The 72,089-nt window shown below is 36.7% G+C and overlaps 3 protein-coding genes across 3 annotated transcripts; 2 read left to right on the forward strand and 1 right to left on the reverse strand.

Moving 5' to 3' along the window:
* The first annotated feature begins 4,140 nt into the window (after nt 1-4,140).
* Nucleotides 4,141-5,029, forward strand: LOC113338510. The gene is made up of 3 exons (XM_026583917.1): nt 4,141-4,231; nt 4,288-4,384; nt 4,501-5,029. The coding sequence occupies exons 1-3, from the start codon at nt 4,141-4,143 to the stop codon at nt 5,027-5,029; spliced, it is 717 nt and encodes a 238-aa protein (XP_026439702.1).
* A 37,340-nt stretch (nt 5,030-42,369) lies between these two features.
* LOC113338763 (ras-related protein RABE1d-like) lies at nt 42,370-45,130 on the forward strand. The gene is made up of 8 exons (XM_026584150.1): nt 42,370-42,585; nt 43,633-43,705; nt 43,792-43,892; nt 44,054-44,119; nt 44,255-44,352; nt 44,445-44,507; nt 44,603-44,695; nt 44,779-45,130. Exons 1-8 carry the CDS (start codon nt 42,513-42,515, stop codon nt 44,857-44,859), a joined length of 648 nt encoding a protein of 215 aa, XP_026439935.1. The 5' UTR covers nt 42,370-42,512; the 3' UTR covers nt 44,860-45,130.
* Nucleotides 45,131-45,320: 190 nt separating this feature from the next.
* On the reverse strand, nt 45,321-47,048 carry LOC113338762 (ras-related protein RABC2a-like). The gene is made up of 6 exons (XM_026584149.1): nt 46,721-47,048; nt 46,547-46,615; nt 46,310-46,375; nt 46,067-46,188; nt 45,835-45,963; nt 45,321-45,675 (listed from the first exon to the last, which is right to left on the reverse strand). Exons 1-6 carry the CDS (start codon nt 46,881-46,883, stop codon nt 45,562-45,564), a joined length of 663 nt encoding a protein of 220 aa, XP_026439934.1. The 5' UTR covers nt 46,884-47,048; the 3' UTR covers nt 45,321-45,561.
* Between the last annotated feature and the right edge of the window lie 25,041 nt (nt 47,049-72,089).

Raw genomic sequence — 72,089 nt, forward strand, 5'->3', positions numbered from 1 at the left:
TTGAAAAGTGAGAAATAGACTAAACCATATTGAAATTGTGCCCTATAAATCTAAGTTGTCTAGTAGGGTTAAATTAAAGATGAGAATTAAACTTAGATTTAAAATTTGAAGGTTGTCCTATGCAATCAAAATGATATGAAAGGAATTTAGATTGTCATAAACAGAAGAATTAAGTACGCAAAATATAATTTAAATTTTAATCAGATTAATGGGAATTGTAACTAAAATAGAAAAAAATTAGCTAAATTAAATGTAACTAGGGTTCAAATTTAGGAAAGTACCCGTGTATCCTCATGTTGCTTTGAAGGGGTGAGTAATGGGAATGGAATTGGAAGATAGGCATTGTCCCTTACAACTTGCTCTTGAAAATTAGATCTGTACTGAATAATTTTTAGAAAACTTTCATCCGCATAAAGAATTGAACATAAAGCATCTGATAAACAAGATGATAAAAAATCAGAAATTTAAATTTTAAAAGCTGATTTTGGATGTGTTGTAAGGGTTTTAAAAGATGATGCAATGCAATTTCAATTGGAATGAAGTAATGGAGGTGATGCAGCAGCAGCGAAGGATGAAGCAGATAAAATAGAAGGCATTGAATCGAATGAGTCTATAACATTCTCACAGGATGAAAAAGAAAATATTCAATTTTTTTTAAATTGCTCTGTGAATAGGGCGATTGAATCGGCGATAAATTGGACGAGCAACTCAGTTTTAGTTTCTTCTTTTTCCTTCTCTTCGAAGATTACAACTGATTTTTTCATCGTTAATCTAATGTTCGGTGTAAAAATCAGTAAGGAATTTGTTATGTTTTGAGTTGAATGATTTTGGAAGTAAATCAAGATCGAACGGAATGAATTCTAGATCGAGATTGAATACCAGAAATTTTAGGTTTTCTTCAAAACAACAAATGATGAGTGTTGATGTTGAAGGTCTTTATGAAGTACCATCATTATACATACCATATGAAGATATAGATGAAAGTCTGAACGAATGGAGATTTAGTTTAATTGGAGATTGGATTTTCTTAAGATGAAATTTGTTGTTGCCGAGGAATCTTTAAGAAAACAATGGATAACCTCAGATAACTATCAATTAATTCCTCTTGGTAAAGATTTCTTCATCATAAAATTAGCAAATAAAGTTGATATGAAATATATTTGGAATGGATATTGGATGGTTAATTCTCAAGTGCTTAAACTAAGATTTTAGGAACCAAATTTCAATCCAGCTGCTCAAAAATCTACTACAGCTTTTGTTTGGGTTAATTTCCCTGGGTTAGTCATTGAGTATTGGAAAGAAAAAATTCTTATGTCCTTGGGTGATGCAATTGGAAGAGCTATAAAGGTTGATGATACAACTCTTAAAAGAGAAGTGGGTTATTATGCTAGTGTTTTAGTTTAGGTGGATTTAGCAAAAAAATTGTTCCTCATCAAGTTCTAGTTAAATCTAAATATGGAAGTTTTGAACAGGAGATACAGATTCCAAAGTTACCTAAATTTTGCAGTTCATTGTAAGGTAGTAGGGCATTTGGTGACTGAATGTAGAGTTATGAGAAAGAAGTCATTGCAGAAAGAAGATGTGACTGGTATTCATTATGCTGCGAACAAGAAGGTTTGGAAGATTAAAGAGAGAACAATACCACAACCTATTGTTTTGATATCTACAATACCCCAAAGCAAATCAATCTAAGGATGTTGAAAATGAAGTCTTTTGTGATGATGAAATAGTAGATGCAATTATTCTTCCAGTAGACAAAATTGATGATACAACTACTGATTCTGGAAAGAGAAGCACAGGTAAATTTCATAATTTACAAAACTTGATGAATGATGATTTTCCTCCTCTTAGTGTGAACAAACTATTGGATGTTGCATCAAGTAGTTCTTCTGTTATTAATTCTGTTAATGTGGAAAATGAAAATGAGCTGGGAGTATAAAAGAAGTAGTTAAGAAGATTATTAGGCCTAAGACTATTAGTTTGATTACCACAAGAAAACATAATGCTCTTAATTTAGTGAAAGAAAAAAAAGGAATGCGAAGTCCCAGGTCTTCTCAATCTCATACTCCTAAATGAAGACAATCTTTTGGAATGTTAGAGGCTTAAGAAGACATAAAACCAAAGACAAACTAAGAAGTTTAGCTAAACAATTTAGTCATACATTAATCTGGGTGGTGGAACCAAAAATAAAACGGAATTCAAGAGATTGTAAGAGTTTAAAGCTACCTGGTATGCATCACAAGTTAATACATAATTCAGCAAATGATAAAAAAAGGAAGGGTTATTTGGTTTTTGGTACTCAAGTTTTGACCAAAACCTGGGTTTGGTCTAACATTTGTCCAGCTTTTGCGTTTGGTACTTGGACCATACGTTGACCCACGTTGACTAGTTATATGATGACGTGTCTAACTATTTAACTTGGTTTATTTTTCAAATAATTATGTATTCACTACCAGGGGCCCAAAAATGATAACTTTTTTTTTTGCAGCCCCCCATGTCTAATATCTTTTGCCCAAAAAATAATAATCTGTCCCTGACTTAACCCATTCTCTACTTCTATCTCTTCTTCCTCCTCATCAGTTTTGAAACTACTCCCGCCTTCTACAATCTAGGGTTTTCATTTTTTCTTCAACACCGCAGCCGTAAAACCCTAATCTTCTCCGCATGTATCATCAAAATCCAATCTTTTTATCATAACGGGGTTTGATTTTGAGCTTAAACTAATAAAAATCTGATTTGTAGTTGTAATGGCGATTTTTAATCTTCTATTGTGAATTGTGGTATTTGTTTAATTATGGGTTTTGGTTTGTATTTGGATAAGATTTTGGGATAAAGTTGTAATCATTGGTTGGAATTGTTAAGGGTTTTATATGAAAATCCAGGCTATTGAATTCTTAGGGTTTTTATTAGTGATGGAGTTGAGCTTCACAGATTGGAGTGGTGGTGAGTGGTGGTTGGAAGAGACATGACTCTGGTGTATTACACTATTGGGGATTTGTGTGTATTACTTATTGAGTTGTTGGTTTAATGAGCTACCCCAAAATTGAAATCCCTGTGAATTTTATTGTTTGGGTAATTGTTGACGCATGAATTTGTTATTGCTTGTTTGGGTGAATTGATGCATTCCTTGTGGGTTTTCTGATTGGGTAGAGACACAACAATGAATAAGATGTTGCTGTGGAATCGAGAGAGATTTGTTGAATTGAGTCGATGGAGAAACTATGGATGATTGCAATGAATTAGGGCACGACAGAAAATGAAATTGGCTTGAAGACGATGAGTTGTTTCTTAAGAACCAAATGAAGAAGATTGATGGTGATATTGGGTTTCTGTTGCATTTAATGGAGAAATTGAAGCTAGAACAGTTAATGGTGATGAAATTAGGCATATGGGTTTTGAATAAATGGTAATTCTGATGCAGCGGCAACTGGTGATTGCTTGAGTACTGGTGGAATTCGTGACTGAAATAATGTGTTTGTGATGAATTGAACAGAATATAGATTCTGAATGGGTTTGCTGGAAGATGTTGTTGTCGTTGTTTGAGATGAATGAGAATTGATAATGTTAATGGTGATGTTGCTAATAAGTTAGATTGATGAGGAAATAGGGGTTTGAGTTGTGTTGATGTGTTGACAGAGATCAAGAATTTTCTACCGTGCGAGGTGTGGGTTTGATGGGTCGATATTGAGCTGTTCTTGAATCAAGAGGCTTGCCGGTAAACCGGTTGGAATAGGCAGTGGTGATTCCTATCGATTCAAATCCCTCATTTCTCTGTGTTGAAATTAAACAATTGCTACAAACACTAATTTCTCTGTTGGTTCCCCTATTTCCTTCTCTGATTTAGAACTCAAAATATCTTGAAACTCAAGGATTTATAAGAAAATAATTTATAATTTGAAGGGCCATAGAAAAATTAATTAAGTCAAAAGTTAAACACATCATCACTTGATGGAGTCAACGCGGGTCAACATCGGTCTTTAGACCAAACGCAAAGGCTGGACAAATGTTAGACCAAACCCAGGTTTTGGTCAAAAACGAAGTACCAAAAACCAAATAACCCAAAAAGGAAATATATGGTTGTTTTGGAGTGCTTGAATTACTGAACCCACTGTAGTTTCAATAACAAATCAAGTAATAATAATGAATGTGGGTGGAGTTTTAATTTCTGGTATACATGCTGCTTTTTTGGATGCTGATAGAAAGGAATTATGGGTAGAGTTGGAGAAAATGAGTAATAAGGATTTACCATGGCTATTAATTGGAGATATTAATACTTTTTAAGTGTAGATGAGAAGAAGGGTGGAAGAGAACCTTTAAGAGTGACAATGCAAGATTTCCCTGAAGTGTTGAATGTTTTCAATTTAATACATGCTCCTAGTTCATGGTTACAATATACATGGTGTACTAATAGAGCTGGTAGAAAAAAAATAGTCTGCACCTTGAATAGATATTTGTTTAATCTGTAATGGATTGAGAAATATCCTGAATGGAACTATAAAGTGGGGGTGAGAAGTATTCTGATCACAGTCCTTTGCTGGGTTCTTGTGTTAATATCCCTAAACTTAAAAATCTTCCTTTTAGAGTGCTAAAAATTTGGTTAGAATATGAGGATTTCAAGAGATTGATAAAAGAAATATGGAAGGAGGAAGTGAGAGGTAATCCTATGTTTGTCTTTATGCAGAAAATGAAGATTATGAAGTTAAAAATTAAGGAGTGGAACTGGGCTGTCTTTGGAGATATTAGAGTGAAATTAGCAAAGGCAGGGGAGGAGGTTTTAGAAGCAACTTTAATATCAGACAAGAGTCTAAATAATATTACCTTATTGAATAATTTGGTTGTGACCAGAGGGAAACAGGAAATTCTAACTCAGCAATATCAATCAATTCTGCAGCAAAAATCTAGAGAGAAGTGGTTAAAGGATGGAGCAACAAATACAATATTCTTCCATACATCAATTAAAATAAGGCAAAATGTAAATGCTATAACTGAACTTGAGGATGATAATGGCACCATCAGTACTGATGAATAACTGATTGCAAACTCTTTAGAAAAGCATTTTGAAGAGAAGTTTAGATTCAAAGATGTAACTTTTGTTGAGGGTATCTTTGATGATATTCCTGAAGTAGTAACCTCAGATGATAATAAACTGTTAGAAGGTATTCCTTCGGCTCAAGAAATAAAGGAGGCTGTTTTTTCATTTAATGCAGATAGTGCTCCTGGGCCAGATGGCTTTCCAGGTGTTTTTTACAGATTTGCTTGGGAGATATGAGGAGGAGATTTCATAAAAGCAATCCAATACTACTGGGGAAAGGGTGTCATCCCAAGAGGTTTGAACTCAAACTTCTTATTTCTTCTGCCAAAGGTAAAATGTGCTAGAAGGCCAAATCAATTTAAGCCCATTGGCCTCAGCAACTTCAACTTTAAAATTCTTACTAAGATAATGACAACAAGGATGTAATCGGTAGAAAATTTTATTTCAGTTCAACAAGGGGCATTTTTTAAAGGCAGATGTATACAAGAACAAGTTGTTTTGGCATCTGAAATGATAAATGAACTTGACACAAAGAGGAGAGGTGGAAATATAGGTTTAAAACTGGATATTACACATGACTATGACTCACTGAGATGGGAGTTTCTTTTTGAAGTAATGAAGAAATTTGGTTTTTCTCAAAGGTGTATGAATTGGATCCATTAGTTGTTTATCTCAACAAGAATTTCTGTGTTAGTGAATGGTGGTCTTGTTGGTTTTTTTGAAGTTAGCAGAGGATTGAGGCAAGGTGATCCATTATCACCATTTTTTTTTGCAATTGCTGAAGATGTGTTGAGTAGGAGTATGACCAAAATGGTAGAAGAAAATAAAATAATACCCATGGTTAATTACAGAGTTGTACATCCAACTCATATTTTATTTTCAGATAATGTGTTTATGTTCATTAATGGTCACAAAAGAAATATACAAAAAGTGATGAAGTTGTTACTGGATTATTAAAGTTCTTCTGGTCAGGTAATCAATCAGCTAAAGAGAAAATTGTTTATTGTGGGTGTAACTGAAATAAAAAAGCAGCAAATTGCTAATGAGGTTCAAACGAATCTCTCTCATTTGCCTGATAAGTATCTATGAGTTATTTTAAAACCAGGGGGTGTGAAGACAAGCACAGTTTGGGGAGTGGTTGAGATGTTACAAAACAGATTGGCAAGCTGGATTGGGAAAATGCTGTCTTTCAAGGACAGATTAATTCTAGTGAAATCTATATTAAGAAGCATTCTAATTTATAATATGTCAGTTTACAAGTGGCCTTCAAGTGTGGTGAAGATATGTGAAAAGTTGATAAGGAATTTTCTACGGACATGTGATCCATATGAGAGAAAATGTGTAACTCTGAAATGAGATAAAACACGCTCTCCAATGGAGGAATGAGGACTTGGAGTAACAAGACTTGAAGGGGTGAACAAGTCATTGTTAATGAAATTGGTGTGGAAAATTCAAAACTCTGATGCTGAATGGGCAAGGTTTATGAGAGAAAAGTTTACTAATTTGAAGGGAGAATGGATAATTGGTTACAAAAAGTCTTCAGTATGGCTTGGTTTAAAATGGGTTATTGAATATGTAAAGCAACACACAAGATGGATTACCGGCAATGGTACACAGATTTCTGTGTGGAATGATACTTGGATCAAAGAAAATCCTCTAAGGAGTTATTTGCTGAGGATGATTATATGCTGCAGAATGAAAATATGAAGTTAGCCGACTTGATTGTGGATGGTGAATGGTTGATTCCTCAGAGATTGATATAATATATACAAGTGGAAGAATTTCCAGTTATATCAGGACAGGAAGATAGAAGAATTTGGGATGGTACAATGTCAGGTGAGTTTATTATATCCTCTGTTGCTGAATTTATTAGCAAACAATAAAATAAGGTGGATTGGGATAAATATGTATGTCATCCAGTTTTACATCCAACTACTGCCAGTAACATATGGAAAATAATTCAAGGAATCTGTGCAACTGATGAGAAATTGCAAGGAAATGGTTTCAACTTAGCTTCAAAATGTTACATCTTTAGGAAAGATACTGACAGTATTGAGCATCTTTTGTGGAAATATAATTTTAATCGGTTAATCTGGGAATGGGTGGGTGGAATTTTTTTGTATTGCAATTCTAAATCTTATGAAGATGTGATGAACTTTGCTAAGCATAAAATTGGAGCAGTAAAGGAAGTATGGATACTGGCTGCTTCCATAACAATGATGGAAATTTGGTTTTTAAGAAACAAGATATGCTTTAAAGATGAAAAGGTGAATTTCGGAAGATTCAAGATGAGAATAAAACAGTACACAAAAGACTGTGCTTTCAGAATAAAGAGTTTCACATGGGATTGTAGTTATGACTACATGGTCTTCAAAAAATTTGAGTTAAGAAACCAACCAATAAAACTTCAGAAGATTGTTGAAGTGAGATTTTACCTCCCTGAAGTAAATCAGACATTCATTTGTTGTGATGGTGCTTCTAGAGGTAATCCTGGGGCAACAGGATTTGGTTTTATGTGCAGAGGAGAGAAAGGTGAGTTTATATATGCGAAATCAAGAGGTCTGGGCATTGCAACAAACTTCATCGCTGAAATAATGGATATCGTAAAAGCAGCTGAATGGGCAGTGAAGAACAACAGGTTTGATATTTGTATTCAATCTGAATCTAATGCAGTAATAACAACTTATACATCTGAAAATCTTCCTTGGATAATTCAAGCAAGATGGTATTGAATAAAAGAATTATTCTGGAGGATTCAATTTGTGCATAGTCTAAGAGAAATAAATTTCACAGCAAATGCTATAACAAAGAAGGGTGCAGGACTAAGCAGGGGGATTTGTCAGAAGTACACAACAAGATCTAGCTTTCTCTCTTCAATGAAGTTGCCTGAAAAAAATATATTACTGGTTCTGTTGAGCTTATGAGTTAACGGGTTTGTAGTTCATTTCTAGTTAATGGGCCTGCTTTTTCATTTTTGTTTAATTTTTCAGTTGTATTTTTACTGTGTAAATAACTATCAGTTTTGACTTTGATTTGTATTTTTGCCTTCATGAGTAATAAAATGTAATGGATTAAAAAAAAAAAATCTTCGGAGAACTAGCAGATGGAATGGGTTTGGGATGTCTTGAAGAAGTCCAAAATTTTGAAGCTCCAATTCAGGCCCTCATTGAATTAGTAATTCTATATGTTTATGTTAGAGCAGTGCTCGGTCAAACTCGCATGTGTTGCTATATCAAACATGTTTGTCAATGTTAGTGATCAAAACTATAAGTCTTGATTTCTAGCCTATTTATAGATGTCTCGGACTAGGACATAAATAGTGTAGTTGAGCTTAGATCTCTTAGCGTTCATCATTTGAAGACGAAGAACTACTAAGGGGAGATTGTGGAACTTCATCAACAAAAGGTATGTGGAGACTTAAACTCATCTATCACTTGGAAAGTCTATTTCTTCTTTATCTCCTACATTGAACATAAGTCGTGTTACGATATATTTTTCTATTATACACATTTGAGATTTCGAGATGAGTTTATCTCGCTTATATATTTCTCGAAATATGTGTTGGCAAGCTTTCTTTTTTAGCCATGTTCATCTTACATTCGTGATGAAAGTCAGAATAAGATCATATGAAAATTTCCGAGTTATATCTAACATGGTTTGTGTGATACAATCATTTGATGTTGCCTTGGAATGTTTCATTATGATAATTTCAATAACTTGAAAATCGCTTTGACGAAAAATAGTTTGTGAACAACAACTATATAACGTCCTCTAAGAAAGTTTCAATGATTAAAATTAAGAGTTGATGAGATAACCATCCTTGGATATAAGCATATATAGTGTGTTCGCACATTAGTGTATAAATCCATAAACCGGGAACCAAATGTATGCATATGTGTGTATACAAAATTGGTGAAGATGAAAAGATAAGTATGCATACCGGTACGCATACTGATAGAAGTTTTCGAACCGAAAATAACTGCTGGGTTTAGGAATTACAAACTCCTAAACTAGTCACTTTAAGTATGCATACCCGTACGCATACTGGTAGGAGTTTTCGAACCAAAAATATCTGCTGAGTTTGGGAATTACAAACTCCTAAACTTGTCACCTTAAGTGTGCGTACCCGTACGCATACTGGCGGAAGTTTTCCAACCGAATTTTTTTGATGAGTTTGGAAACTTGACAAACTCAAATCCGGCTGCTTAAGTACGCACACCCATACGCATAATTAAGCTGGTTATCTTGTTAAATCGGTCAGTTCATGAACTTAAACATTTTAATCTGAAGGAATGCAATCTTTGCAAACCGTGGCTATAATGTTCATGATTGATTCAAGTGAATCAAACTGATTTGATTTCGATTGTATCTTCTATGCAATTGAATAACTCTTTAACTAGTTTCATTTGAGTCATTTGTGTTAGATCATTGCTCGGTCGAAATCGCATGCGTTGCTATCTCAAGCATGTTTGTCAATGTTAGTGATCAAAACTATAAGTCTCGATTTCTAGTCTATTATAGCTAAGTTTCGGACTAGGATAGAAAGCGTAGTTGATCTCAAGGACTTCATTGCGATTCATCATACAAGAAGAACTACTCAAAGAACCGGTGGAACTTCTCGACAAAAAGGTATGTGAAGACTTGAACTTATCTATCACTCAAAAGTCTATCAACTCTATCTCCTACTCTTTGAGACAAGAAGTCGTATGCTATATATATAGACTTTGATTATATACATTTGGTATTTCGAGCCGAGTATACCTCGCCTATCTATATCTCGAAATATGTGTTCGTAAGATCTTTGCTTCGATCAAGTTTATCTTTACCTAGTGACGAAAGTCATGATATGTTTCAATCATCTTGAAAATTTCTTTGACGAGAAATGGTGTAACAACTATATAACGTCCTCTAAGAATGTTTCAATGATTGAAATGAGAGTTTAGATTACATAACCAATGGTAGACATAAGCATTGTTGTGGAAACACATTTATGTATAAGTCCTATTCCTTGAAACAAAGTTTGCGAACTTTGTTGTTCAAGAGAACCGGAAGAATGACGTAAGCCAAATCCGCGAACTCAGTCCGTGAACTGCCGAAGTTCTCAAACCTGAGAATTCCTGATGGAGTTGACAAACTACTTGAGTGAAGCTAAGTCCGCGAATTCAGTCCACGAACCCAGTCCGCGAACCGGCGAAGTTCTCATTCCCGAGAATTTCTACCGGAGTTTGTAAACTCTGCCCGGTAACTTAAGTACGTGAACCTAGTCTGCGAACTTGAGAAGATTATATATCTGAAGATGATTTCTGAACTTAAACTTAAAAAGACTAAGGAATGCAGTTTGCAAACCATGGGTATAAAATTTCATGAACCGATTCAAGTGAATCAAATCATCTTTGCTTCAATTGTGTCTTGTGTAGTATATCATATTTCCTTGAAATTGAACAACTCTCTAACAAGTTCATTTGAACTAGTTATGGTGAAGAAGAACATGGTTGATATGAAATGCTCATATGACTAACCTTTTGGTTAACTATTGTTGAACCAACAAGTGCATACGTTTGGGTATGGTTAACAAACCTAGAAGTGTGCATTGTCAAGTGTGTGTAACAAGCTAAGTTTTCGATCTAAAGGTTGAGAAATATTAGCTTGAACCTAAATCAGGGTTTCATCTAATGGTGAATATTGAATTCTTTGTTAGTAAGATAACATTGATTGCAAACCCTGATTTGAAAGACTATATAAAGGAGACATCTAGTATTGTGCAAAACTAATCCCCACACCTCACGTGTGATACCAGTTTGCATACTAGAGTCGATTCTCCTTTAACCTTTGGTTTTCTTCTTCTAAAACCAGGTTAACGATTTCAAGACTTCATTGGGATTGTGAAGCCAGACCGATAATACTTTTATCGTAGTTGTGTGATCTGATCTTGCATCTTCTATCGTACGAGTATAATCAAATTGATTGGCTTGAGATTGATATCTCCGATAGGAAACATATAAAAAGTAATCACAAACATCTTCGTCTCATTGTTTGTGATTCTGCAACATCTTCTTTATCTACCATACGATTAAGATTGTTGTAAGGTGATTGATAACTCTAGGTTGTTCTTCGGGAATATAATACCGGATTATCAATTGGTTCCTGTTCACCTTGATTATTATCAAAAGACGGAACAAAACCTTTAGGGTTTATCTGTGGGAGACAGATTGATCCTTTGATATATTTGTCTGTGGAAGACAGATTTGTTTATTGTCAAAGCCTGCGATTTTGGGTCGTAGCAACTCTTAGTTGTGGGTGAGATCAGCTAAGGGAATCAAGTGCGCAGTATCCTGCTGGGATCAGAGGTGTAGGAGCATAACCGTACCTTGGATCAGTGGGATATTGATTGGGGTTCAAATATAGTCCATTCCAAAGTTAGGTTGGAGTAGGCTAGTGTCTGTAGCGGCTTAATACAGAGTGTGTTCAATCTGGACTAGGTCCCGAGGCTTTTCTGCATTTGCGGTTTCCTCGTTAACAAAATTTCTGGTGTATGTGTTATTTCAATTTCCGCATTATATTGTTTTATCTTTATAATTGAAATAATACAGGTTGTGCGTTTAGATCATCAATTAGAATAATCCAACCTTTGGTTGTTGATTGTCATTGATTGATCCTTGGATATTGGTTTTTCGTACCATCCAAGTTATTCCTTGTGTTTGATAAAAGACTCGCTGATTTCTATTAGCTCGAGTAAATCAAAACAAGAGAGATATATTAACTCCATGATATACTTTTACCTAGATTGAGTCTGACTGTCTAGTTGATTCTCTAGAAAGTACTTCGGAGTTAGTCCATACAGATTTCTAAGAGAAATATTGGGTGGCTTTGTTAGACCCCCGCTTTTTCAATTTGAAATAGTTATGGATAAGATGAATAAGGTTAATATGAGAGTAACCATGTGGATAACCTCGGTTAACTATTTGATGAGCCAACATGAGTGTACACGTTTAGGTACGGTTCATAAACCTAAATGAGGGTACATTTCATTTGTGTGTAACAAGCTAAGTTCGATCTAACGGTTGAAAGATATTAGCTTGGTTGAATCAGGTTTTTCATCTAACGGTGATTATTGAATTCTTTGTTACCAAGGTAACTTGGATTGCAAACCCCGATTTTAAAACTATATAAAGGAGAACTCTAACAACTGGGAAACCTAATCCCCACACCTCCTGTGTAATACTATTTTTATATCTAGAGTCGATTCTCCTTTAATCTTAGGTTTCTTCTCGAGACCCCGTAAGTTAACGACTTGAAGATTTCATTGGGATTGTGAAGCCACTCCGATACTACTTATCTTGTAGTTGTGTGATCTGATTTTTCTGTTTCTATCGTACGAGTACAATTGTAAAATTGGCTTGAGATTTATTTCTCCGATAGGCAAGATAGAAAAGTAGTCACAAACAAACTTCGTCTTATCGTTTGTGATTCCACAATATCTAGCTTTTCCATCATTCGATTTAGATTATTGTGAGGTGATTGATAACACTAGGTTGTTCTTCGGGAATATAAGTCCATTTTATCAATTGGTTCCTGTTCACCTTGATTTATCAAAAGACGGAACAAAAACTCTTGCGCATTTCTGTGGGAGACAGATTTATTCATTCCTATATACTTTTCTGTGTGAGACAGATTTGTTTATCAAGTCGTCGACCTTGGGTCGTAGCAACTCTTGGTTGTGGGTGAGATCAGCTAAGGGAATCAAGTGCGTAGTATCATGCTGGGATCAGAGACGTAAGGAGCGCAACTGTAAATTGAAACAGTGTGAGATTGATAAGGGTTCAACTACAGTCCAGTCCGAAGTTAATTGGTAGTAGGCTAGTATCTTTTGCGGCTTAATACAGTGTGGTGTTCAAACTGGACTAGGTCCCGGGGGGTTTCTGCATTTGCGGTTTCCTAGTTAACAAAATTCAGGTGTCTGTGTTATTTCTTTTCCACATTATATTTTGTTATATAATTGAAATATCACAGGTTGTGCATTAGATCAATCAATTAGAATATTCAACCTTTGGTTGTTGATTTACATTGATTGACACTTGGATGTTGGTCTTTGGTACCATCCACAGAATTCAATTTGCTTGAATAAGAAGTAAATCGAGAGATAGAGATATTATACTCTTTGATATACTTTACTCTAGATTGAGTCTGACTGTCTAGTTGATTCCCGAGAAAGTGTATTGGAGTAAGTCCTCTCAGATTTCCAAACGAATTGTTGGATGTGGTTGTTAGACTCCCGCATTTTCATTTTATGAGTTAGCAGAACGGAATGATTCCGATCTTGACTCAACCAAAGGGATGAAGTTTTCAGGTAAATTGAAGGAAAGGTTCTCTTTCCTAAGACAGAGGAATTTGCTAGGGGCATTTTGTGACGAACCAGAGAATTTTTTCTTTCATCGGGTCGGTTTAGGACCCGCTTGGAAAAATCCGACTCTCTGATACGCTACTCAAGTAAAATTTTTATCCACTAATAATCCTACACACGGTATAATTCTCATTATATAGTCTCAAGTCTAGAATTATATGAGCATATGTCCCATACCATAATACACATAAAATTCCATAAGGTTTCCAATTATCAAAAATAAGAGTCGGCCAGCTGCCGAAAATAAAAAACATGGCCAATTTACAAATCAAAGATGGTCGATTCCCGAGAAATTCCCAGAAGGCCAATTGCCCAAATAACAGATGGTCGACTGCCAAAAATCACAGAAGGCCAATTACCGAAATAACAGATGGCCTATTGCCTAAAATTCACAAAATGCCAATTGCCCAAATAACAGATGGTCGATTGCCAAAAATCATAGAATGCCAATTTCCTAAACAACAGATGGAAGATTGCCCAAAATTCATAAATGGCCAATTGCCCAAATAACAGATGGTAAATTGCCAAAATTCACAAAAGGCCATTTGCCCAAATAACAGATGGCCGATTGCCAAAATTCACAAAAGGCCAATTTCCCACAGATGGAAATTCTCATTTCCCAAAAAATTCATAAAGACAAACAAAGCATTACAATTCCTTTCCAAGCAATGGAAAGATTAAAAGAAATAACAGAACTTTCGTAATTCAAAGTTAAACAAATGCATGGAAAGCACAACCAGACAATGCATGAATTTGTTAAACATAAACTTTTGTGAAGGAAAACAACAATAATCACAATAGAGTTAAATATAAATTCCCACCTCTTTTGATGACAAGCCACGCCTACCTCGAGATCCACGATCTACTGATTCATCCTTTGAATCGATCATTATTAATACAGACTAACTGTTAATCACACAAGAAGTCTAAGAAACTAGCCAGAATGGCTCATACAAGAATCATACAAGTCTATCTAATTGCTCTAAGCCCATTTATGGTTCTACACTTATTCATTATCCATCTCTTGCATATCTAAAGGTTTAACTAATCCAATTAGATTGATTCTATAATCCATAGTTAAGTCTTATGAATATCTACAACTTTGTAGAATAAGCCAAAGGCTAAATCAGCCCATAAGGGTCCAATACCTCAAAATGGGGACATTAAACCTAAACCCAAGTCCAACTAAACAAGCCCATTACTCAAGGCCTGGTCCACTAGGATGAACTAACGGCCACTAACTGTCAACAGGGTCAAAGTCCATGGTCAGTGGTCAAATAAGTCAAACATGAATCGGTCAATGATCCAACTCAGGTCAAGATAGGGAAACTCAGTGGGTTAACTCAGTCAGATTGATAGAGTCAGAAGTACTAGGCCAAATCAGAAACAGTCATATCTGACTGGGATGACTCATAGGTCTAAATTCAAGAACATAAGTTTATAACATCTTCCTTCCTACTTCAATTCTACCAAGATAAACACAATATCAATTCATTCATTTAAAAGAAACTTTATTACTTATTCTCAAATACAAATTCCGCTTACCAGCAATTGCAGCTTTAAGCTTTTCACTAAGGCCACTGCTAACAACATTTCAATCAACTTCTTCTCAAACATCCCCCAAGTACACTCAAGTTCCAATAACTATAACACTACTAACTTCTAGTCTACACTTCAGTTGCGACAACAAACAACACTGCACATCCATTACCTCTTGCAGTTCAATACACCTTCCAGTCTTGGAAAACAAGAACTTCCCTACAACTACATAACACCATCTCAATCTAATTCTACCAAAACTTCAAACCACTATCATTTATATCTCACTTGGACAATTCATTCTCCAAAATTCACCTTCAAACTCCACAACTGAACCAAACTATGATCTATCTCAAACCAGATCAGTCCAACACCACCAACTGTGCAGCATCACTACAACCACATGTTGTACTCCACAACTTCAGCAGATCACTCATATCCCCTGCAACTTCAACATACTATTATAACTCTGCAACACTAAGCAGTTCTAATTCCGTTCACTTCATAACACCACAGTTACTCAATTCCATTACACATTCACATCATAACTGATTCATACATCTACAACTCAGCAGCAACACAACTCTGCAACTGCAACTCCAGTTCTGCAACAACCAACACACCCCTGTAACAAAATTCCATTTCCACTTCACATGCACAATAAACCTCCAGCTAGACCTGCACTTGTGTATACTAACACTAACACTTTCATATATGTGCAATAACACCAGCAACGCAAACATAATCTCTACTTCATATTACTACATCTTCTCATCACACTCACAGTTTCATACTATAAGTATCTCAATCTCAATCTCAATTTCATTACATCTCCAATAACAACTCATAGCTCAAAACTTCATTAATGAAAGTAGATAACATTACAAAGTTAGCTGAGAAGAACAATTACCTCTAAATGATTCTATTCGAGCAATCCATCACGATCTCCTTCCTTATCTGTCAGTTCACCACAACCAAATTCCAACAATCCTTCATTAATCAGAATCAAACTGTTATCCTCAAATCCGAGTTATTCTTCAACATCATACTCCAATTCAGGTTAAACCCACTTCAAATCAATAGTTTATATCCTCGATTTCGTCATCTGTGATTCAGTTAATTCAAGAACCCTAAATTCTTCAATTTGGAGAAGAACAGAAACCCTAATCTCCTTTAATCTCAAATTAATCTTCAAAACAACACCACCTCGTCAATCAATCGATAAACCCTTCAATCTTCGTCTATCAGAAACTCAATACAATGATTAATTCCACGAAATCTAAAACCCTAATTATGATTCTCTGTTTCACTTTTTCTCTGAAGTCTAGATTCGACAATCGAATCAACACCCTTATTGTTAGACATGCCTTGATCTCTACATAATCCTCACGGTCTCATAACTTAAATTCCATCTCTCAACATCTCTGCTAGATGAAGAACAGGGAAGAATAAAAAGAAGGAAGAAGAAACAGAGAGAAAGAAAGAATGAGAAGAGAGAAGAAGAAAAGATAAGAATGAGTTTCTCTTCCTCGATTTGGACAAGATAAGGCCGACCAAAATACTGAGGCGCCCAAAACTTGGATAAGGGCTGGCAAGTTCCTTCATACTAAATTTATGATATCTTATTCGTCCGGAATCCGAATGACACGTTCAAGTAATCCATTTCGGGTAACACTCCGAGATCTATCTAATGATACTAGTTTTGTATCTAGATCGTTGTTAGATTAATTTATGTTAATTAACGTTCGAGTTACACTAATCGAGTAATTACCGGCTAATACGTCTCTTGACCATCGCTAGACCAGTCTGCAAAGAAGTAACCAAGGCATTCAGATGATATGAACAACCTTGTAGAGTTGTATTGAACCGCGAATCGGATGCCTACGTACCCTCTCCGTTGCTCGAAGGGATCAAGCACGACTGTAGTTCGTCATCCTTAGTTTAGATAGTATGAATTGCCCATAACAACAACAACTACCTCCCATCATACGATATGAACTACCATTTTTTGATAGAAATCATCTCTTACAAAGGATATCACCAACAATATCGCAAGGATGAGACACTGTACCAGTAAACCGATAATTATACTAAGATCCACAAGTATTTTACATCCATTTAAGATTTCAAGCAATAATGGGTGACCAAGGAAAATATAAAGAATGGGACAACTGACAGAGAATCGCTTTCCTTAGTCCCAACAAAAGTTAAAAGAAATAATCTTTCATATGTACATGGTTACTACAATATTCAAGGGTGATCAAACACAAGTGTTACAAACAATCTGTACATTAGTGGTATGCTAATGGTTTTCACAAAATCCAAAGTCATTCAATCAATTACTGCATCCAAAACCAATTGATCAAAAATAGCAACGCCATAAACCCAAAGGCAACATTACTTTATAGGCAAGCTGAACAAAATTATAAGGTCAGTAATGTGACACAATTCTAGTAGTTGTCGAACAACGTATAAAACAGATTCGACTACCAAGTATTTTATCTACCAAAGATTTCTATAACCAAAACAACAACAATTTCCTTACACAAGAATTTCTGATAAGCTAAATGAGATTCTCATTTTACCAGTTCAAAGCCACTCCATTTCATGATACGACGAATATATCAAGTATACACAATCAAGCGTTATACTTTCCAAAATTTCATTCTAACATTTTGGCTTGGTGGCTAACCTCATAAAATGCTTAATATCAATACTCAACAAGTAATAATATTTCAAATAGAACTAATTAAAGATGAGCATTACTTATTTAATTTCTATTTGATTTGTATAATCAATTCATAAACCACATCATTTATACTTAGGAATGAAATACATATATCCGTCATGTACCAGCTCTAAATTGGTCGAATGATTGACCAAATCACGAGTTATAATAGAATATTTAAAGAAACGAATTCACACTAAGAAGTAAGAAATGTACTCTTCTTTAAGTAAATTCGACAAGCGGTAGCTGTGCAGTCTTATTCTCTGCAAGAGGTGTCTTTCCCCTAATTTTTTCGAGCTCCTTTAATAGCTTCACCACCAGCAAATTCGAGTTGGATGCAAACCCAAAAATTTTGGACATTTTCAAACCATAACTATTCAACACAATAAAAATTAACGGCAACAACAGCATGCTTCTTGGCTGATTTTATGTCCCGGAAATATTTCATTCCTTCTCAACTTTGAAATTATCTCATTAAACCCTTGATAATACCCATATCATTGATTTCGAGCAATCACAAGGATAAGATATCTAATTCAACAGATACCCACCATTTCAAATATGCTCAAGACTAAGAAACCCTTACCTCATAGAACTAAAACATACCCACATTTTATTTAAGGTTTTCAGTAGCTAACCTTACCCGATCATCGTAAAACTTTTACAGAAGCTAGGTGACTCATAAAACTAAAACATATCCAAAAATCACAGTGTTATAACGGTCGGTTAAAAAGATATGTAAACTTGAATCAGATTGCTTGCACTACAAGCCTGCAGAAGTCAGTCCTGATTCGATCACACTTTGGCATACCTACAATGATCAAAATTTCTTGAAATTTTTATAATAAGTCACCCATACGGTGCTTCTTAATCCGATGTAAAGATAGTGATAAAAGTTAAGATCAGTTGACTGTCTAGGGTTCAATCCTGCAGAACGCAGTCATAACTCATACACTAATTTCAATAGTAGATGTGATCTGGTTCTCTTGAAATTTTAACCTTTATCACACAACGAAATATTACCTATACAATTTTCATCATAATCCAACCGACGGATCTTAAGATATATCCAAATTTTAAATCCACTTCAAAATAAGACAATCACAGCAACGTTAACAACAACTTCATATACTCAAATATCTACAAAGCTCCCTAATCCAAGTTTTTAGTCACTTTCTCTTCATTTTTCTGCAGTTAACAGAGAAAGAGAAAATGCAAATGAGGATGATAATCCCCCTTACTCCTTTCCTTTTTGTTTTATTTTCCATGTATAAAAGATTACTCAAAGGCCCCTAAGTACCTCTTTGGATAACACATGTAAAACATGCTTAAGTGTTTATCACATCTACTAGTCATCACTATTAGGATCACTAAGGGATAATTTAAGAGTGTTAAAGGCTCTTGAATATTAGGCTTTTAAGCATTATAAGGGTAGATTTCCCTTAAATATCTTCACTTAAGGTCGAAAAAGATATGAAGCGTCACACCATTAACCCCTTAAAAATAACTTCGTCCTGAAGTTCAAGATAAAACTTATAAATAAGGAAGAATACCTGTATATGCAGTACAGCAAAACACGCTGACGAGTCCAAAACTCACAGTCCCGAATGAACCATAACTGCTCTGATATCAACTGTGACGGATCAGAGAATTTTTTTCTTTCAGCGGGTCGGGTTCGGATCCGTTTGGAAAAATCCGACTCTCTGATATGCCACTCAAGTAAAATTTTTGTCCACTAATAATCCTGCACACGGTAGAATTCTCATTAGTCTCAAGTCTAGAATTTTATGAGCATATGTCCCACACCATAATACTCATAAAATTCCATTAGGTTTCCAATTATCAAAAATAAGAGTCGGCCAGTTGCCGAAAATAAAAAACATGGCCAATTGCCAAATTTCAAAGACGGTTGATTGCCTAGAAATTCTCAGAAGAACAATTGTCTAAATAACATATGACCGATTGCCAAAAATCACAGAAGGTCAATTGCCCTAATAACAGATGGTCTATTTCCCAAAATTCACAAAAGGCCGCCAATTTCCCAAATAACAGATGGTCGATTGCCTAAAATCACAGAAGGCCAATTGACCAAATAACAGATGGCCGATTGCCCAAAATTCGCAAAAGGCCAATTGCCCAAATAACAGATGGCCAATTTCCAAAATTCACAAAATGCCATTTGCCCAAATAACAGATGGCCGATTGCCATAATTTACAAAAGGCCAATTTCCCAAAATAACATATGGCTAATTGCCAATATTCACAGAGGGCCAATTGCCCAAAATAACAGATGACCGATTTCCAACGTCAAGGAAGTTCTGGTTACCAGCCATCACTGGCCAGTTTCAATGATATATATATTTTCCAAGGTTGCAATCATCTCTGAATACATGGTATAAACTGCAAAGCAGTAACCAAGGCATTCAGATGATATGAACAACCTTGTAGAATTGTGCTGAACCGCGAAGCGACTGCCTACATACCCTCTCCGTTGCTCGAAGGGATCAAGCACGACCGTAGTTCGTCATCCTTAGTTTAGATAGTATGAATTGCCCATAACGGCAACAACTACCTCCCACCATACGATATGAACTTCCATTTTTGGGTAGCGATCATCTCTTACAAAGGATATCACCAACAATATAGCAAGGATGAGACACTGTAACAGTATACCGATAATTATACTAAGATCCACAAATATTTTACATTCATTTAAGATTTCAAGCAATAATGTGTAACCAAGGCCAATACAAAGAATGGGACAACTGACAGAGAATCACTTACCTTAGTACCAACAAAGTTAAAAGAAATAATCATTCATGTATACATGATTACTACAATATTCAAGGGTGATCAAACACAAGTGTTACAAACAGTCTGTACATTAGTGGTATGCTAATGGTTTTCACAAAATCCAAAGTCATTCAATCAATTACTGCATTCAAAACCAATTTCTCAAGAATAGCAACGCCATAAACCCAAAAGCAACATTACTTTATAGGCCAACTGAACAAAACTATAAGGTCAGTAACATGACACCATTCTAGTGGTTGTCAAACAACGTATAAAACGGATTCGGCTACCAGGTATTCTATCTACCAAAGATTTCTATAACCAAAACAACAACAATTACCCTACACAAGAATTCCTGATAAGCTAAATGAGATTCTCATTTTACCAGTTCAACGCCACTCCATTTCATGATACGACGAACATATCAAGTATACACGGTCAAGCGTTATACTTTCCAAAATTCCATTCTAAAATTTTGACTTGGTGGCTAACCTTATGAAATGCTTGATATCAGCACTAAACAAGTAATAATATTTCAAATAGAACTAATTAAAGATGAGCATTACTTAGTTAATTTCTATTTGATTTGTACAATCGATTCATAAACCACATCATTTATACTTAAGAATGAAATACATATATCTGTCATGTACTAGCTCTAAATTGGTCGAATGATTGACCAAATTACGAGTTATAAGAGAATATTTAAAGAAAAAAATTCATACTAAGAAGTAATAAATGTACTCTTCTTTCATGAAATTCTACAAGTGGTAGTTGTGTAGTCTCATTCTCTGTAAGAGGTGTCTTTTCCCTAATTGGTTCGAGCTCCTTTAATAGCTTCACCACCTGCAAATTCGAGTTGGATGCAAACCCAACAATTTTGGACATTTTCAAACCATAACTATTCAACACAAAAAAAATTAACGGCAACAACACCATGCTTCTTGGCTGATTTTATGTCCCAGAAATATTTCATTCCTACTCAACTTTGAAATTATGTCATTAAACCCTTGATAATACCCATCTCATTGATTTCGAGCAATCACAAGGATAATATATCTAATTCAATAGATACCCACCATTTCAAGCAGGCTCAAGACTAAGAAACCCTTACCTCATAGAACTAATACATACCCACATTTTATTTAAGGTTTTCAGTAGCTAACGTTACCCGATCGTCGTAAAACTTTTACAGAAGCTAGGTCACCCATACGGAACCAAACAACATACCAAATTTTCAGCTTAATCCGATGTATAGATGGTGATAAAATTTAAGATCAGCTGACTGTCCAGGGTTCAATCCTGCAGAACGCAGTCATAACTCATACACTAATTTCAGTAGTAGATGTGACCCGATCCTCTTGAAATTTAAACCGCATTTTTATTACACAATGAAATATTACCTATATAATTGTAATCATAATCCAACCGACGGATCTTAAGATATCTCCAAATTTTAAATCCACTTCAAAATAAGACAATCGCAGCAACGTCAACAACAACTTCATATACTCAAATATCTACAAAACTCCCTAATCCAAGTTTTCAGTCACTTTCTTTTCATTTTTCTACAGTTAATAGAGAAAGAGAAAATGCAAAAGAGGATCACGATCCCCCTTCCCCCTCTCCTTTCAGTTTTATTTTCCATGTATAAAAGATTACTCAAATGCCCCTAAGTACCTGTTTGGATGAAACATGTAAAACATGCTTAAGTGTTCATCACATCTACTAATCATCACTATTACGATCACTAAGGGATAATTTAAGAGTGTTAAAGTGATGGGTGTCGTAGGCTCAACAAATTAATAATCTTATTTCCACACAATTAGCTGGTAATATAATGGAAGCAAGGATCGTTCCCACGAAGAGCAGGGAGTTTAGTTGTCACAAATGGAGGTTTTTGTTTTAGATTCAAAAGCTAAATAAATAATAAAGCAATGAGAATTAATTAAGATTGGAAGCAAAATGGAGTGAGATGATCTAGGAATCCTTCTTCGTAACTAAATATTCATCAAAGTAGTATATTCATCCATTCATAATTAATCATATATTATTACTAACTGTAAGATAACAAATACGCTTAGCTATCTCCAAAATCCCTTAATCTACTAGACAACAGGTACGCTTAGTCGCCAGAGTCTATCCGTCTGAACCACCTTGAGGTATGCTTACAAGATGTAATTCAGTCGAATGCTTTATGGTCTGTGAATTTAGGTTTAATCCTAGTAGTTAGACTCAGTACGCTCAGTCTACTTTCTAGTGTTGTGTTTACACGCGATTGCTTTACGGAATCCCTCCGCAAGGTCTCACGTTCTCTACTTGTGTAAGAAACTATTCAACAATTACGGATATCCTAACCCTTATTAGCATTAGATTGAGTTAACAAATATATTCAGTTGGCCACCTAAACAATCTATCAATCAATCATATTCATTTTTAATAATAAACACAAACAATAATCATATGAAGAAATCAGAACAAATTCATATACTAAATCAAATCATATATAGTACTTAGAATTCATCCTCAATCAAATAAGTAAATTAGATAGACATAATAGAGTTTATAGAAAGCAAACTGTAGTTGTAGAAGAACTCTAGCTACTGCTGCTTCTGTTGCAGGAGATCAGCCACTGTCGCCTTGTTGCAAGAAAACTTTAGCTACTACTGCCTCTGTTGCAAAAGATCAGCCATTATCTCCTTGTTGCTATAAACTTTCTGCTACTAGTGCATATGTGAAGTCTTTATGCTTCTGTTCTTCTCTGGAGAATTTTATCGAGCAGTTTGTGGGCGTGAAAGTGAGGGTGAGGAGATATCTTTTGGTTGCAATTTAGACCTCTATTTATAGCAATCGAACCCTGAAAATTCGAATCTGATAACCACACAAAAATTCTAAACCGCTACGAACAATCAGCGCTTTAATCTTCACCATTCATCTTGAAATTCAACGGTAAAAGCATCACTCGGTCGCTGTTTTGCAGCTGAAGTATCAATCCAAAACCATTCTCTGACTGAATTGTCGCTCAAGTCTTGACTTCCAAAGATTATCCAACCTCCACAAACGCGTATCGATGATTCCTTGTTTATCTTGGACGCGGAAATATCCTACAGAGTCCACAATAATCACGGCAGCAGCATCAGTTCCATCATGTATTCTTGGTCGAATATCTTGCTAACATCATATCAAACTCCTTAGGTCCTTGCTTATCTGTTCCTTGTCCAGCTCGAGGTCCAAATCTGCCAAGCTCGAGAAACCAATTCTTTCTGATCAACTTATCATGAACAGCAGCACCGATGTCCCGCTTCTTCATTTCTTTATTGCCAACGGCAGCAGCAAAACCCGAGTCATAACTGATTTGAATCCCAGCTCGAGTTTTGCTCCATCTTGACCTTATTTCATCGTGAATGTGAGCAGCATCGCCTTCTCGTCACCATTATGATGATCACTTCCAATGAGTTATCATCTTCTGCTCATCTCTTATCCGTCACAGCAAAGCCCGAGCATCACTGCTTCTCTGTTCTTCAATCGCCGGTGATGCTCAAACTCCATCAACAACTCCTTCTTACCACTGCCAATGGCAGAAACTACTCTTTAATCTCTTCACAGCACCATCAACTCATTCCCAGCAGCATCGAAATCATCACGAACAAAGGCCAGCACCGGCACAAGCCCCATCCTTTCTGTTTCATCTCAATCACCATGAGCTTCTACATCAAGACAGCGTTCTGTTTCGAGATCAAGTGTCGTGGTTGGCAGCAACAACAACCTCAAGTTTCTCATCACAGGCAACTCGAGAATCAGTCATCGACCCATCTCATCTAACAGCAACCCAATGATCTTCTCGAACTCCGAACCCATATCCTTTAGTCTCTGATCAACTCCATCAATCACCACTTCCCTGTTAATCTTCATTACGGAAACATGAGATTGTCCGAAAAACCCATCGTGTTCTGTTGAGGGAAAGAAGATGATGGTGGCAGCCCTGAACTGAATGGCATGGTGTCCTTAACACTATTTGAATTCTAACTTCCCCTCAGTAAATGACATGACTTCCTTTAGCAGTTCTTTTGAAACAGTCACCCCTTAACAGGATGACTTCCCCTTAACGTACAATGGGATGTTAATAGCACTTCCCTTTAAAATGACCATATTACCCTTATAATCTTCCAAGTTCTACTTCTTCATACGAACTCAGAAAGAGTTCGTTCTTTCGTCGTTGACTTCATCTTCCTGTCCTCTACAAAATGGTGGCTATAAATCCTCCATTTGAACGAGTTCCACTAGTATTTGGCCCTTATTCACTTGTAGATAACTTCTTTTATTGCACAATTAAGTGTCAATTCACTTCTTTTAGATGATTTACCTAATAAAACACAAATAAGAGAAAACAAGCGTAATGTACAATAATTTGCAAGAATATAAACAATTACTAGCATGGAATTAACACTAAATATATGTAAAATATGCACTTATCAAATTCCCCCACACTTAGGGGTGTAAATTTTACCCGGCAGCCCGAGGCCCAGTACCGTCCGCCCTGTCCCATGACTGCCCATGGGTGACCGTGGACCTTTACGGGCTGGCCCGACCTAGCCCATTTAAATAAGAGGGAGGGCACATGCCACAATTCAAATTTTCTTGCCCGGCCCAATACCCTCCCTATTATCCCGTCAATGCTACCCGCCATTTTAGCCCGCCAGTGTTATCCATTTACCTAGCCTAAGTGACTGTTCTCATTTGTTTTATCCTAAAATATACTTGGTACATATACTTAATACAGTCAACCCTCATAGTTTTCATATGTATTTCTTAACTTTTATTCCATTGGAGTCTAATTTTGTTAACCATATAGAGAAAATATTGAGCAAAATATAAGGAAGTTTCCTTTTCTGAGGATTCAATTCAGGAAAAATTATAGGAAGTTTGGTTCATCTTATTCCCATATCAATTCTCGTATTTGATTATTAATTTTAAGTAAAACTTGTGTATTATTACTACTTTCTTTTTATTTTTAACAATATATATGTATAATATATATATATATATATATATTTGTTTGTAATATTCAAGGCCCTCCCGGCTCTACCCGCCCGAGCCAAAATTACAAAACAGGCTTGGGTAGGCCATGGGTACTAACTGTAGATAAATAACCCTGCCCGCCCGGCCCTTTTAATTTCATGGATAAGAAATGTTCCGGCCCGCCCTATACCGTCCCATTTAATAAATAGGTCGGGCTTCCCGGCCCGGCCCAATTTACACCCCTACCCACACTTAGATTTTGCTAGTCCTCGAGCAAACTACCTAACTTAAAACAAAATACAACAACTCCATTTCGCCGAGGATAAAGTTACACTTAGCATGTGAAACAAGCCTTTAAACCCCTAGGTGTCCCTAGTGGACGAGTTATAGTCTCGTGAGGGCTTACGAGAGGTATACCCACAAAACCTACTCCAACTTCTAAGCGTTCCAGCATCCCAAGCATCCAAAGAGCTATGAGGACATAAAGTTTCTGCATGCTAGTAATAAGAAGTTAGAAATACCAAAGAACATATTCATTCTTAAATCTTGAGTGAGAAATAACCACACCATAATGAGAGAATGCGTGTTTGAGAGCGATCAATAAGCATTTCGCCTCGACTTCTGCCTCACTTAAAAGGATTTTATGATAATTGCACTCAATAAGACAGCTTTTTTATGGGTCTCACATGTGTGCAGGTAGGAATGAAGAGAGAATCCTACACACGTTCAATAGTGGGAAGGAAACCTTCCGAATTATTTCTGGAGACCCCACAAGATCGAGGGAAATAAAAATATTTTCTGATGATCTCTAAGAAAGGAAATCAACCACTATAGTAAGGATGGGATTACTTACCACTTTCACATCCGATCGGCAGTGACGAAAGCACCACTCTCACAGCATCCAATAGAAACGTAGTCTTTAGCTCGTCTTCTTCATCTTCTCGGTCTTCGTCTTCGGCTTCAACTGTTGATGATAAACTCTTGAACTTTGCAGAACTTTGACAATTTGTAACTCTTTTCCTCAATTTCCTTGTTGTTTGAAACTTCTTTATATGTTTTTCTTCCACATGGCCTTATTGATGAAATAACAACCTAAATGCAAATCTCTTTGTATTATTATTATTATTATTATTTTTATTTTTTTTTGAAAAGAGATTGCAACTAAAGCAATAAATCTGAAATACAATTAACATGGCCATGTGAGAAGTATGTTACCACTTTGATCTTCACAACTTGTAATGTCTTTGTATCATAAACTTCAATAATTCTCATCTTTTGATTTTCTTTGCTCTTGTAATAAGTCTTCAACATGTATATAAGAATCCGCTCATTATATGTTGTTTTTACTTGGATATGAAATTTTTGCTCTTCCTTGAATTGTTGCTTGTAAACCTCAAACGTCTTCAACTTCCCTTGTAGATTCTGATGTCGCTCCACTTGTTGATGATGATGGTGTATTTCTATGGAGCTGTCGTTGGCGAGAGAGAATGGTGCTAACTGCAAATCAAACTACAAGAAGGTGGTTTTCATCTATAGACGTCACCCTCATGATTGACAAAATTAGAACTCAAGAGATCAAAAGTAGTGCTTATATTGGTGGGAGGTTGGGTAGCTCGCCATTCTACCCGGAATTAACGTGCGGTGACACACACTCAGAAGAAAGCTCTTTAGTCATTTATAAAAAAGAAATCTGGTCTGATGCCTCGGTTGATATGAAAATGGGTAGTCTCCATTAATGATTGATCAGAAATTCTAATAATGCATTTCTCCCTGCACCTCATTTGCATCACCAACATGATTAAATCCATTATTTAACACTCCAATTCGTAAGAAATCCGAACGTAGTTCCCTAACACTTCCAAATTCAGTTATGTCGGTCAGAATTCTCTATGTAAACATACCTAGAAGTATGGTAGTGACTCTAAAATCTCTAAAAGTTGAAGGTTTTATGCAAAAAAAATATGAAAAATCTATATGCAAAATACTCCCCCACACTTAAACTTCACATTGTCCTCAATGTGTAAAACCGAAAATTCGGCAGCAGATAAAACGAAAAAACTGTGCAAATTGGTGAGGAATTTGGAAAAACTCTGTTTCACAAAAGTTGTTCATCTAAGTGTTTTCTACAGAGTGTCAAAAAGGCACAGTGTTTCGATAAACAGTCTGACAGTTATGGTCTCTGGACTGAACTACGCGCAGTCTGAATATTTCTGACGAAAAGGTATTCGTCATAATTCTCTTCTAAGATAGATTCTGGATTCAATGAAATTAAACATGGGGATGAAAATATGATATGAAAATAATAAAAACAAAAAATAAAAGGGTTTAAGATACAAAACCTATGGGTTGCCTCCCATTAGCGCTTGGTTTAAAGTCGTAAGCCCGACTGGGCAGTCTCCTTACTCCTCCTCCAGAGGGAGTAAATCTTGAAGTCTAATTGCGTCCACCTTCTCAGTAGAAAAGTTTTCGTAATATGGCTTCAATCTATGGCCGTTGACCTTGGATGTTATCCCGGTTTTACTACTAGTAATCTCAACTGCACCATGAGGAAAAACATTACTAACAATAAAAGGTCCAATCCATCGGGACCTTAGCTTACCAGCAAATAAACGAAGACGAGAATTAAATAAAAGAACTTTTTGTCCCACAACAAAATTCTTTCGAGAAATCATCTTGTCATGGAAAAGCTTAGTATTTTCCTTGTATATACGAGCACTCTCGTAAGCATCGTTACGTATCTCCTCTAGCTCATTGATTTGTAGTTGCCTTTGTTTCCCCGCTTTGTCATACTTCCATGTGGCACATCTTTACTGCCCATAAAGCCTTGTGCTCAAGTTCAACTGGGAGATGGCAAGCTTTTCCATAAACCAATCGATACGGAGACATACCAATCGGCGTCTTGTATGCTGTTCTATACGCCCATAATGCATCGTTTAGTCTAAAACTCCAATCCTTTCGTGTGGTGTTAACGGTTTTCTCAAGGATGGACTTAATCTCACGATTTGAAATTTCAGCTTGCCCACTAGTTTATGGGTGATACGGCGTACCAATCTTGTGTGTAATGTTGTACTTCTTGAGGAGAGCGTGAAAGGATTTCTTGAAGTGCGAGCCTCCACCACTGATAACCACTCTTGGTGTACCATGTCTACAGAAAATATATTCCTTCACAAACTCACATACAACTTGAGAATCATTAGTAGGGGTGGCTTTTGCTTCCACCCATTTAGAAACATAATCCACAACAAGAAGTATATAAAATTTTCCATTCGAATTAACAAAAGGACCCATAAAATCAATGCCACATCAAAAATCTCGACAGTGAGAATAGGATTGGGGGGCATTTGATTTCGAGCACCTATATTGCCTGTTCGTTGACATCTATCACAAGATTTGAAAAAAGCATATGTATCCTCAAATAGGGTAGGCCAATAAAATCCACTCTCAAGGAATTTAAGAGAGATACGTTTTGCACCAAAGTGACCACCACAAGCATAAGAATGATAAAAAGATAAAATAGATTGAAATTCAGAGTTAGGTACGCACCTGCGAATAATCTGATCAGCACCATACTTCCACAAGTAGGGCTCATCCCACACATATTGCTTGGCTATTTTCTTAAGCTTTAACTTTTGAAAGTTAGACATCGTACTAGGTACTTGCCTTGTAACCAAATATTTTACTATATCAGCATACCAAGGTGTTGATTCTTCAATTGAGAAAAGTTGTTCGTCTGGAAAACGATCTTGTAAAGGAAGTGCTTATTCGGAAACAACAAGTCTACTAAGATGATCAGCAACTGTATTCTCAACACCTTTCTTATCTCTGATTTCCATATTGAATTCTTGCAGCAAAAGAATCCAACGTATGAGTCTTGGCTTGGCCTCCTTCTTTTTTAATAGGTACCATAGTGCTGCATGATCAGAATATACAATCACATTGGTACCCACCAAATAAGCTCTAAATTTTTCTAATGCAAATACTATAGCCAACAACTCCTTCTCAGTAGTAGAATAGTTGATTTGAGCATCGTTTAGGGTCCTTGATGCATAATAAATCATGTGACCTCTTGTCTACTTTCTGACCCAAAACAGCTCCGACTGCATAATCACTTGCATCACACACATTAACTCGAACGACAAACTCCAGTCAGGTGACTTAATAATTGGTGCAGTAGTCAACAATTCCTTCAATTTATTAAAGGAATCCTTGCACTCCTGGTTGAAGTTAAAGGCAACCTCCTTTTGCAACAATTTGCACATCGGCATTGAGATTTTGGAGAAATCTTTGATAAACCTCCTATAAAAACCTGCATGACCAAGAAACGAGCGAATTTCCCTCACCGAAGTGGGGTATTGTAAGTTCCTAATCAAGTCTATCTTTGCCTTGTCTACCTCGAGCCCTTGAGAGGAAACGATGTGGCCAAGTACAATTCCATGGTTTACCATAAAGTGGCATTTCTCCCAGTTTAAAACCAAATTAGTGTCTATGCATCTTTTAAGCACAAGTTCAAGATTATTTAAACAAATATCAAATGAATCGCCATAAACACTAAAGTCGTCCATAAACACCTCAATGATGTTTTCCACGTAATCAGAAAATATACTAACCATACATCTTTGAAAAGTGGCAGGCGCATTGCAAAGACCAAATGGCATTCTTCTGTATGCAAATGTACCGAAAGGACAAGTAAAGGTAGTCTTCTCTTGATCCTCCGGTGCAATAACAATTTGATTGTAGCCCGAATAACCATCCAAAAAGCAATAATGAGAATGTCCCGCTAACCTCTCTAACATCTGATCAATGAAAGGCAAAGGAAAGTGATCCTTGCGGTAGCCGAATTGAGCTTTCTGTAGTCTATGCACACTCGCCATCCTGTTTGAACTCTTGTTGGAATAAGTTCATCATCTTGATTTCTAACAACAGTGACACCTGATTTCTTAGGCACCACTTGCACCGGACTAACCCATTTGCTGTCAGAAATTGGGTAAATCACCCCCACACTTAGTAATCTGGGGATCTCTTTCTTCACGACCTCCATCATTGGGGGGTTAAGCCTATACTGAGCATCACGTACTGGCTTTACATCATCTTCCATTAGGATTCTATGCATGCACATGGCTGGACTAATTCCTTTGATATCATCAATTGTCCAACCAATAGACGTTTTGTGCTCTTTCAGAATCCGAAGAAGGCGTTCTTCCTGTACTGCTGTGATATTCTTTGCAATAATGACTGGAAGCTCTTCCCCATCACCCAAGTAAGCGTACTTTAAGTGATCTGGTAGAGGTTTCAGCTCTAATTTAGGTGCCTGCACAACAGAAGGTAAAGGAACTTCATCATTTACAGGTAAGGAGATATATGAAATATTACCTCTGGTAACTTCTTGTGATGCCGTTAAAGCACCACATGTTTCAACAAACTCTTTGGGAATATCAACATCCAAGTTAGGCATGCCATGGACGTCCATATCTATGCTATTTTGTAGCAAAAATTCAAGTTCATCTTCGTTGTGAAAATCAAACATCTGTTGTGCTAATGAACCAATAACATCAACAGAAAATGCGGAATGGATATCACTTGGATAACGCATGGCTTCAAAAATATTTAAGTGTATAACCTCTTTGTCAAACTCCATAGTGAGTGTCCCAGTATCACGATCAATCTTCGTCTTAGCAGTCTTCATAAATGGTCTCCCAAGAATTAATGAAGTAGACGAACAATTGTCCCCATTTTGCATATCCACAACAAAGAAATCAACCGGAAAGATTAGTTCATTCACTTGCACCAACACATCTTCCACGAGTCCCTTAGGATATATGTTACACTTATTAGCCAATTGAATGATAATCCTTGTCTCCTTTAAAGGCCCAAGATTCAATAAATCATAAACATCGGCTGACATCACACTTATGGAAGCTCCCAAATCAAGCAAAGCACGCTCAAACCGTTTTTCACCAATAGTAATTGGCACTGTAAAACCACCAGGATCTTTACACTTTGCAGGCATCTTCTTCAACAACATAGCTGAAGCACTTTCTCCCACCTGAGTGATATCGTTAGCAATTAACCTCTCTTTCCTTGTGCATAAATCCTTCAGAACCTTGGCATACCTGGGTACCGTTCTGATGGCCTCAATAAATGGAATGTTGATATGTACCTTGCTGAAAATATCCATAATCTCCTTGTCTAGAGCTTGATTCTTTGACTTGGCAAAACGACTAGGAAAAGAAGGTGGTGTGGTAAAGGTATGAACTTTGTCCTTAGGTTGGCCAGTTGAGGTTGGATTTTCCTCTTCCAAGTCGTGACTAAACTTTTCTTGTTGTTTTGGCTCTTCTGTTTGCTTCCCACTTCTTAGAGTTACAGCATTAACGTTCGCTCTTGGATTCACGAAAGGCTGTGATGGCAATTTTGCCCAATTTTGTGCTTTTATTTCATTCATGTCTGTAGCCAAAATTGTCCAATTTGAGTTTGCAAGTGCTTTATAGCCATATCTTGCTTCTGCAGAATTGTATCTTGACGCTGAGCATTTGCATCTTGCTTTTGCATCATCATTTTCATCATCTCCTCTAAACTAGAATTCTGAGTTTGCTGTTGAGGTGGAGGTTGTGGTCGGAACTATGGTTGTTGAAAACCATTTTGTCGCCCATACGGATTAGGAGCTGCAGCTTGCTGATTTGCATAACTAAAATTTGGATGATCTTTCCAACCTAGATTATAAGTATTAGAGTAGGGATCATACTTTGTCCTCTGATTAGGGAACATAGCATTCACCTGTTCAGACTCTTCTTCATAAGTAGGAATAATCACTGTCGCCATTCGTTGTACTACCTTCTCTATGTTGTTCATCCGTTGCTCTGACTGTGCAGACTCTCCTATCTTGCTAAATCTTCTGACATTAGAGTTGTTTCTGGTGTAGAATTGTTGAGCATTGGAAGCCATACTCTCAATAAAACTGGTTGCCTGCGAGATTGTCTTCTCAGTAAGTGAACCACCGGTAGCCGCATCAATCAAATTCCTCTGTTTTGGAAGTAATCCTTCGTAGAAGTATTGAATGATAAGTATTGAGGATATATTATGGTGTGGTAAGCTTTCCAAAAACTTCTTATACATCTCCAGTATTCATATAGAGACTCCCCAGACATATGTAGAATGCCACTAATCTCCTTACGAACGGATGGCGCTTTCGAAGCAGGAAAATATTTCTCCAGAAATAGCTTTCATCTCAGTCCATGTTGTAACACTCCCTGGAGGAAGACAATACAACCATTCTTCTGCTAAGTCTGTCAATGAGAACGGGAAGGCTTGTAGCATAGACATATCTCTGTCTGTGGTTGCATGACTCAGACTTGTCATTGTGTTCTGGAACTGTTGAAGGTGTCGATATGTATTTTCACCTGGATGTCCCTTGAACTTTGGTATATGATGAAGTAGATTCGACTTCAGCTCCACTGAGTTAGTGATTATAATGCACAGTGGTTGCGAATCTAAGCATGGAGATGTCAACTCTCCTAACTTCCTCTCCAAGGGTGGAGGTGGTGGAGGATTTCCCCCGTCGTCTGTATTAACCATCTTTACTGCAGAAGGTTCTTGTTGCAACTTTGGACGTGCTTTTAGTACCGTTCCCTTTCGAGTTTGAATTCCACACCTGGGGTAATCCCAATCCTTTGATGCCAGAGATTAAGTACCTAAAACAAAAATCTAGAAAACAAAGTTAAAAACTAAAAAGAAAATCTAAAAGAAAAAAAAAACTAAAAGAAACAACTAAAGCTACCGACTACTCCCCGGCAGCGGCGCCAAAATTTGATGGGTGTCGTAGGCTCAACAAATTAATAATCTTATTTCCACACAATTAGCTGGTAATATAATGGAAGCAAGGATCGTTCCCACGAAGATCAGGGAATTTAGTTGTCAAAAATGTCACAAATGGGGATTTTTGTTTTAGATTCAAAAGCTAAATAAATAATAAAGCAATGAGAAGTAATTAAGATTGCAAGCAAAATGGAGTGAGATGATCTAGGAATCCTTCTTCGTAACTAAATATTCATCAAAGTAGTATATTCATCCATTCATCATTAATCATAGATTATTACTAACCGTAAGATAACAAGTACGCTTAGCTATCTCCAAAATCCCTTAAGCCACTAGACAACAGGTACGCTTAGTCGCCAGAGTCTATCCGTCTGAACCACCTTGAGGTATGCTTACAAGATGTAATTCAGTCGAATGCTTTATGGTCTGTGAATTTAGGTTTAATCCTAGTAGTTAGACTCAGCACGCTCAGTCTACTTTCTAGTGTTTTGTTTACACGCGATTGCTTTACGGAATCCCTCCGCAAAGTCTCACGTTCTCTACTTGTGTAAGAAATTATTCAACAATTACGGATATCCTAACCCTTATTATCATTAGATTGAGTTAACAAATATATTAAGTTGGCTACCTAAACAATCTATCAATCAATTATATTCATTTTTAATAATAAACACAAACAATAATCATATGAAGAAATCAGAACAGATTCATATACTAAATCAAATCATATATAGTACTTAGAATTCATCCTCAATCAAATAAGTAAATTAGCTAGATATAATGGAGTTTATAGAAAGCAAACTGTAGTTGTAGAAGAACTCTAGATACTGTTGCTTCTGTTGCAGGAGATCAGCCACTGTCGCCTTGTTGCAAGAAAACTTTAGCTACTACTTCCTCTGTTGCAAAAGATCAGCCATTGTCTCCTTGTTGTTATAACCTTTCTGCTACTAGTGCATATGTGAAGTCTTTATGCTTCTGTTCTTCTCTGGAGAATTTTATCGAGCAGTTTGTGGGCGTGAATGTGAGGGTGAGGAGATATCTTTTGGTTGCAATTTGGACCTCTATTTATAGCAATCGAACCCTGAAAATTCGAATCTGATAACCACACAACAATTCTAAACCACCATGAACAATCAAACGCGCTTTAATCTTCACCATTCATCTTGAAATTCAACGGTAAAAGCATCACTCGGTGGCTGTTTTGCAGCTGCAGTATCAATCCAAAATCATTCTCTGACTGAATTGTCGCTCAAGTCTTGACTTCCAAAGATTATCTAACCTCCACAAACGCGTATCGATGATTCCTTGTTTATCTTGGACGCGGAAATATCCTACAGAGTCCACAATAATCACGGCAGCAACATCAGTTCCATCATGTATTCTTGGTCGAATATCTTGCTAACAGCATATCAAACTCCTCAGGTCCGTGCTTATCTGTTCCTTGTTCATCTCGAGGTCCAAATCTTCCAAGCTCGAGAAACCAATTCTTTCTAATCAACTTATCATGAACAACAACACCGATGTCCCGCTTCTTCATTTCTTTATTGCCAACGGCAGCAGCAAAACCCGAGTCATAACTTATTTGAATCCCAGCTCGAGTTCTGCTCCATCTTGACCTTATTTCATCGTGAATGGGAGAAGCATCGCCTTCTCGTCACCATTATGATGATCACTTCCAATGAGTTATCATCTTCTGCTCATCTCTTATCCGTCACAGCAAAGCCCGAGCATCGCTGCTTCTCTGTTCTTCAATCGCCGGTGATGCTCAAACTCCATCAACAGCTCCTTCTTACCACTGCCAATGGCAGCAACTACTCTTTCATCTCTTCACAGCACCATCAACTCATTCCCAGCAGCATCGAAATCATCACGAACAAAGGCCAGCACCGGCACAAGCCCCATCCTTTCTGTTTCATCTCAATCACCGTGAGCTTCTACATCAAGAAAGCGTTCTGTTTCGATCTCAAGTGTCGTGGTTGGCAGCAACAGCAACCTCAAGTTTATCATCACAGGCAACTCGAGAATCAGTCATCGACCCATCTCATCTAACAGCAACCCAATGATCTTCTCGAACTCCGAACCCATATCCTTTAGTCTCTGATCAACTCCATCGATCACCACTTCCCTGTTAATCTTCAGTACGACAACATGAGATTGGCCGGCAAACCCATCGTGTTCTGTTGAGGGAAAGAAGATGATGGTGGCAGCCCTGAACTGAATGGCCTGGTGTCCTTAACACTATTTGAATTTTAACTTCCCCTCAGTAAATGACATGACTTCCTTTAGCAGTTCCTTTGAAACAGTCACCCCTTAACAGGATGACTTCCCATTAACGTACAATGGGATGTTAATAGCACTGCCCTTTAAAATGACATATTACCCTTATAATCTTCCAAGTTCTTGTTTTGTTCGTAACTTCTTCATACGAACTCAGAAAGACTTCGTTCTTTCGTCGTTGACATCTTCCCGTCCTCTACAAAATGGTGGCTAGAAATCCTCCATTTGAACGAGTTCCACTAGTCTTTGGCCCTTCTTCACTTGTATCTAGCTTCTTTTATTGCACAATTAAGTGTCAATTCACTTCTTTCAGATGATTTACCTAATAAAACACAAATAAGAGAAAACAAGCGTAATGTACAATAATTTGCAAGAATACAAACAATTACTAGCATGTAATTAACACTAAATATATGTAAAATATGCACTTATCAAATTCCCCCACACTTAGGGGTGTAAATTTTACCCGGCAGCCCGAGGCCCAGTACCGTCCACACTTATCATAAAGGCTCTTGAATATTAGGCTTTTAAGCATTATAAGGGTAGATTTCCCTTAAATAGCTTCACTTAAGGTTGAAAAAGGTATGGAGCGTCACACAGTTCCTCATCATAAGTTACTGGTTGTATGACTTCATATGACTGAAATTTAATGTGAGAAGAGTTTTCATCTTGAACATAGGATCTGAAGATGTCATTGAAGGTATCACGAACCCCTGGTTGGCTAAGATATGATTTTACTGGTACTGACTTTCTTAGTAATCAAAATTGTCCTTTGGGTTCCAAATTTGCACCTTTTCATCATCTAACCAAAATATGTCATCACCTGGACATGGAGAATCCACAATGATATCATATATCTTCCAAAGGTCTGCCTTTCAGAATTGCACAATTGTTTACGTTATGACCGAATCTTAAATAGTGGGAACAAACTTTAGAGGGTAGGTTGAGGTAGTTGAACTAGATGTTTGTTACTAGATAGTTTTCTACTTTTACTAAGAGCATGTCTATAATAGGCTTCTCAATATTCACCCAACACAAGGACTCTTGCCAGACAATCCGGCGTTGATATTTCTGAGCAAACTCTAGATACCCGACCTATTTTGCTTGCTATCAAACCAAACATTTCTCTACTCCTATGTTCACATTTGGCATTTGATACATAGGCCCATAAAGGGATTTCCTTAACTTTATCAGTAGATATACCCGTTCCTTGATATGCTGTTGTAGGTGCAAGAACATTACCGAAAGGATACCAAGGTCCATTTAAAGATATCCAAGAAAAATCTTCTTTAGAGCAAAAAGTGACAATGAAAAGGTTTGGGTCCACTTCTCTTATTTGGAAAACCATATTTGCTCCACAGAAACTACTAAGAGCTCCCCTAACTTCCCAAGGTTTTAAAATATCAGTGGAGAAAATTCTAGCTAGAATGTTTTTTTTGCTTAATATCAAAATCTCTGATGAACTCAGGAGGAGTAGGAAGTAAACCTAATTTGCTATGGTTGGCATAACGCTGCGTTAAGGATAAGCCGATTAAAATGATCACTCATTCAAGCAGAAGGAGAGAAGAACAAAAACTCAGAGCAATACTAGAAACTGGTAATAAGAAGAAAATTAAGAAGAGTTATAAAAAGATTTGAGAGGTTTAAGAAGGGAAGGTAAAAACAGACCCGTGATGTTGTTAAAAACTAAAATAAATACATCTAAATACCTGACCAATCCAAAATCGACGACAGACTCTAATTCAATTTTTTTGAAAAAAAAACTTAGTACTAGTGAAAGAACACATCAAAGAAGTTTAACTATACCAAGGTTAGGGAGAAGGGACTACCTAATATCAGAGGAAGTCGAGCAAAATAGATAAGAAATGGAGTACTATGGTCTCAAATTGAAAGGAAAATTAGTTTTCTAATGGGGTACAAAGGTTGGGTATCCCTTAACCAGAGTACACATAATACTTAATAGAAGGAATGGGATAAACAAATCAGTTTTAATGGGTTGAATAAAAAAAATTATTCCATTTAGTCAAAATATTAACCTAACACACTAGTCAATTACATAATTAATACACTTAGGCGCATATCATAAACTAACACAGAGGCATCATTAGATTGCAAAGAGAAGTGCAGGATCCTCTCGCAGAATGATAAAAGATGGTGTAAATTTACCGTGTGGAAAACAAAAGGCTGAGTTTGATTAGATTTAACTTGCATATACTTAAATGCTAGGAAAGCAAAGAGTTTGTCTAAGCTTATTTAAATGCTAGGAAAGTAAAAAGTTTCTTTCACACTTAAATGCTAGGAAAGCAAAGACTTTGTCTAAGCTTATTTAAGGCCTAAAGATCACACATGATAGTAAGAATTATAAAGAGTAAAATAAAGAGAAAAAAATCACAAAACTATGGCTTGCAATCACAAAATTGTTCCTAAAGATGTTCGTATACCTCAACTAGGGTTATGCGATGTAGTGATAATCATCTGTATAAACTTCATTACTTTGTGTGTTTGAACTGCGATGGTGAGGCCTTTCTTTATCCAGAGCAGGCGAGTGGTTGGCATATTGCAACATGAGAAGAGGAGAAAAGAATAAGTTAGATCCTAAATCTAAGGCTAGAATTCAAGTTAAGATGGAGCAAGGGAGACCTCTAGATGCACTAGTTTATTGTTCTTAGATACCTCCGAGGTTTGATTATGATTATGTTTTAAGGAGAGAGGCTCGCTATCATAGGAAGAGAGGAAAATGACATTATGAAAAAGCAGAAATAGAGGAAGTAGAAGAAGAAATGAAACAGTAGTGGCCTCAACAGCAATCAGGAGGGTTGCTTAATCATGTTTATTTTAATAGTAGTTATCTTGGTATGTTTATAAGGTACTCTCTGTAAAGTTGTCATCCAAGTTTGTTCTAGGATTCTTTGTGTATGAAGGTTGACTTTATGAATGTATATTATCTACGTTTATGGTTATTTCTATGAATCTCTAAGTTGGTTTCTGTTCAATAAGTTATACAAATATTGTTAACAATTCTCCAATGAAACTGCTCGGCTTTAAGTTAGCCTAATCAAAAAATTACTACTGAGATTTTCTCACTCAAAGAGTACTGGAAGAGAATTAGAGAAACTAAAAGAATACAACGCTATAGGAGATTTGAATGATAATGTGAAAAAAAACCCATATCAGAATAAGACAAAAAATTCATTAAATTTTTTTTAAATCCTATTGAAGTTAGGATTACCGGAATTCCAAGAAGGGGAATTACCCAATATAGTGATTAAATCTAATTTATAAATTAACTATTACAACAAACATAACATATTTTAAAAATCAATTAAATAATTTGAAATGCGACTTACCACATCAATTTCAGTATCACCACTCGCTTTTCAAAGGTCCATTTGCATCATCAAAGCCACCTAACTGTTCAAATTTTTGCAGATTGTATTAAAACGACCTGACAATCCAGCAACATCACGATATTTTTTAGATTTCCAGGTTCCTGAAAAAATTGTTTAAAAATATTCCCCGAAACATATTATGGTGTCATTGAACACCATTGACAGGATCAAGCATCGATGGTACGTAACCTTTGCAAATAGGTTTTTCTTCATCCAGACAATACTCTGGACCGTGAACTGTTGATGCTGAAATATTTTCTGTTGAGGTATTTTGCGTTTGCGATGAACTTGCCATTTTTTTCTTCTGATTGAGAGTTCGAGAATTTGTGACTAAAATTGAAATTATAAGAAATTTCCGGTGTAGAGTTGATCACCTAGGAGTTTTTTTTCATCTGACTTGGTCGATCGAAAGTTGCTCGTCTCAAGCAGAGTCAGATCACCTCAATTTGAGACGACATGAATTTGGGTTGAGCCTTTGTCCATCCAATTTGTCCCTCAACCCTATCTTCGCTACGAGTGGAATCGACAAATTTGCTTGTTTTCCCACCCCATTGAAATCGTTCTTATATAATGGGAATTTTGATAAAGTACTCCCATTTTTTTATATCCATAAAATTAATTCCCCCGTTTTTTTTTCAAACTTTCTAAAATGCCCTTACCGTTTACTTGCACCCCTTGGGACCGCATAATAGAGTCAACCGTCGTTTACCTAGTCAAAAACCGGGTCAAATTATTTAACTATCCTATCCTATTAAACTCAAACGCCCTATTATACTCCAGCTTCTCCACCGTTCCTTCACTCTTATCCATCTTTCTCATTGTTTCCTTCCTTTTCTTATCTCATCTCCTTCACTCGGAAAATAACAACGACAACAACTCGTCTTCTCAATTACTCCAACTCAAAAAAGACTCTTTTTTTCTTAACGTGAGTTTGGGTTTGCATGATGTTAAGAGTAAAGTTAGGGTTTGATTCTTCTAGTGGATCTTCATCTGTTGGTAATGAATGATTTGGTTTCGGTGATTGTGATTGTGAAAAAGATTGAAAGGGTTTGGTGAAGTCCAATTCGATTCTGCTAATGATGAGTTAGGTTTTGACGAATCAATTTTGAAGACTATAACAGAACATAAGCGACGGGTTTGCAATGTAAACAACAATAAAGAAGGAATATGGTAAAGGATTCGAGAAATTGTGGAGAAATTAGTCCACAACAACAAGAAGAAAACTAAATCATGAAGTGGGTAGTTGACTTTGTATATGAATTGATGCTTCTTCATTTTCTATTGATTCAATTTGGGGATTTCTTAAATTAGGGTTCTGATGTTCTTCATGAGATTTGGTATTTTGATTTGAGTAAAGCAGAAATTAATGGGGTTGTGATAATTGCACTGATGTTGGATGAAATTGGAGAATATGATGATGATTTAGGGTTTTTAAAAACACAATTCGGGTGGATTTCAGATTCCAGTGTTGAATTGATGAGGTTTGAGGAGCTAGTTATGGAACTGGCAGATTCATCAAGGGCGAGTTCTTCTGAAGCCAACAAGGGGAAGAGACGTAAGTGGTTAAAGTGGGTGGATTTTGGGTGAAATTTGTGAATGGGAAATGAGAAGAAGTTGGGGATCTTATGTTGATATGGTATATACTTGAAGCCATGAAATTCACTCGATTAAGAGGGAGGATGCGAAGTCGTTTCAGCTGTGAAGAAGAAGAAAGATAGAGTGAATCTGTTGGTATTTTGGACCAGACAAAGGGAATAATTTGAGCTATTGATGCCGCGGATTCTGTTGGGTGTTTGGGTTAATCAGCAGGTCGAGTTTGTGTGGTGGTTGTAGCCCAAGTTTGCAAGCTGAATTTGGTTCAAAATGATGTATTTTATGGAGTTTCAAGACTGGAACTTAGTTGAATTAATGATGTTGATGATAATGAAAAATGTGTTTGATTGAATGATTATGGGTTGTGAATGAATGTGAAATTGCAGGTTAAAGTGGCTCATACAAGTTTTGTGGTTGTTTGCCATGGTGCTGGTGGATTGTTTTACATGGTTTGAGCTGGATTGGTTGATGGCAGAATTTAATGAGATTGAAGGAACTGGAGATAGAAAACAGGAAAGATGATAATGGTGTTGTTGTGGTTAAGATGGTGGTTGAGATCCATAGAAGATGTTGAGAGAAGGGTTCAAACCATTGAGTTGATGTTGCTGTTGTTCTGGTGAGTGCAGGTGGCCTGAGATGATATTGTAGGCGGCTGCTTAGATGTATGCTTAGGTCACATGAGGTGGATATGCTGCAGAGAGGTATGACATGAGGTACATGAGAAATGGGTTGTTGCCAGAAATTGGTTGTGGTGCTAGCTGTTTCATGAAGTTGTAATGTCTAGAAGAGACTGGCAAGGGAAGTAGAGGAATACTAGGTTGTGCGGATGTTGTTGTTGCTTCTTGAAGTGTTAGCTGAACTAAATGGGTTTGTGATGCAGTGAGAGTCACAAGATGGCTTTGAATACAAAAAGTTACAGCAAGAGAAGTTAATGGATGAATTGTGTGTTGAGAGGGTGCAATTGCATGCAGTATCCAGTGGTGGCGTGTAAATAAGCAGCTGTTGGTGGAAGTCAGGTTATGCTTTGCAGTACATGGAGTATAAGATGGCTTTGAATACAAGAAGTTATAGCAAGAGAAGTTAATGTTGCAGCTGGATGTTGAGATGAGTTTCGGCAGTTGGTGAGAAAAGAAGAAGTTAAAACCATCAACAATGGCAAGAGCTAGGAGTTGTAGGTGAATGAATGTGGTGGACTGGTTTGTACTGTAGAGCATGGTGTTGGTGTTGCAAGCAACAAGAAGAAGTAGAGTTGATTTGGAGTAGCAGAAGAAGGAGCCATTATGGGGGACTAGACTCGACTCAGCGTTTCATATTAGTAATTCAAGAAAATCCAACTCTACTCAGGAGGAAGAGTTTTCTGGACATTTTGACCCTGCCACCTAAACGTTAACAGCTGCTAACTGCCGTTAACCGTTTTTTGAATAAAACAGTAAAGTCAATGACATTTTAACAAATTTCAAAAAAAACCGAGATATTTTTTTTAGTGTAAAGTAAAAAATAGGTGTACTTTATCGAAAAGCTCTTATATAATCTTATGGCATGAGTTTCTATTTACGCCATTGTGAACGTGTCACCGTCCTATACTAACCAATTGCCCACTAGACAGTAGGATAATACTTACTCCAACCATAAAGGGCGCATTGGCATTGGGGTTGTCGTACCTCTCCTGTAACAGTTGTATGTGGGACCCTCCACCACCACGACAGTTTTTCCTTCTTTTTATCCAAACAATACATTCACAAAACCGAAAAACCCTGAAATAAAATATAGAATTAGGTCATAAAATTCGGTGGTAATTATTTATAACTCCATTTATTATAATCATTTGGTACCTCCTGATTATTCTCCTTGAAATATTTCTTCATCAGTAAGAGAGAAATAGAAGAGAAAAGAGTCAGAGACAAGTCAAGAAAGAAAGAATCAAAGAAGAAAATGGCAGTAGCACCTGCAAGAGCTAGAGCTGATTACGATCTCCTTATTAAACTTCTTCTCATTGGTGATAGCGGCAAGTTTCTCTTCTCTATTTCAAAATTAGATGATGATGATAACTAGGGTTTTTTGTTTGTTTGTTTTTTTAATTTCTGGTGTTCTAGATTTCATCAAATTCAGCAACTCTGTGTGTGTATGATATGGTTAACTAGTTGCTAGTTTTGATCGGATGAGGGTTTTGTTTTTGGGTTATTCTAGGTTAAGAAGTGATGCTCAATTTTTTGCTTCTGATGATGATTTAGTCTTTGATTGAGGGATGGGAAAGTGAAACTTCTTCTTTTGATGTGTGTTTCTTTGAATAATTAGTTCGATTAGCTTACTGAAGCTTATTTTTACTATGATGCTATGACTGTTTAGCGAAAGCTTATTTTTCTGTGTGTTTTTAAACATAATCATGTCCTTGGTTCTTTTAGGAATTTCAGACATGATACTAGTTTCATGATCTATACAAGTGACTTGTCCAATTTCTAGTTGTAGTGGAGCTTTATTAACTCCAATGGCTCAATATCCGTACAGTTTTGTATATGGTGATGATATAAGAGATTATATGTTTGAATGCGGATATCCCTAATTTTGATTTATTGTGTAGAAATCGAAAGTAGGGATATAAATGATTATACTCAACCTACGTAGGCATTACCTTTAAGATGTCAATCTCTCTGGTGTTTTATTTGTGTGTGAAGCATACCAATCTTATATCTTCTCAAAATTTTCAAATGAAGGTTACACCAATATTATAGATACATACACGAATGATTCAACTTCTGTATTTGATTCAATTGACTGCCTTAGTAGCTCTACTCACCAAGTATTGGCTTCAGTTTCTAGGAATAATAGTTTTGGGCATTTTTTGTTCTACCAACAATTGCTTAAGTTCGTTCTTAAGTTCGTACTTGGTGCCTCATCACATAGTATTGAGTTTTTCTGGGCTTATGTTTCGAAATTAAGCTTCTCATCTGTCAGTTGTTTCACTTGAAAAATAGTTATTCATTTGCTATAGAATGGAAGAGAGAAGACAATACTATTACTGTTTTTTTTTAATGATGGACTTGTATGTTTGCAGGAGTTGGAAAGAGTTGCCTTCTTTTGCGTTTCTCTGATGATTCATTTACCACAAGTTTCATCACTACAATAGGGTGTGTATCATCACTTTTCAATTTGGGAGTGTTTGGTACGATCTGTTTTACTGTTTTTCTTAAACAAGGATGGTGCTTCTCTGTAGGATTGACTTCAAGATTAGGACTGTTGAGCTGGAGGGCAAACGTATCAAATTGCAAATATGGGATACTGCTGGTCAAGAACGCTTCCGGACGATTACCACAGGTATGTAGTCATATTGCTGATAAGTTTATATAAGGTCTATCCTTGTCATACTGTTCTTAAGTTGTATACAGCTTAACCTGGTTAAGCTCGGACATCGTCGTTTTCTATGGTTTCTTGTTATAATGTCTAACAGTTCGTATTATTTGTTGCCTATCATGTAGCTTATTACAGGGGAGCTATGGGTATATTGCTTGTATATGATGTCACCGACGAATCCTCTTTTAACAGTATCCACCTCAGTTTTTATTTGTCTATTCTGTACATTTCATTTGGATTCATTCACTCGCTGGACTCTAGGACTAGTACCAATTCTTGCATGGTTCCTCATTGGTATTTGTGATCTTGACCCAAGATATGTTTAGACATTAAGAACTGGATCAAGAACATTGAGCAACATGCATCAGATAATGTTAACAAAATATTGGTGGGCAACAAGGCTGATATGGATGAGAGTAAGAGGGTAAATTGCAGTAGCCTTAGTCAATTCTGTGAAATTTTCTTTTCTGCCTTGAAATGTGGTAAATTATTGACAAACTAATCTTTTTTTGATAGGCCATTCCAACTTCACGAGGTCAGGCTCTAGCTGATGAATATGGTATCAAGTTTTTTGAGACAGTGAGTTTTTTCTTTCTCTTTTCATATCTTCGAGGGAATGGTATCAAGTTTTTTGTCAGTTGACTCACTCTCACTGTTGAACCACTTTTTTGCAGAGTGCAAAGACGAACTTTAATGTAGAGGAGGTTTTCTTCTCAATTGCAAAGGATGTAAAGCAAAGACTTGCAGAAAGTGAAACTAAAGCTGAGGTAATCTTTAAAGTCACATGAACAAATATTAGTTGTTAGAGTCCAAATACTAAGTTTCTGGTTTCTGATGTTCTTTGCTGCAGGTACCTACCATCGAGATAGTCAAACAAGTACCTGCCAGCAGTTCTGCTGCTCCTGCAAGATCAGCGTGCTGTAGTTCCTGAAGGCAGTGACGAAACAGATGTGATATAGTGTAACTCTTGAAATCATTAGCAGGTGCCAATGTTTTTAAGGCGTTGGCATCATCTCACTTGTTCATTGATATAGTCTCTCCATTAGTCTGTAGTGACAAACTGGATACCTTATTAGGCTTTACTTTATAAAAACTATGAGTTGGTTGTCTTCTTTTCTCTGTTAATAATCTTTATTAGGCTTACTGTTATCAAACTATTACAAATTTAATCTGTTAATTATATTCATCAGGCCTTGTTGTCATTTTCTTCTATGCTTCCCAATTTCTTGCAAAAGACTTGTTCCTTCTGATTGGCTACATCCAGGTGTTTCCAGAACCAGAAAACGCAGTGCTGCTGCTGCAAGAGCCTGTTAGATGTGGGAGTTGTCTTCTTTAGGGTGAATCCAACATAACTTAATTTTCAAGCTTAAATTGTTGTAGAAACATAAAAAGTGAACTTGAAAGAGAAAAGTATAGCGGATTTAGGTAGCATTGGTATGTTTTACATTATCTAGTTGATGTTATGCAATCACTGGCATTACTAAACAAATTCTTTAAGAAATCCACATTTTGAAAGAAAATTAAAAACATTTACATCATATCTCATTCGGGGTTTTTCTATCATGCCTGCTGGTTGGGAACTGGCTTGATATCTTTGTTTTTCTCAAGTGTCTCTGTTTGTTATGTGGCACCCTTAAGAGCAACAGCCGCTGCTTGGAGGCGTTTGATATTCCTGTTTTTGTTTCAGAATGTTATTCTTTTTAACTGCATTAGATCCTTCGCCCAGCAAACTTGGAACATCCATAATCTGCACAACAATCCAATATCGTAGAACGAGCACACAGATGTTATACACGAGTAAACAGCAAGGAGCCAGCAAAACAAAATTTCTAGCTCAAGGATACCTGCAAAGTTTCCAGGGACTAATGAAAATTCCTAGTTAATAACAAGGAAAAGAGAAATGTACCTTCAAAGCAAGTTCCTCGAAGCACTTCTCCACATTTTCTCGAGTTCTTGCACTACATTCAAGAAATAAGCATCCCAAATCATTTGCAAGAGCAACACCTTCTTCTCTTGTGACTGCCCTTTCAACATCCTAAAACAATATGACAATTTTTCATTTCTGCTGTTGAAAGAGAGATTCTTGTACAGAATGTTAATTAGCATAGAGAATAGAAGCAGAGAGGAGCACTTCTTACCCTATCGACTTTGTTCCCAACAAGCATTTTGATGCAATCCTGATTAGTTGAGTAGAGCTCTACCTCCTTTGCCCATACATCTGACAAGTTTGTAAACGATTCTCGTCGTGTAACATCATAGACTAGAACAAGTAAGAAACTGAATCAGTTTAATCTGTGTTGCTCAAATGAACCGCAATGGCTGATTTTGTTGCTTTAAAAACATCTAAATGAATCTTTTTTTACAAATTTGAATTGACATACCAAGAATTATCCCTTGAGCACTTCTGTAATAAGAGCTGGTTAACGTCCTGAACCTTTCTTGTCCAGCTGCAAAAGCGAGATATGCATCAGGAGTTACTCCCTGACAAGCCAGGGTAAAAAGCTACACAACTCGACAAAATTTCTAGACATGAATCGACGACCACGGATGAAATCTGAATATTTTTCCTAAGTAAGAATTTGGGTAAGAAATTATGGGTAGCTTAGAAGGTAACTAACCAGTATCCCAAATTGTAAGCTTCAATTTTTTCCCACCAACAGTCAGTTGCTTGATCTTGAAATCCACACCTACAATTGTGACAAGAAAATGATGCCCATGAACATGAAAAACGAATTAGCTAGCACGATGACAACAAAACAAGAACTTAGTGACTGAATTAGCGCCATACATACCGATTGTAGGAGAAAGATTGTTCTCCGGTGCAGTATCATTAGAAATGAAGCTAACAAGGAGGCTACTCTTACCAACACCTGAATCACCTATCAATAAAATCTTAAATGACAAATCATAAGAACTACTACTACCATTACTTCCATTTCCTGAAGTTGAACCCATTTGATAAATTCTTCAACAACTATAAGATCTTATTTTTCTCTCTTTTATTCTGTCTTGGTAGAATGTAAGGGGTACAGGTATTGTGTGGGTTGATTATAAGCTAGCAAGCTAAAGAGAACTGTAAAGCAGCTATGGAATTCATTGGAAGAGAAATGAATATAAATACAAAAAAGCTTTGGCTTTCAAGTGGGGTTTTTCTGCTGGATTGGATAGTGGGAAAGAGAAAGAAAAAGAAAAAAAAGAGTGATGAGAAAAGTGTATTTTAACAAGTACCCATTTAAGAGAAAAGATAATGACAACAATTTAGTGCTGCTTTTGTGACTTTGTCTTGCTAAAATTTTGAATGAAAACATACACATAGTTCTTTTCTTTGTACACCAGGTTTCAATTTGACCAGTATAGCATTATTCCCTCACCCTTTCTTTTGGCTTTGGCCGGACGAATCAAATAGAATAGACAAAAAGCAGGCGCAAACAAAACAACATACTTTGTTTACGCGGCACTCCATCCATAATCACATTCCCGTCCCTCTCCATCCTTCCTGATGCTCTTTAAACAGTTGAATAATGACATGCTACCAAGAATATGGCTAGGCGTCCCGCAAATGGAGCCGTGGGTCTAGCCATCACCTGGATAATAAAATTACGGTACAATGACACTGAAATGCGCCATGATGGCAGGCTGACTAAATTACCATCCAGCTGAACTGAGAGTAATTTGTACATCAATTGCATAACCAAAGAGGAGACATGTGCTTCTTATCTGTAATATGGAGGGAGACTCTTTTCCAATTAAGCTTCAGCACTAAAGTAAAAGAGTAATAATTAAGAATCAAGTAATAAAGATTAGCACATTTTAGGCCTACCACACACTACAACTGCATGAGGTTCCTGTCGGTAGGATTTTCAGAAAACAAAATTCACATTTAATTTTGTACGTACTATTATTTGTTCCCAGGTCCCAGGATTTTATTGAAAAAGGCTTTTCCCAGTTAGCAAATTCTGTATCCATTTTTGATATCCTGCAATTATTGATTCGAGTTGACCACCAAGTAGGCCTGCTTGAGGGTGTCAATGGATATCCATTCGACATCGTATCCGAAATATCGTTTATTAGCGAAGTTTTATTATTAGTATTACATTAATCGCACAGAGATGTAGCAACTTCACTGGCATGAAGAAAACGCAAGAAATCCTAAGATGCAATTTTGCATGATAATTGAAACTGGAAAGGTTTATCATGTTGAGCTCATGCTTTCAATTATGGGTGGCTGGTGGGAGATTATTGCAAACGGTTTTGCAACTATCTTCTGTTGGTAAACAGAATGTTCCCTTTGATCGCTCGTAGCAACACCAACAAGGCAGTTGATCCGCGCACTTCATTTCGTTGCAATCCAAATTAGCAGATGCTGTAGGCTTCATCATCTTCTCTTCTTCCTTAGGACTGCTGCTCCTTGGAATGTTTTCAGTACCTAGTTAAAGCGGGATTTAAAAAAGGGTTCGAAATTAATATACTTGCAATGGAAACAACTTTTTTGGTAAAGAAAAGATTGAAAATAAAAACATACTTACATTCATGAAGAGCAATGAGAAGTGTGCAACCCACAAAAAAGAGAAACATCTTCTTGGTTGTGATCGACTTTGCAGCATCCATAGCTAGTTTTCTGCTTGTAAGATATAGTGTGGAAGTATAAGTTGCATATTTTTGAAGTGCATATGCCTGGATTTATACTGTGATCGCTGATCAGGATAACTCCATTCAGTTTTTTTACTTTTTGAAAAAATATGCTTTAAGGATTAGATTTTGTCCATTTGTAAAATTGAATTGACATTATAGCAGCAGTTATGTTTGTAGAATCTCAAAGTCCAACAACTCCCTCCTCTATGCATTGGCCGCGTTTTACTGCACTTTGTTTCTTTCTTTAGAGGTTGTTTTTGTTGGGTGCAATAATTAAAATAAAGAAAAAATCAAATAAGCAAAAGTTATTGATACTTATCTCTTTTATAATGGAATTGATCGATTGACGAAACAAGGCAAAATTTTGGAGAAACAGAGTGAGTCACGTGTTCAACACGTTGCCCTTAAGACATTAGCGCCCGGCTACACTCAAGAGTGATGCTATAGCCCTCACAGGACGGATATCTTCAGGATAAAACACCCTACTACACCTACTACTAGAATATGTAGTAGATGCTCAATTTGAGCTTGGCAACTCCGAAAAAACCGTTAAGGAAAATCGCGAACTCTTAAGAAACGCTATAAAATATTTTCGCTTAGGGGTCCCTCTAAAATATAGAGAAACCCCTTTCCCATAGATTTTACAAAAGTAGTGAATTTCTTTATATAATGGAATAAAACAATTTAAGAAGTGGAAACTCCACAATGTGGGACTAATAAGTTTATATAGTTTCTTAAAACTACTAAAAATTGGAAACTCCACAATGTGGGACTAAAAAGTTTCATTCACAAAAGAAAACAATAAATTATAATTTTTTATTAAAACTTTAAAAAATTATTTTTTTATTAATCGTTTTCCAACAATCCCCCACATGAATGAAAACTCAATAAAACATGAAAACACAGATAGATCTTGGTAAATCAACATCCCAACCTCACGATCCAAACAGACTGATCGTGCAAGTGTTGAAATCATACTAGTCATTTCGACGTCCTCTCCCTCACACAAAAGTGTGTTGACCCCAGGGTCATACTATGGATTGCATAAATCATAATAATATTGAGAGCTTTCATCTTTAGTTCTCACATGGTGAGACTATAGGTATCTTTCACCAAAGTGAAAAAGCATGAACTAGTGAACCCTTAGGACCTTTAGGTCCTAAGTTCCAGTAATACCAAAACCATCAAAACGAAAATCACATAAAAAGCGCAGGAAATACCATTTTAGGCAGAGGTGTCCATGAGGTCTTGAACCTTTGCTTAGTGAGATATTACCGGAATTACTTGCTAGAGACAGTGAACTATGTCTTGAACTGCTAGCATTTGATGTAATTCGCGATAACAACCACGGGTGATATCTCCAAGATTGCTCCAAGCTCGTGCCGTTTTGTCCAATTTGGCCCTGGACATATCCTGTTTCTCAGAATGCTCTAGAGAATCAAAGCTCATATTCTCATAGGAAGCGGCCCACTTCCTATTCAGATAGGTGAGTTTCCATAAAGAGTGTTACTTACACCCCACTTCAATCTTAAATTGAAACTATAGAACTCATTAAGACTTCTTAAAAGTCATCCTTCACATGCAGTCACACTATCACGTCTACACCATAGGGAAGGGACAGAGAATAAAATTCTCTGATAGTGTTTACCTTTACCCACCACAAATTAGTTGTCTCATTCGAAACCTTGATCTTGGGATCTCCAGTCAGCAAGGTTGAGTATCCTTCATGGAAAGTTTAATTTATGAGCTTAAGCCCCATCCCCTCGATGTGTTTCTAACAATCTCTTGGATGAACCTTTCGTCAAAGGTTGCGCGATATTCTCCTTGGACTTTATCCAATCAATGGAAATAACGCCAATTGAGATTAGTTATTTTAGCTTTAGCTATTATAGCTTGGCTAACACAGTATATAGATATAGCTGGCACAGGCCTATGCCAGAGAGGAATGTCTTCTAAAAAGCATCTTAGGCACTCACCCCTCTCGTGCTTTATCTATCGCAATACTCTCAGATTCCATAATGAATTGAGCAATATATGTATGTTTGGAAATCTTCCAAAACAAACCTTCCTGCTAGAGTGAAAACATATCCACTCGTAGACTTAGACTCCTCTGAGTCAACTATCCAGTTTGCATCACAAAGTCTCTCAAGGACAGCAAGATACCTTTCATAAACCAAACAAAAGGTAATAGAGTATTTTAGGTACCGTAATACTCTACTAAGTGCATCCCAATGCTTGCTCTGGACAACAAGTATATCTACTTAACTTACTCACACTATAGGCAATGTCTGGACACTTACAGTTCATTAAATTCATCAGACATCCTATAACTCTTGAGTATTCAAGTTAAGATACCCACTATCCTTAATTTTCTTGAGTCTACAAGAATAATCGTACGGAGTACAAGCAGGCTTACAATCACACTGATTGTATCTCTTAAGCACAAATTCAACATAATGAGAACGACTAAGACTAAATGCTAGATTATTTCTAATCCTCATCCCTAAGATTACATCAACAGGGCCTAAGTCTTTCAAGTCAACGTTCTCATTCACGCATGTTTTTAGTGGAATTAATCACATATGTTTGTATCAAGTATAAGCATATCATCAACATACAAGCATACAATCACACAGGCATCCTTAACAAGTTACTTGTAAATATACTTGTCAGATTCATTAACTTAAATCCACTATACATTATCACATGATCAAATTTTCCATGTCACTGTTTACGTGCTTATTTTAAAACCATACAAAATTTTGTTCAACTTACAAACTTTGTCATCATAACCTTTCACTACAAAGTCCTCAGGTTGGTCTATGTAAATTTCTTTATCTAATTCACGATTTTAAAAAGCTGTCTTAACATCCATCTGATGTATCTCTAATTTGTTTATGACAGCAATAACAATTAGCATCTCAACGAAGTAAATCTCGTCACATGTGAATAAGAATCAAGGAAAATACACTTCTTTTAGTTTATAGCCTTTAGCTACCAACTTAGCCTAATATTTTTCTACATTCCATATACCTAATGTTTCCTCTTAAAGACTCATTTACATCTCATGGTCTTACTCTCTGGAGGTAAACTATAAACCTCCCAAGTCAGGTTCCGACGGACTGAGTCCATTTCACTAAATGAAGCTTCTTACCAGAATGGGGTTTCAGTAGATATCAAGGCTTCTTTACAAGTCCGGGCTTAGACTAAGCTAGGCATGTTATGAAGTCGGCTTCATAAGAAGTCTCAAGTCTAATTTTTTTTTACTTCTCTTAGGCTCAACCGTAACTTCATCTTCCTTTAAGATAAGTTCTGACTATTTGAAAATAAATCTAGGGATCAACAACACATCTCTAATGAGGTACAGGTTTAAGAATAAACACTCAAAGAACTCACATCCCTAGATTATGTAATAGTATCACACAAAGTCAGAAAAATCACACCAAAGTCTGAAAAATCAGAACAACAACCAAAAATCTATATGTAGAAGTATACTCAGCATACCTTATATGAAGACACAATCAACATTTTTGGTTTTATCTACTTCTTTTAGGAAGAGAATGGCAAACTTAGTCAAACACCCCACACTTCGACGCATTCATAAGAAGGTCATCTACCTATCCATAAATCATATGGAGTTTTATCTGATCCTTAAGGGTCTCTATTCAGGATATACTAGTTAACATGACTGCCTCCCCCCACAAGGCCGCAGGTAATCCTGAACTAATCAACATGACAATTATCATCTTCTTAAGGATACAGTTGTTATGTTCAAGGTTCTTCTAATTGGTTTTGAACTTCAAGTTTATACATCTTAAGGCTTCTAAGGCATCATCCTTATCCCTAAGCAAGTATACAAGACAGTACCTCGTACAATCATCTACGGAAGTTATAAACCATCTTTTACCACAGTGATTTTAGGTTGAACTCATGTCATCTAGGCCTAACTGAATTAATTCTAAAGGCTTAGAATTACTCTGAACATCTGTGCTAAAAGGTTTTAAAGCAAATTTGATTCTTCACAGATTTCACTTTTGTGTTCAAAGTCCAAACTAAATTTGGGTACGCAGCCTATGCTATCCAGTTAAGCATTGACTTATAAGTTTACGGTTACAAGCTTACCACATAAAACAATCAATCACATAAAGAAAGCACAAGAATCAACTATGTTCACATCATCAGTTTTTTCCGTTAAGCTTATATAGACCCAAAGTCCTATAACTCTTGCTTAAAAAATAATTGCCTTGTTACAACAAGTTTTCCAGAAAAATTAAGATCTTAAATCTTTTTCCATCTACAATAGAACAAGATACAAGATTCTTGCATATGCTTGGAACATGAAAACTTCATTCAATGTGAGAGTATTACAGATATGAGCTTCTGCTCGACCTTTTCCTTTTATGCAACCTCTATTGCAGATGAGTTACTCAAAAAGAGTTTCTCGACATCCCCTATCCTCTGATAGGAGGTGAACAGGTCTCTGTTTCAACAAACATTCTTGGTGGCTCCAGAGTCCACCTTCTGGTTTCTCACATTGGTTGTTAAAATAACTTCCGACATCATGTCAATGAACTCGTTCTAATTTGTTTCAACTAAATTAGCATTAACTTTCTACTTATTAAGGTTTTATGTTGTCTACACTTTACTACCGTATGGTCCGGAATTTTACAAACATAACAATCACCCTTAATTAAAGTAAGGCCGGATTAAGTTTTACGAAACATACTTTTCTTATGAAGACTACGGTTAGAATTGTGTTTGATATTCCCTCCTTTGTCAGCTTTGGAAGACTTGTGTTCATCCACATGCGCCTGGTAGCCATGTTCCTTTTCAATTTCATGTCACAATCTTCGTTTATACTCTGATCACGGACACGGTAATTTCCCAATCACCTAATACACCACATCTCACAAACCTTAGTTCCGAAACGGAAGATAAAATATGAGTTTTGAAGATAATATCTAGATTTACAAACTTCGTTTGAACCACCATATCAAAAAACTCATGATTACCCCATAAAAAATACTTTAGTTAACAACAAAAGTTTGCCCGTCAGAATTTTTCAGGAACATTTGTCTGTTTTGTAAAATATCAAACAAATACTTTTACAACTCCAAAAATTCTGAAATTTTACTTGGGTAACTATCAGGATGTCAACTACGTTGTGTCAAAAGTGTTCATCGAAATTCCTTCTAGGTTAAGAGATAAACTCGAAACTCTACAGCTGACCAAAAATTCGTTTTTGTTTTTCACTCCACAATTAACATCCATGATTCACAAACCAACCAACCATTTTTGATTATTACAAATATTAATGTCTTAAGATTGTTAGGTGCAATAATTAAAATAAAGAAAAAATCAAATAAGAAAAAGTTATTGATACTTATCTCCTTTATAATGGAATTGTTCGATTGACGAAACGAACGAGCTTCTCATATCTCCACAGCAGCAACAAGGCAAAACTTTGGAAAAACAGAGTGAGTCACGTGTTCAACACGTTTCCCTTAAGACATTAGCGTCCGGCTAATGATTATTTTCAAGTAGATTCTAAAGCCCTTTAATTTAGCTATATATTTTGAGTAATGATTAAAGTGGAAGGATCCATTTTCATGTTTATTCTCACGCCATCTCACATGATGGACGTCATTTTTGTGAATAAAAACCAAACCGTAACGGATTTGGAGCTAATATTTTGGGGATAAATTCCTCTTACAATGATTTGTATACCTACCAAAAATGAGCGTATTTCGAAATATTAAACCTCACAATCTACCAGTCTTAATTTCAATGGTTAAAAATCGTTTGATTTTCAATGGCTCATATTTAAAGTAGTAGATGGTGGTGTTATACATTTCAGAATAAACTCATTTTTGGTAGGAACGTAGAACTTTGTACGAGGAACATTTCTCTAAAATAGTTTTTTTGTTAGATTTTGCTTATGAATTTGAGAACAAATTTTTTTAAAATTATGCTTTTGAGAATTTCGTAACCAATATGAATTACTCTAGTCAAACAATTTTCTGTATGGAATTTCAAAGGGTTTTGTTGATTTAATTCTTAATATGACAGGAAGAAGTTAGATAAATTTAATCTCAGATTATCAAAAATCAGCAGGGGCGATAGCAATTTACTTGCCGACAGATCATAGTCGGCATTGTAATGTAAAAAAATGACGCCTTTTTATGGCGATCAACAAAAATGATCATTGTAATACTGAAACAATGACTACTAAAAATGCAAACTGTCATCATGGTATTGAAAATTATACTATGATGGCTTATTTAGATTTTTCTTCCAGAGGATAGTGTGTATTAAGTTTCAAACCAATCCGGAGTCGTCATGGTTATAGTGTTGCAGGTGACTATGGTTTTTGTAATACTACCTCCGTCCCACTATTAATTGACCTATTTTATAACTAAATTGAGTATTTGTTTAGTGTGAGTCATTAGTTTGTACAAATGAGACCATGACGACCTTGTATTAGTCGTCATTGTACGTAGTATCAGAGCATGCCGACTATGCCTCTTCCAAAAGAGAAACTAAAAAGATGTAATATACTTCTTTTATTTATAATGTGGTTTAGTAGATTTATTGAAATTTGAAAATCTAACTCACTTTCATAGGAATCACAATTACACTTAGTATGTGCAAGTCTTTCAACCCCTAAGTGACCCTAGTACACGAGCTATAGTATCGTGAGGATTTACATAAAGATGTATCTAAAAAATCTAATCAAAAACTTATATAACTCCCAATCTTCATCGGAATATTTTCCTGAGTCTTCGAATCACATATAGTTCGGGTTAATCTTTAGAATTTTGGGCTTTATGAATTCATAGCCTTCATCAAATATAAGTTGTATTCATTTTTCCTCGTAGTAGTTCCTTTTTGTGACTCCCTCCTATAGGAAACAAACACACACTTACTTTGTTAGTGTTGATTACTTGCAATACCAAACAACTTAGCTTATGTAAAGAAATTCAAAAAATACTTATAAATTCTTGAATCGACAAGCCTCAATGGCTGCCACACAAAACATGTTGTTGTATGGCTACATAATCAACCATCCCCCTTTTTGGAAAACTTGGTACCTATAGCGAATTTGTTGCTGAGACCTTCCATTTATATTATTATGATCTCGCACATACTGTACCCATACCCTCCCCAAAAAAGCTGGTGCAACCCTTTCATCTTGGGGGCATCTTCAAATAGGGTTTCATTATACCATCTTTTGAGTGGGAATTTCATAAATACTCTTTGTTTACAAGATTCTCCATACCCTTAAGAGGTATTTTTCAAGTTTTTTGGGTTTCATTTTTGGCACATCTTAATAGTATATTAAGTCAACTCAACCTCCGAAGTGGGTTGATTTGATGCTTTCACACGTTAAGAACATACTACTTCAATTTCTTTATCCAAAAAAGTACTAGTTAAGTTTTATTATCTACTTAAAATATACCTCTTAAGGGGAAAAAATGAGGGGTATTTAAATAAATTTCTGTCGTTTTCATTGTGGATAAATCTTCCGCCGAATTGTATGATGTCATAGTTGTAGAGATATAAATTGATTTTGATAGGGTAGATAATGAAATGAAATTTGTTGAGTATATGAAAATAGGTGTGTGTTGTTTGGTAGATAAAACAAGTATATTTAAAGGATTTTTTCAAAATTAGTAGTTGTACTTTCTACTTACTTCACTTATACTTCTCTGGTTTTCACCCGTTGAACTACGAGATCTCTTTGTTCCAAAACTTGCTTGACCAAAATTTTCGGTGGCACCTTCATTACCAACATTATATTCTAGTTAAGTCAACTACTTATTTTATTTTTCAACCAACAATGACTCTCCTATATCTCGTGCAACACATTATATTCAAAAGGATTTTTTAATTGTCTTTTTATTTTCAATTGAACAACAAACGATTAATAAATTTAAAAATTTGACACAAATCTTAAAACAATGAGAGATACAAAATACTGATAATAAACTTATTCATAGTTGATGGGTATTTGACGGTATTCTTCTTCTTCCAATCTGGTTGATCATTTTCTTCAAGAATTCACTAGCATGCACAAAATGAGAGGACCATGTAATTATTATGAGCTTTATGACTGTCAGTCACAAGTTCAAACGACTGACATCAAATCTATGTTTATGTCTGTTGTCCCAATGAAAATTTTCTGGATTTGGAGAGTGAAATACCTTAATAGATTTTTGTCCAGAGCTGCACTCGTATCCGTCCACTTTAAAGAATGGATCATCATTGGAATTGGGTTCTTATTGAACATCACCAAGTTGTCGCTTTTCTCTAGAAGGATCATAAGTTGAAGAGATATTTTGCATTTCCTCCCCTCCCAAGATCGCTAATTAGCGTTGCCTCCCCAAAAAGATTAAAATTAGTGTTTCCTACCCTCGTTAGGTATTCCATCCATTGCTCAGTTAGCTGAGCCAGCATCTGTGCATGCGTGGCATAAATTGTACACGTGTAACTAGAAGTACCTTAATTACCCTCACATACTAATTTAATCTAACGGTTGTAGATAAAGTGAAATAATGAATGGTGGTGATTTAAAATCCACAACACCATCTCCTATTCTTCCCATCGCAGCTAATCTTCAAAAACTTGTAAAATCATTCATCATCTCTCTTCTGCTCGGAAAGAACACACAGACCCCTTCAATCATCACCAAACCCAATTACACAGAATTAGCACCAATCAAACATCATCTGTTGTTGTAGAGGAAGCCTTATAACGTTCACATATGCAGATCCACATACAACCACGACCAACACCATTTTTCTTCACAGCTGTTCATTTTACTTCATTGAATATTCATCCATAAACTAGACATCCAAGCTAACAACTCAATCAATCAAGCCATACTTATGTGGTAAACTCAAGATCGATTCACATAGAAAACCCCTAAATTCCGTTCCAAAATCAGTTGGCCCCCACCATTAACAACCCATTTCACTTCCTTGTTCACGACTACACCTTCTCTGTCTCCTAAATCAAACATAACCCATGTCTCCATATCATCACAGCTTCATGAACCTTCTCAATCGAACCCAATTGAATTTTCTAACAATAATCCCCAAATTCTGCTCAAACCCTAAATCTCATCCACTTTACTGCCAAATACATATCCAACATATATTTCTCTTGTTCATTCCATTTCATCTGAAATAAAGAAACAAAAGAACAAAGAAAGAGACTTAAATTTGCTTATGCTACTGAAGTGGTTGTTGTTGCTGTAATGGAAGAGTCTGTGGTGATCGATGGATGTGAGATTAAGAATACGTTTTGCTTAGTGGGAGTGGATCTGGTAGTTGTATTTGATATGGGTTTATTTGAAATCAAGATTCAAGACACAAGAAGATGACCTAGTTTTCGTAAATTTGATGAAGGAAACGGTGATTAATGGTAGAATTTGAATTATGAAGAACTGGTGTTGTTGGTTGAGGAATGTCGTGTTTGGTTGACGAATTATGAAGCAACCTTCTTAATCTTGGTATGAGGTTATTTTGGATAGTTTAATAATAATAAAAAATTGTTTATGCCATGTGTGCACTGGTGCCGAGTCATCTAACCAGGGCTTGGACGGAATACCTGACGATGGGAGGAAACACTAATTTTAATCTTTTTGGGGAGGAAACGCTAATTAGCGATCTTGGGAGGGGAGGAAATGCAAAATATCCCTAAGTTGAATATACATTAGGGTAAAACCAGGGACTGTTGTAAAATGTTACGTCATCTTTCCTTACAAGTATGTGATCATGTATCTCTTGTTGATATTTACCTTATCTCCATTCATGTTCTCCACGCATGTTAATCAGATGTCGAGGCATATCCTTCTCCTAATAACCGGTAAATTTTTCCTTGTGTCCTCTAAGTTGGCTATTAGGAAATCACTATTTATTTTGATCTTGGAGTAAGCTTTCACTAACAAAGAGAAGTACTCACATATCCAAATATGTGCCAATATAAAATAGAATAAGAATCCTTCGTACCAAACATCAACAATACAATTTGGAAAGTATAAATGAAAAAGTCAATTCAATTACCCAGAGCATACCTAGACTCCCATTAATTTGGATCGTGCGTGCCCTTGAAGTCTTTTTAAAATCTCCCATCAAGTGTCCCACCAACGCAGTACATCCTGTAGGGATGAAATAGTTGAAGATACTTGAGTCGACCTTGTTTCCGGAACTACTGGGGAAGACACAATTTTCCATGATGCATTGCAAATAAGTGGTCGTTGTTGCAGAGACTCGTACTTCAGACACGCTTCTTCCTTTCACGAGACATCAGCGGTTCTACTGCATATCTCCCATGATATCTTTAGATCCATCTTCTTGCTTTTATAACCTCCCTCATCCACAAACATAGACCCCGTCTTCTTTTCGTCCCAACAAAACAAGATTTTGTCATTTTGTAAAATTAGTTCTAACAAAGTTAATTATCATAGCCGCCTTGAGCGGATTTCCATCAACTTCGAGGTCTAGAATTTGATGACAATCGTCAAGAGTCACCTCCATTACCCCACCATAAAACCTCTCACAAAATGCATATACAACTATATCATACTCAGTAACTGAATTTTGTACCACAACCCAAAGTTTTTCGACAGGATATCTCACAGTTTCACATTCCTTCTCTAGTGGACAAATGTTGTGGTATTTTTTATGCGATAAGTAAGAATTCGTTGCTCGGACTTGAAAAGATTTTTAAAACAAAAATATGTACACAATTTGTCACAGGATCAAGAGATACTAGGACTCAGGATTCCACCAATTCTTATACTCATGCGAATCAACTATTAATTCTAGACAATTATAGCTTATAATGATAACAAATATCGACTCTTTTCTTTGCCAAAGATAGATTTTGTAAAGTATTAGATGTAAATCATAAGCATGATGCATCAAGAGTTCCTAGACTAAGCATACATCATTAGATAAAATCACAAATAATCAAGAAAAATCATAAAACAACTCATAATAGTGCAAATAGTCATAAAAGAATTAAATAGAATTACTCATGCATAAAGAATGGTTTCCTCCATCATCCCAGTAATGGGGTTTAGCTACTCATAATAATCATGTTCTAAAAATAAATATTTGATGCTCAAAATATGATTAAAAGAGTGAAAAATATAATACAGTGAAACTACGAACCTCTTTAAGCGTCCAGAGAAGAACGATAAAACACCACTGCTGTAAATAACGATACCTCACTGCTGCTGTTGACGCTGTTGTTTTAAGACCCACAGAAGCAAGTCGTTGTCACTGTTTATAAACGACTGTCTTATGGAGTCTGTTCTTCGTGTTCTTCGTGCTTTTTAATGGCAGCAGCAGCAGCAGAACTCCTCCTTCCTGCAGCTCCCGTTCTTCGCTCCTCTAGCCTCTCTCTGGTCTCTGCTCGACCCCAAACCTCTTGATAAACCTTCTCTAACTTCTCTCCACCTATTATATACTTCACAACTCAAAGAAATCCCGATAGAATCTCTTTTTTTTCTTCTCTGCCAGTTACGGGTTTCTATCTTCTTCTCTCTTCTGTACGCGTCTGTTAGCTATCCCATTGCCACAAAACTCTCTCCTGACTTGAACAAAACTAGATACATGTATATCCAGCGTGAAAGTCTCCCAAAAATTTCTCACAAAATATTTGAACGTGAACAGCAACATACGTGTCCTGTTTGGACTTTGATTGCTTCTCCCGGTCATTCCAGCCACTTCTGGCCCTTAAAATCACCCCTGTTAGCTTCCTATAAGTCCATAGAGTAAGCCCAAACATTTCCAGCCCTTTAATCGCACTATAGCTCCTTCAAAAATTCCGATCAAAAACTGCTGGTGGCTCTCTAAAAGAGTCACAAACATTATACCTGCAAGTGCACATGGTCTAGTGTATAGAACAGGGCAAGCAGGGTCGATCCACAGAGACAAGGTGTGTGTGAGTTAAAGTTTCCTAGATAGTCTGAGCTAGTGACAGGCAGTGAAGTTAAGAGACAAAGAAACAAAGAAAATTCAGTGGCAGTGAGCCAAAGGCAGTGGCAAAGAATAAGAAAAACTTAACCAAAACAGAACATGGGAAAGAAATTGTGGATGGGAATGAAGTGTATGGAGATGGATGAGAATTCCCTTCACCTAGCTAGTTCACCTAGGTTAATTTTTTGTCATATGGCTAGTTAACTAACCTTACAGCCTTAGCTAACCCCTAGTATTGGCTGTCTGTTTAAGGCACAGGCAATCACAGGTCAACTAGGCAGTGGATTACTAACTAATGTAGCTGATTAACCCCTTAGAGCCACCACTGACCCCTAGCATTAGTGGTCTTCTTACAGCACCACTAATCACAAGTCAGTTGGGCTTTTAGGAATCTAACTAGCCTAAGCTATTTTGAGTTCAACAAAAACTATCCTAATGGCTAACCATCAAAGTTCAGTTGTCTTCTCTGAGGTTTAAACAGGGAAATTACATGATCATGTGAAGAAACAATACAAACATGCTAATTAACACAAACATAACATGAACAATACATTCACATGATGAAAGTGATATTTAATTGAAGAAACTAACATTTAAACAAAACCTAAGAACCAAACAGTGAAACATAAATTGAAATTGGAAAACAAAGAAATCTAAAACTAAACCTAATTGACACACTGGCTAGTCCAGGTATGCCCCAATTTCACACCCAACACCTTCTATTTATAGTTTCACACGTCTAACCCTAGAATCCCCAAAATATCAGAATTAGGGTTTCAAAGAAATCAAAATTAAATCATACCTACTTTCTGAAAACACTCAATAACGTCGACCCATTCTTCTATTGTGTCTTCTGTGTCTTCCCATGCCTTCAATTTGTCCATTGATGCCTACCAACTATTCTCTCCAATTTCACACACAAACGGCTAGGGTTTGGGGCGATGTGAAATTGAAAAGGCTAGTTGAGAGACATAGAGGTGATGATGGACTTAGGGTTGGTGGTAAGTGGAGTTAGTGGTGGTTGTGGTAGTGGCAGAGAGTTGGTGGCGGAGCAGGTGGTGGAAAAGGTGGTGGTATGGCGTCTGTAGAGGAATGGAGAAGATGGAGTCGATGGAAAGAAGGAGGGGAGTGTTTGGCTAGGGGTATAGGGTGTTCGATACTTGGGTGTTAGGCGGGTTCAGCGAGGTCTGATGATCTGCGACAAGGAGCGATGGATGGGAAGATGGTAGGTGGATCCAGCGGCGATACGGAGGTAAGCGTGGAGCGACCGTCGGATGAAGGGATGTAGAAAAACGGACGACCCAAGATGGAGATGGGCGTTGCGATGTAAAGCAGGGGCTTCGGAGTTTGATGTGCGATGATGGAGCGACCGTAGGATGCTGAAATGCTTCGATCTGATGGCTGAAATCCGAGACGGGCTTGGATAGTGGAAATGTGTTTGAGTAAGGGTTTTGGGCCTTGGGTATGCCAAGCCCATATCTTCTTTAAGGACAATTCTTCTTCTTCAAGACCATTCCTAGCCTCTTGGTTTTGTGCACAACGTTCTTCGCGGCTTCCTTGCGTACCTCCTCCCGGCTTTTCACTACTTTTCTGCTCTATTCCGCTCCGCAATTCATCCAAACTTTATTTATTACCTAAAAATATAAAATTAAGTAAGAAAAATATTTATTCTTGAAAACAATGAAAATACAGAATATGGGATAAAATGTAGAATTAATGCACAAAGGATGAGTTAAATGCCAACAAAAAGGGATAAATATATGCACTTTTTAGCACTCATCAAATACCCCCAAACCTGAATTTTACTTGTCCTCAAGTAAAACAAAACTAAGGAAATCCTACCTATACCACTGTCGCTGGTCTCTCGAATGCATTTAGCGTATGCACTAAGCCTTTTAAACCACTAAGTGTCCCTAGTGGACGAGTCAAGTCTCGTGAAGGTTTGCTTAGAACGTACCTACAAAGTTCTAGGTCAAAATATAAGCTCAGATTCCATCAAATGTGACATGTGCAAGTCAGTTTAAGCTCACAGCAAAATGGAGATGTCAATCTAGCTATCAAAGGCACAATCCTAGCACTGATAACAAATAAAGACATGTGATAAGAGTGTAAAGTGTATCTACACATGTGTAAAGAAAGATCTGAAGTTATGACTACTAATCACCAAGAGATAGTTTCTCAGGCTAAGAACCAAGGTCGAAATCTAGCTAGCTGTCCGGACTTTACGAGAATTGTGAATGAGTTGGAGGTATTTCACAATTACTCGCGTTGTACATCAATGGCATACACCCTCCTTGCTTATTACAATGAAACAACAAAATGACTATTTACATGACTCTTATTTACATTGACTACTCTCTTTTATTTTTGGAACAAGAGAGAATGGAATTGATAAATACATGATTTTTTTTTTATTTTTTTTTTTAGAACAAAGAAACACTTTTGATACATATACAAAAGGAAACAAAAGATTACATGACATTTTGCAAGAGGTAGCCCTTTTTGATGCACCCAGTTAAATTCGATGGTTGTTTTTCTTAATGTAACCTCCACCTTCTATCCCAACCAACCAAAGAACAAGCTAGTCAAGTTTCGTTCAGTATTCTAAAGTGATTGGCAATCGTGACTTCCTATCAAACACCTTGAAGATCGAGGCCATACATGTATTGGTAGATCGTGCGCGTGCAAATTTCTTATCACTATGTGAATTGTGCTAGAATCAGGGTGCCTAAATATCTAGACTAAGACTCCTAAAAATTACATATTTGCACAAGAGTCAACATTTCAAGGTAAATGAGCTCCATTTTTTATGTTTTTTTCAATTTTTTTTTTTTTCAAAAAGAAGGAGTTCTTGTTTTCAATTATGGCATATTATCAAAGTATCTACTTTTCACCCCCAAACCTAAACTAAACATTGTCCTCAATGTTTCAAAATATGAACAAAATTATAATACAACATATGAAGAGGATCATGTTGAGTAGAGAAAAAGGAAAGAGAATACCCGATTTCGGCGAAAGCAATATTAGAACTCCGTTATTCAAGGCAAGAATCCAACATATGTCAGCCGAGATCATATTGGATTAGAAAAATATATACGAAAGGAACAAAAGGGTTTTAAGAAATTTTATCTACTGGATTATATACAAAAAATTCACCATACACTAACAATCTAAAGAGTTGAGGATCAACCCAAAAGAAAAAGTGTAGAGACATAGAAAGTTTCAAAACACTAAAATTGGACTTAAATGGGAGTGAGAGTGAAAAACCGAATGAATCACCCCTAAACCTAAATTGTTCAACAGATTTAATTTTAAGCACAAAATCTTTTAATTTTAGGGGTTCAGGATTCAAAAGGTCTAACTCATAATGGACTGTTTTCGGGATGGGCAAAGAAATGCATTCCAACTGTGGCTCTTTAAAAGTGTTATATTTTGAAGCAAAATAGTCCAAGAGGACTTGGGAGGTACACAGTTCCAATCCTAGATTGGGAATTTTCAGAAAAGTTGGTTTAAAATTTTTGTTGCAAACCAAATCTAGGTTGGGTGGAATAATCTCGATTTGAGATTTAGGTAAGAAAATGGGTACATCTAAATTATTTTCATGGGTACGATCAATAGTACCAGCACATACTTTTCCTAAATCAGAAACAGGTAAAACATGCTCACATTCATCGAACAAAACATCAAGACCTAAATCAGTATCATGATTGTTCGAAGTACTCAAATCATCACCGGAAGAAATAACATTTTGTGACTTAGGCAAGGAATCAGACACATCAAATTCGTCCTCATGCATAATAAAATTAGTGTCTACAGAAGATTCAACTATTCCTATGTCATGTTCATCTTCACAAAAGAATTGTACAAGCCCCATATTAGAATCAAAAGCATATGAATTACAATGAGTATCAGAAGAAACAACATTCATGAAGGTTGAGGCTGAGAAGCCATATGTTATTGAACCAAAAGGTTCCACAATATTTTCAGCAAAAACATGTTCTTCTAACATATCATTATCATCATAATCATCATCTTGGTAACATGCATATTGATCCTCATTAAAAGTGGTGGTGTCCTTAGTCGATTCATGTTCCTCTAAATCAGGTTCATATTCAATATCATTTAGATGAATGGGACTGGACACTTCATTAGGGACAACATGCATTTCCTCATGAATTTCCTCCTTTTGTAGTTGAAGCAAAATCTGATCTAACTTCGCCTGAATGCGTGACATAGTTCTATCAGAATTTTGCTCACCGAGTCTGAGAGCTTCTACGGTGGAGCCTAAATTCATGGGAGTACAAAATTCTTCATGTTCAAATTGTGGTGAATGGTACATGTGTGCATGGTCATTAGGGTTTACAAAATATTGATCACAACCTTCGAAAGGTTGATTATGGTCCCAATGACTACCAGCCTCACAATTTGTGGGCATTTCATAATTTGGATTTTCATGGTATCCCCTAGATTTCCTAAATTCATGCAAAACATAGCAATATTCATCAGGGTGGTCTAAACCACCACAAAAGGTACAAACATGCATATTAGTTTGGCTAGGTTGATACATGGGTGAATAGTTATACGGGTTTGCATATTGAGGCTCATGACCTTGAAAAGGTCCATAATTATAATCCCTATAACTACTGACATCATGGTCTGTGGGAGGCTCATAAGGTGAATCTTGCCCGTAAGCATCTCTAATAGATTTATTCCCAGAGGCAGACCAAAATCCAGACATGTCTTTGTTTTATGAAATAATCACACAAATCACAAAAAAGTAAGGCCCAAGGGAGATGATAAAAATTTGGTTTAATTTGGGAGCAATTTTGGTTTTTGAAATTAGGAGCAAGCCCACATTGGTGGGAGAAATTGCTTTGTCAAGGGAAGGTGAACTAAGCCTACAATGTGTATGCAAACTGAAGCCCAATGTAGCTTTTGAAATAGCCTAAGTGTTGCTTGTTTGGTCTGAGGCCCAGTTGGGCTTTCAAAAGTTCAGTCTAACACCCACAAGCCCACAAGCAATTAAACAAACAAGCCCACAAGCAATTAATTACAAACCCAACAGAAAAATGGAAAAAATTATTACAAGCCCACAAATTAAAAATGGAAGCCCACAGGTTGGGTTCTCTTAATGGGTTTAGGCTTACTTGCTTAAGCACATCCCAGCTGCTCAGTTAGGTTGCAAAAGCCCAGTTGGGCTTTGGATCATCCTAAGCTTTGGCTTTTCTGAGGCCCAGTTGGGTATTTCAGTTACAAAGCCCAGTTGGGCTTTGTTCTTTTTCAGCTGCTTGGAATCAGCCCAGTTGGGCTTTGATGGCTCAATTTAACACCAGGCAGCAGGGGTTGCAGCAGACTTGGCCTGGCACCAGCAGGAGGCAGCAGCAGCTCTATTTGGGCTTCACAGCACCAGAGGTTTGTTCTCAGCCTCACAGCAAGGTCACAGCAACAACAGCAGGGGCAACAGCTTCAGCAACAGGAGCAATTCAGCAGCAACAGGCTGCAACAGCAGCACCACAAGCACCTGGCAACTCAGAGAAGAGGATCAGTTCCCAGAATGATGCAGTTGAAGCAAAGGAGAAGAGATTATGCAAATGATGCAGATGCACTAGAGGTGGTACTAAGTTACAGCTACAGATGCAATATGCAAGATGAGTACACTAAGATGCTTATCAGAACTACACAGCAGGTATGAGTATGCAAAGAACAGCAAGAAAAACTTCAAAAACACGGCACCCAAGTCCCCGGCAGCGGCGCCAAAAACTTGGTGGCTCTCTAAAAGAGTCACAAACATTATACCTGCAAGTGCACAGGGTCTAGTGTATAGAACAGGGCAAGCAGGGTCGATCCACAGAGACAAGGTGTGTGTGAGTTAAAGTTTCCTAGATAGTCTGAGCTAGTGACAGGCAGTGAAGTTAAGAGACAAAGAAACAAATAAAATTCAGTGGCAGTGAGCCAAAGGCAGTGGCAAAGAATAAGAAAAACTTAACCAAAACAGAACATGGGAAAGAAATTGTGGATGGGAATGAAGTGTATGGAGATGGATGAGAATTCCCTTCACCTAGCTAGTTCACCTAGGTTAATTTTTTGTCATATGGCTAGTTAACTAACCTTACAGCCTTATCTAACCCCTAGTATTGGCTGTCTGTTTAAGGCACAGGCAATCACAGGTCAACTAGGAAGTGGATTACTAACTAATGTAGCTGATTAACCCCTTAGAGCCACCACTGACCCCTAGCATTAGTGGTCTTCTTACAGCACCACTAATCACAAGTCAGTTGGGCTTTTAGGAATCTAACTAGCCTAAGCTATTTTGAGTTCAACAAAAACTATCCTAATGGCTAACCGTCAAAGTTCAGTTGTCTTCTCTGAGGTTTAAACAGGGAAATTACATGATCATGTGAAGAAACAATACAAACATGCTAATTAACACAAACATAACATGAACAATACATTCACATGATGAAAGTGATATTTAATTGAAGAAACTAACATTTAAACAAAACCTAAGAACCAAACAGTGAAACATAAATTGAAATTGGAAAACAAAGAAATCTAAAACTAAACCTAATTGACACACTGGCTAGTCCAGGTATGCCCCAATTTCACACCCAACACCTTCTATTTATAGTTTCACACGTTTAACCCTAGAATCCCCAAAATATCAGAATTAGGGTTTCAAAGAAATCAAAATTAAATCATACCTACTTTCTGAAAACACTCAATAACGTCGACCCATTCTTCTATTGTGTCTTCTGTGTCTTCCCATGCCTTCAATTTGTCCATTGATGCCTACCAACTATTCTCTCCAATTTCACACACAAACGGCTAGGGTTTGGGGCGATGTGAAATTGAAAAGGCTAGTTGAGAGACATAGAGGTGATGATGGACTTAGGGTTGGTGGTAAGTGGAGTTAGTGGTGGTTGTGGTAGTGGCAGAGAGTTGGTGGCGGAGCAGGTGGTGGAAAAGGTGGTGGTATGGCGTCTGTAGAGGAATGGAGAAGATGGAGTCGATGGAAAGAATGAGGGGAGTGTTTGGCTAGGGGTATAGGGTGTTCGATACTTGGGTGTTAGGCGGGTTCAGCGAGGTCTGATGATCTGCGACAAGGAGCGATGGATGGGAAGATGGTAGGTGGATCCAGCGGCGATACGGAGGTAAGCGTGGAGCGACCGTCGGATGAAGGGATGTAGCAAAACGGACGACCCAAGATGGAGATGGGAGTTTCGATGTAAATCAGGGGCTTCGGAGTTTGATGTGCGATGATGGAGCGACCGTAGGATGCTGAAATGCTTCGATCTGATGGCTGAAATCCGAGACGGGCTTGGATAGTGGAAATGTGTTTGAGTAAGGGTTTTGGGCCTTGGGTATGCCAAGCCCATATCTTCTTTAAGGACAATTCTTCTTCTTCAAGACCATTCCTAGCCTCTTGGTTTTATGCACAACGTTCTTCGCGGCTTCCTTGCGTAACTCCTCCCGGCTTTTCACTACTTTTCTGCTCTATTCCGCTCCGCAATTCATCCAAACTTTATTTATTACCTAAAAATATAAAATTAAGTAAGAAAAATATTTATTCTTGAAAACAATGAAAATACAGAATATGGGATAAAATGTAGAATTAATGCACAAAGGATGAGTTAAATGCCAAGAAAAATATATATAAATATGCACTTTTTAGCACTCATCAACTGCCAGTTAACAAACTCACTTTCCCGCCAAAACTTCATTTGAAATGTGAAGAAGAGATGCCCCCTATCCAGCTCCGGTGTCCCTTTAGCAGCTGCCTGGAAATGGGTCACCCCTTAGTAACTAGGTTACCCCTTATCCAAAATCGAGGTTCCGTATAGTGAGTTTTCTGGGACATTTTCCACACTTTTTCGGGGTTCCTCCGGGGTATTTCTGAGGTGCTTCCGGTACTCTATCAACGGAGGTCCAAACGCCGCATTTTCAGCCAATTTCGCCGCAAAACCTTATTCTTCTAAAAACACCTACAAATAAATAAAATAACCAAATAAATATAGAATCGAGCACTAACACTATATACAATTGAGATATATTAGTCACATAAATGCGTCTATCAAATACCCCCAAACTTATTATTTGCTAGTCCCGAGCAAATCAAAACTACAAAATAAAATCCTAACTCATTGTCGCAGGCATCGTCGATTGCATTTAGCGTATGCAATAAGCCTTTAAACCCCTAGGTGTCCCTAGTGGCCGAGTTATAGTCTCGGGAGGTCTTACAAGAGATATACCCACAAAACCTGTACTCCAGACCTTAGCTATCTATGCAGAACCTTGGAAGGCACTAAAAAATCTCCTTGGTTGGCATACTTATTGACTACAGGAAGAAGTACCCTGATGCGAAATTCCAATTGCTGTACACGAGTTTGCACTCAAGCATACTAAAATTCATATAAAGTGACAGAGCTCTACTCAGATAGTTGCACTATGGACATCATATTCGGAGTCAAAACTAATCACATGGATAGATCAAGAAGATGGATATAGAAAAACATATATGGTTTTGATGTTTACTAAGTGAACGGCGTTTCCCATATCTGTCTGAAGGCCTCCGCCAAAATGAACCTATCCTAATGGATTGAGATACTAGTCTGACTAATATCAACACACTGGCATATACAAGGGTACCAGTGGTCGATAACCTAACTCTAGGTCAACACAACTGGCATATACAAGGGTACCAGTGGTCGACTTTATTGAATTTTCCTTTTGGTCGAATGGTCTGGTCTCAATTTTTTTTTTCCCTCAACTTTTTTTTCTCAACTTTTTTTTCTCAACTTTTTTTTTCAACTGTTTTTTTTTTTTTTTTTGTAACTCAATCACTCTAATTCATCCTAGCATTGGTAACAACTTGAATCGTGGGCCCCACCTATCACTTAGAGAAACATGGTTTAAAAACAAAATAAAATAAAAATAGAAGTGAAAAGGACTCAACGAGATATGGTGAAACTATCATGTTATTTCTAACACCTGAGCTCTGTGCTTTTATGAATAGACTCTTTAGATGTTTCCATCTATTCAGATTGGTTCCTCAACTCCTACAACCAAAATGCTTCCATCCACTTAGATTGGTTAGTGCCATCCTAAATACGCATAAATTTCTAGGCTCTGGAGTTTATTTATTCATACTGCAACTAAAAAGTTTCTCCTATACCCCCAAACTTAAATCTAACATTGTCCTCAATGTTCTAAAGATGAAATTAAAAGCATGAACAAGGAGAAACTGTTACCATTTGAAGCAAAAGAGATAAGGAAAGATATTACCGTGTTGCATGAGATTGGGTTACCTCCCAAGAAGTGCTAAGTTTAAAGTCTTCATCCAGACATAGAAAAGGTTTAGTCAACTCGAACCGTATAACAGTAGCCGGAATAACTGTGGGTCTTTAAAACCAAAAAGAGCTGACAAAAGGAAACTGCAGTGAACCAAGAAAATGTACAAGACTAGCATGCCCTTACCTAGTTTCTGGATAACTATCACTAATTGCGATTCAGGTTCAGGTTCTATGAAGGGGTCTAAATAGACTATTTTCCTCGGATGCATTTCCTCATAGGTAGGATCCAAATTATTAGGTCCTAGAGTCTGGAAAAACTCAGATAAGAACCTGGAATCACAAAATAACCTAAATAATTTAGGATCCTCTAAGTCAATTAGGTATGACTTACATAGTTGACCACAGTCAGAGTAGTGGTCATTCTGAAGCAAATGTGTCGATTCTAATTTCCTAAAGTACTTAGACTTAGTCTCAGAACTTAATAAGTGACACATTTGAAATCTATACGTTCCCACAATTGGAAGAAAACTATTTGGTGGGAAAACAAAGTCAATCTGGGTATCATAGCCTGGGCAAACCACATCAACCAGAGGATGGGTTTCTAACGACTGAACTTTTTTCAGGACGTCATTAGGTTCGGGAAAACGAGTATGAAGGAAATCTTTCAAAATGGTCGAGGCAGAGATATCAAGTCCTAAGTGTGTGGACTTTCTGAGAGTTAAAGGTAAGGCACTAGGAAAGTGATAATCACCCCCAAACTTAGAGTTTTCAGTGTCTCTAGATAGACCTCTAATTATTTCTTGAATTTCCTTATCTTCAGAGTCCTTAAAATATTCAAGAGATTCTTCTAAGTTATTATCAGGTAGTGCATCTTTACTCATCTCTACGGGTCTATCTTCTTCTTCCAAGACTATTGTTTCTAAGTCGCCAGACTCTAAAACAGTATTTTCGAAATGAACCGGTTCCTCTAAACCACTATCGACTTCGTAATCAAAAGGAAAAACTACATCGTCTAAAACGGTGGTATCCCTAATCAAATCCTTTTCCTTTTGAATAGGTGAATAATTATAAAAATTATTTGGATTTGAACTAGAAATAATATAATCACTATACAGCTCAATTGGATTACTAGACTCCTGATCACTATGCCTACATATTTCAGATTCTTCATTACTGCTATCCTCATCATCATAGTAGTACGAAGATGATTGAACCTTATCTAAATAAGTAGTGTTACCAATTATAACCTCGTTATCTTGATTATGTGAAAAACTATCTTCATTCTCTAGGGTATTATTGGATACACTATATTGGCAATTCAAGTTATTTCGAGCAATACTTTCGTTCGTCTCTAACTCAAGTCTACGTGTCGACTCAGCTATCCTCTCAAGGGTCTCTTCCAAAGAAAGTTCCCTTAGTGTAGGATCTAAGTTTTGAGTTAATCTATTGAGGATATCTTCTACAGATTCAGTTGTTGTTGCAGTTCTTTCGTCCATAACTACGTTATTCACCTCATCTAATTTATACGTCGATTCAGCTAACTGACGTGATGACTCAGCTAAATTCCTGAGAGTCTCTTCTAGAGAAGGAATAGGAACTGAAGGATCATAATAAGGACTACTTTTTAATAGTTTGATTGTATCCTCTAGAGACGAAGAACTAGTACTATAATATTCTTGCTCGTATGACTGATGCACGTGTGGATATTAATTGGGCTCACCATGGTATGAACCATAACCTTGAAAAGGTTGGCGTCCCCAGCCACTATTCTCACTATGGTCATAATACTGATGATGTCCATATTCAAATTCAGGTCGATATTCATTGTATTGGCTTCTATTATACCAGTTCGACATTCTTAATTGCAAAGGAAATCTACACAATCAAAAACAAGGCTGACTCGACCAAATCAAACCTATAGAATCTAGCAAACAAAAAACATGATGGCTCCACTTAGATTGTTTTCTAGACCAGCTTCTATTCCTTCGAAAAGGAATTCGTTACAATTTGAGCACACCCCTCTGGAATCAATCCGAGCTAATGTAAGTTGAATCGAGGCGAGGGAAGCTCAGTGGAGCTTTGATACCCAAGGCCTCACCGCTATGACAAGGCGGCGCAGTCACGCATTCAACTCACAGAAACCATCATGAACTTTGAAGTGTGCTTAAAGAGCAACCAATATTTTTCGAACGAGTTTCCTATTAAGCTCGTTACCCTATTGGTCTCTTTCTATTCAAAATTTTAGGCTT

The sequence above is a fragment of the Papaver somniferum genome, unplaced genomic scaffold (genome assembly GCF_003573695.1).
Source record: "Papaver somniferum cultivar HN1 unplaced genomic scaffold, ASM357369v1 unplaced-scaffold_19, whole genome shotgun sequence".
Lineage (NCBI taxonomy): Eukaryota > Viridiplantae > Streptophyta > Magnoliopsida > Ranunculales > Papaveraceae > Papaver > Papaver somniferum.

Bases quoted from the DNA above. Each gene is read 5' to 3' on its own strand.
- LOC113338763 (XM_026584150.1), top strand. From the start codon at position 42,513: ATGGCAGTAGCACCTGCAAGAGCTAGAGCTGATTACGATCTCCTTATT. The intron at 43,706-43,791 runs GTGTGTATCATC...GCTTCTCTGTAG, and splicing joins AGTTTCATCACTACAATAGG to GATTGACTTCAAGATTAGGA. The intron at 44,120-44,254 runs GTATCCACCTCA...AGATATGTTTAG, and splicing joins CGACGAATCCTCTTTTAACA to ACATTAAGAACTGGATCAAG.
- LOC113338510 (XM_026583917.1), top strand. From the start codon at position 4,141: ATGAATGTGGGTGGAGTTTTAATTTCTGGTATACATGCTGCTTTTTTG. The intron at 4,232-4,287 runs GTAATAAGGATT...TTTTAAGTGTAG, and splicing joins GGTAGAGTTGGAGAAAATGA to ATGAGAAGAAGGGTGGAAGA. The intron at 4,385-4,500 runs GTTACAATATAC...GGAACTATAAAG, and splicing joins ATACATGCTCCTAGTTCATG to TGGGGGTGAGAAGTATTCTG.
- LOC113338762 (XM_026584149.1), bottom strand. From the start codon at position 46,883: ATGGGTTCAACTTCAGGAAATGGAAGTAATGGTAGTAGTAGTTCTTAT. The intron at 46,616-46,720 runs GTATGTATGGCG...TCACAATTGTAG, and splicing joins CAATCTTTCTCCTACAATCG to GTGTGGATTTCAAGATCAAG. The intron at 46,189-46,309 runs GTATGTCAATTC...TACTTGTTCTAG, and splicing joins TGCTCAAGGGATAATTCTTG to TCTATGATGTTACACGACGA.